The sequence below is a fragment of the Eimeria acervulina genome, genomic scaffold, assembly GCF_000499425.1.
Source record: "Eimeria acervulina Houghton genomic scaffold, Eah_scaff121, whole genome shotgun sequence".
NCBI classification, from domain to species: domain Eukaryota; phylum Apicomplexa; class Conoidasida; order Eucoccidiorida; family Eimeriidae; genus Eimeria; species Eimeria acervulina.
In genome coordinates this window covers 2865-65884 of record NW_013549357.1, presented here as the reverse complement: position 1 = coordinate 65884, position 63020 = coordinate 2865, and the positions used below count along the sequence as shown (strand labels likewise).

At 50.6% G+C, this 63020-nt stretch overlaps 10 protein-coding genes across 10 annotated transcripts in view; 4 read left to right on the top strand and 6 right to left on the bottom strand.

Moving 5' to 3' along the window:
* Positions 1-2719: 2719 nt before the first annotated feature.
* On the bottom strand, positions 2720-3196 carry EAH_00018560 (hypothetical protein, conserved; the record flags this gene model as incomplete). Its single annotated transcript, XM_013393769.1, has 1 exon — positions 2720-3196. One exon carries the CDS (start codon positions 3194-3196, stop codon positions 2720-2722), a length of 477 nt encoding a protein of 158 aa, XP_013249223.1.
* A 936-nt stretch (positions 3197-4132) lies between these two features.
* Positions 4133-10141, bottom strand: EAH_00018550 (hypothetical protein, conserved; the record flags this gene model as incomplete). Its single annotated transcript, XM_013393768.1, has 12 exons — positions 4133-4344; positions 4501-4630; positions 4897-5051; positions 5352-5462; positions 5805-6081; positions 6547-6658; positions 7114-7291; positions 7468-7599; positions 7705-7879; positions 8005-8250; positions 8868-9899; positions 10070-10141. The coding sequence occupies 12 exons, from the start codon at positions 10139-10141 to the stop codon at positions 4133-4135; spliced, it is 2832 nt and encodes a 943-aa protein (XP_013249222.1).
* A 3058-nt stretch (positions 10142-13199) lies between these two features.
* Positions 13200-14291, bottom strand: EAH_00018540 (Dpy-30 motif containing protein, putative; the record flags this gene model as incomplete). The annotated part of the gene is made up of 1 exon (XM_013393767.1): positions 13200-14291. One exon carries the CDS (start codon positions 14289-14291, stop codon positions 13200-13202), a length of 1092 nt encoding a protein of 363 aa, XP_013249221.1.
* Positions 14292-18732: 4441 nt separating this feature from the next.
* Positions 18733-22940, top strand: EAH_00018530 (hypothetical protein, conserved; the record flags this gene model as incomplete). The annotated part of the gene is made up of 12 exons (XM_013393766.1): positions 18733-19048; positions 19203-19323; positions 19497-19634; positions 19862-19998; positions 20110-20262; positions 20370-20458; positions 20593-20685; positions 20858-20997; positions 21210-21283; positions 21537-21677; positions 22098-22206; positions 22883-22940. 12 exons carry the CDS (start codon positions 18733-18735, stop codon positions 22938-22940), a joined length of 1569 nt encoding a protein of 522 aa, XP_013249220.1.
* A 9560-nt stretch (positions 22941-32500) lies between these two features.
* Positions 32501-36248, top strand: EAH_00018520 (DEAD/DEAH box helicase, putative; the record flags this gene model as incomplete). Its single annotated transcript, XM_013393765.1, has 10 exons — positions 32501-32903; positions 33026-33159; positions 33436-33714; positions 33889-34021; positions 34334-34488; positions 34708-34832; positions 34934-35094; positions 35298-35529; positions 35655-35940; positions 36078-36248. The coding sequence occupies 10 exons, from the start codon at positions 32501-32503 to the stop codon at positions 36246-36248; spliced, it is 2079 nt and encodes a 692-aa protein (XP_013249219.1).
* A 4041-nt stretch (positions 36249-40289) lies between these two features.
* EAH_00018510 (hypothetical protein, conserved) lies at positions 40290-42827 on the bottom strand (the record flags this gene model as incomplete). Its single annotated transcript, XM_013393764.1, has 3 exons — positions 40290-41230; positions 41362-42174; positions 42368-42827. 3 exons carry the CDS (start codon positions 42825-42827, stop codon positions 40290-40292), a joined length of 2214 nt encoding a protein of 737 aa, XP_013249218.1.
* A 5801-nt stretch (positions 42828-48628) lies between these two features.
* EAH_00018500 (hypothetical protein, conserved) lies at positions 48629-50464 on the top strand (the record flags this gene model as incomplete). The annotated part of the gene is made up of 1 exon (XM_013393763.1): positions 48629-50464. The coding sequence occupies one exon, from the start codon at positions 48629-48631 to the stop codon at positions 50462-50464; it is 1836 nt and encodes a 611-aa protein (XP_013249217.1).
* Positions 50465-51300: 836 nt separating this feature from the next.
* Positions 51301-54500, bottom strand: EAH_00018490 (hypothetical protein, conserved; the record flags this gene model as incomplete). Its single annotated transcript, XM_013393762.1, has 7 exons — positions 51301-51404; positions 51697-51807; positions 52121-52207; positions 52383-52491; positions 52730-52893; positions 53072-53362; positions 53585-54500. 7 exons carry the CDS (start codon positions 54498-54500, stop codon positions 51301-51303), a joined length of 1782 nt encoding a protein of 593 aa, XP_013249216.1.
* Positions 54501-56424: 1924 nt separating this feature from the next.
* On the bottom strand, positions 56425-57165 carry EAH_00018480 (UDP-Gal:betaGlcNAc beta 1,3-galactosyltransferase, polypeptide 2, related; the record flags this gene model as incomplete). The annotated part of the gene is made up of 1 exon (XM_013393761.1): positions 56425-57165. The coding sequence occupies one exon, from the start codon at positions 57163-57165 to the stop codon at positions 56425-56427; it is 741 nt and encodes a 246-aa protein (XP_013249215.1).
* Positions 57166-61775: 4610 nt separating this feature from the next.
* Positions 61776-63020, top strand: part of EAH_00018470 (Beta-1-3-galactosyltransferase 5-like protein, related) — a gene marked incomplete at both ends in the record, with an annotated part of 1472 nt that continues 227 nt past the window's right edge. The window contains 3 exons of the mRNA XM_013393760.1: positions 61776-61934; positions 62282-62327; positions 62454-63020. The exon at positions 62454-63020 is cut by the window's right edge and continues 227 nt beyond it. Of these exons, the coding sequence (XP_013249214.1) occupies positions 61776-61934; positions 62282-62327; positions 62454-63020 (772 nt within the window). The remainder of the gene's footprint in view (positions 61935-62281; positions 62328-62453) is intronic.

Sequence of the window (63020 nt, the reverse complement as noted above, 5' to 3'; positions counted from 1 at the left end):
AGGCTGAGTCAAGCTCATTCTCCTTGTCGAGTGGGGGGGGCTACTGGCCCGCCCCTGCTGCGATGGCAAAGCCATCGCAGCACTGCTCGATGGTCCATAGTAAAAAGTAGCTTCCATCGCGCAGTGCTGCGATGGCTTCGCCATCGCAGCAGGGGCGGGCCAGTAGCCCCCCCCACTGCTGACAGATGAGCTGTCCGCATGCACGCTTCGGCAACAACAGCAGCAGCAGGAAATTTTCTGAGTATGCGCAAAAACCCTTGCCCCCTCTTATGCAGATTTTTGCGGTAGTATGGCTTCCGGCTTTTCGCTGGTGTAGCATGTTCCATCTGAACTTAGAAGATCCATTTATATTTGCTGCAAGCAGCTTAATACGAGCAAACTAAGTGCCTGACATTTATAGAGTGTCTGCAGATGAAGCAAAAGGGGTTTGGTTGTGCACCCATGTGGGTTTTCCTTGCGGCGCTAGTTGCAGCTAGTTGTGCTGCAATTCAACGCTGCCTTTTCCACCCCAACTTCAGGCCCTTCAACCGTCATGCACAGGATCCCAGGAGACCAGAGGCGAGGCAGCTTTAAAGGAACCCTTTCCATAAGTGTTTGGCTCTTCTCCAGCTCACAAAGGTCCTCGAATAAGATCGTAGACCCTCGTTACAGCGGGAACTATATACGCCCTTCTTTCACAATGTTGGTGAATGCATTGGAAGGTATTTAGGCATAGTTGCCTGCGGCGTTGCTATACAGCAACGCCAGTAATTGCAACATTTAGGATAGTCGCCTCCGCTCCAAACTTGCACCAGGACAGCGTGCCGCAGGACGCCTGGCAAACACGAGGGGAGGACAGTGGCTTTTCGTGAGACTATTATTCATAGTGTTTGACTCTCTCTGAGCTATCGACGGTCCCATGCTGCGACCGAAGATTACAGCTACTGCAGCGACAATCATCAACCACAGCCGAGGACCGTCGTGAGCTGCCCTAGAGTCAAAGTAATTTCAGTGCGAGTTTCCAAGAAGGAGGCTGATCCTACGTTTAGTCTCTACGCGTCCCTGGCAAAGCGACATGAGGGCTTTGGGCTGGTGCAGACAGGAGACAGCCTATCATGCGTTGCAACGCTAGCTTGTTGCAACTCTTGCCGCAGGGCAATCCTAGGGCAAGCATAAGCAAGCCTCCTTTTTATGCATGGACTAACGCTGTGGAGAATTGCTTAATACCGTCGTGTCTCTCAGTAGCCACCCTGCGCGAAAGTAGCAGGACATCTACCAACTCCAGACCACTGTAGTGGGCAGCTAGGCGCGTGCTCTTATGAGCCTCATGACAGGTTAGATTTTCATCTGAAAGGCTCGAAAAGCCGATTTTAATCCTCTTTACTTCTACTATGCGGCAGGGACGTGACACTTAGGCTGGCGTCATGCGTGCTGTCGGCGGCGTGCACTGTGGCGGAACACATTCACGTCCGGGTGAACGCCCCCGCATGCAGCATTTAGAAGCTCGAAAACCGCTCAGTCATATTCCATTACATGGCAGAATAACTCCATTCTCTCTCGATGACGCTGCCAAAGGGACACTTGCTGCCCCCGATGTCGAAGCAGTGCCGTGTCCCGTAGGACACTGGCAACACCAGCTAGACAACTGGGTGTTATTCTTCCTTACCCTCAGTTTTACTCCGAAGGATCCTACCACCGACGGTACAGGGCAATAAGGCCTTGCCTAGGGTATGCCTGAGTCCATCAACTGTCCCAACTCACGGACCTCACAGAGAAGCAGGTCCACTTAACTTTTCCGGGTCGTAGCTGCTTCCCGTTTTCTAACAGGGAGCAGCTATGCACTAAAAAGCTAGACGGGGAATCTCAGCCTATAGAAGGAAAACATTCTTAGCATACCTTACCATCCCACGGCCCGCGGGCTCGGAGACGGACTCAAGCAGGCAAAAGCAGCTGGCGTACGACGTGACTGTCATCCTGAAGGGTCGTTTGGTGGCTCCATGGAGTTACACAATATGTCCATACCCTCGTTCTGAGGCAGTTTCTGATTCTTCCGTGGACCTCCTGGAGGTCCTCTACATCTCAGCAGAAGCCTAGCCGGCGCCTACACGACCTGCTGGCTCTTCAATCGCTAACTAGCTGGTAGCTACTGAACGTGATAATCGCTTAAATCACAATGCCACTTTGTTCCGGGGCCAGCTAGTAGGAGCCTGAAGATTCTAAAAACTTTTATAGTTACAGTGGAATAGCTTCCTCGCCACAACTGCTGGTTGACATCGTTGAAGGGATAGACCGTAGTCGCCAGGGAACCCATTGGGCTTGCATTTAGTTATGCACGTGACCGGGTACTAGCCCAAGCTGTCTCGAGTCAAGATGCCTCTCTCTCAGGCCAAATCAAAGTCTCCAGTTCTGCTTTGCAGGCAGAGTCTGTACGAGCTTCTCCATGTACAGTTCACTAACAGTGCTGCTGCTCTTGTAATCTGTTAGTCTGCATGAGAATTCCCGCTTGGCGCTGCAGAGCGTATGCGGTACACCGTGTACGTCAGCACCGTCTGTTCAGGACGCTTGCAGGCGTCTCGCGGAGAGCCACACTTTAACAGCAGTTATACTTGGCTCTAGTACAGCGAACGAGTTATAATTCTTCACATCAATAGAGAGTATATGTATAATTTCCCTCATTACTCTTTTTACGTTTTCGGCTGCCATCACATCAGAGCCGTCAGCTCTGCTCTGGAGCTGTGACTCACGGATTCATACGGCGTGGGGGAACTTCTGGCTGGCTGTCATCTCCAGGAACTTTATTCAGGCAGTCTATAAGGCATGGCGTCTCAATGCCTCGAGCTTTCTCCTCAGGCGGGCTGCACTCTAGAGCTTCCCCCACTGTGTCCAGAATGACTGTCGGGCGCATGTTGCCAAACCTACTGCGGCGCCATTCCTCGAAAGGCATAACTGACTCTGTGGGCTGATGCTGAAGGAACCCCGTCTCCTCAAAAGAGCACTGAGTTACCTGCGTCGGGCAGTTTGACGCCGCAAGCTCCAGATTTAGTGGCACGCTGTACAGTTGCTCAACGATAGTGCCGTCGGGATATCTGCAGGTCGCAACGTTTGCCAGAATGCCGCCATAAAGCAAGCATAAAGAAGGCTTCTTATCCCCGACTGAAATGTGAAGCTCCAAAGCAGCAAAGTACAGGGATGCAAACTCCATATCATCAATATGCATATGGAAAATCAAAAGGCCATGAACGGTTTTACGGTCGTCAGCTCTGGCTGACATTCAGTTAGCGCAAATTTCAATTTGATGTGGCTGGAAACAGCCTTCTGCTACGAGGGCTGGGTTGTAGGGGCATTTACCTTAGAAAGTGCCTGTACAGGATTTGCTGCTTGGTCGCCGGGTGCACCGTGAAAATAGCTACATAAGTTGTGACAGTATCTTTGCTTTTCTCTCCAGTACCTTCCGCTGATGTGGAACCAGAGTTCAAAACTGCACGAAATGGCAAGCCGTAACATTGGGGTGACAGACCGTGGAAAGAAAGGCGAGGCATTACACCTTCTGTACAAAGTTTGCTGCCCGATGCAAGTAAAATACGATCAGCAATCAAGTAGTAAAGAACCAGAGGAGCCCAGGCTACAGTGAATTTGCAGCCACCCAGCAGACCTTGGCTGCTTATTGCCATGCTCAGAGCAACAAAGGTGAATGGTCGTCAGCTGCAACTGACTGCGCAGAAGTTCAAATTTGTTCTACTTGAACTAGAATGCTGAGGTTTCTCAGCCCGCTTACCCCGGATCTGGGTTACTTGCACTCGCCTGGTCTCCCCAGCAAGCCCCAAGAACTGTTTTGCTGTGTAGCAGCAGGCCTTCATATATCTTTCAGACACTTCCGTATCGTTTGGGAAGCGGAATGCTGCTGAGTCAGACGTTAATCTCCGATGGCAATCCAGCACACGACCGTTGTGATGTATTGCCACGGCATAGTAGTAAAGAAGCTGCGGGACAGGCTCCAAACAGCAAAAATTAGTCGTTGGGGAGAGCGCTAGCACATGGTTCGCTCAAGGTGTACCATCCGCGCTGTTTCAAACCCCTTATAGAATCTACGTAGCTCGGATAGCGTGAACGCAATCGTTATACGCAAAGTGATGAGGAAATTTTGTTTTGTGTCTTATTCCCGCACGACCGAGCTTATTGCCATGAATGTAACGTCCATGAGAACAGTAAGAGCAATCCCAGTTGCTCCCGAAGCAAACTCTCTTTCAAGGTAGTTGTGGAGCGCAAATGTCATTCCAGAAGATTCCCTCCCGAAAACTTCTATAATAGCCAAGATAATTGGTAAGAGCAAGACCCAAACTCCGAGGGGAGCCATAAATCGGTAAGCTGAGCAAATAGGCCATATGCGTACCCTAAGCTGCCCCTCTGATCTACTTGTCTAGTAGGACAAAATCATTCACTTTGACAAAATGTCCACTCTTGTTTAAAGCACTGTCGTACAAGTCGAGTGGAATAAGATGCATTAACGCGCGAAGGCAATACCTGCATTCGGCAGTCGTCCTACGAAGCAGTGAGCCAAGTGCGCCATCGTGCACAAGAGTGCGAAAACCAAAAGAGCAGCTACGAAGCCGCTGGCGGAATACAAAGCTGCTGGTCCGAATGTTAGTAGTTCCTGCAGTGAAACACCGGAAGACTGCGATACGGCACTGGTCATAGTACAGTGCGGTCCTTACTCAGCGTAGCAGTTCTTTAAGCTGGCTTTACATGATTCCAGCTCTCTCAGTCAGCACTAGCGCTCTGCTAGAGAAGGGACGCAGCATCGGGTTTTGATGCCGCAGTCGTTTAACAAGGTAAATTCACGTCGCAAGTGGCCATATACTGGGTACTACGACGACGAGGTTCACCAATTCGTTTTCGGACCTTCTAGTGCGGCCATACCTGGACATAGCCGAACCGGATGTACAGGCCAGTAATTTCAGCACTATAGACGGGGATATTAAATGCCTTCAGAGTGACCCACGAACCAAACAACGCGACAAAGACGGCGAACCCCAGAGCTCCCAGAGCGAACAATATGGCAGCACCCGCCAGGCCTAAAGCCACAGCAGAAAGTACTGAACTAGTTCGTCTAGCATGCAGCCGTCATCAAGCCCTGTTTCGTTGGTAGCTGCCCTGCCCACTGATTTCTTTCATATCCGACGAAAGGGAATATTCTTCGAATAGTTCGCTCCAAATGTGACGCAGTTTTCTTCCAGTTGTGCCCCTGTGCAGCAACGTTTGCTCGGATATCACTGCAAAACCAGCACAAAAGGTATTTCATATTCTGTATTTCACCCTCTTGCTCACTACAAACCCGCCTCATATGCCGGAGTGCAGTGTTGAAATTTCCCCACCTGAATACTGATATGAGGCTAGGTCTTGCTGAGTCACTCGGGAAAACGGCTGTTTCCCGTAGCTTAGTGAGCGATGACGCGCCTGCCGTTCCTCCTCAGGTAAATCTGGGCCTGACGTCACACATCCGTAAACAGTGCTTGGCCTTTTCATGACAGAGGAAGTTAGAAATTTGCCAGAGTGAGTATCTAACTTCCTCCGTTGCGGGAATGTAAATGTCTTCCCAATGCAATAGGAGGGCGAGATACTGTTGTACTTTCGAGAGTCTCCCTATTCATAAGCATGCTCCGCAAGATCCGCTGCGCAGTTGAACTAGCTGCAATAGTTAGCACAACGTACCATAGTAGCTTTATCAAGCATATAATAAAGCAGTTTTCCAGGTGATCCCAACAGCACATATGCCGGTTACCTGATTTAGTTTCAACTTTCGGAGGAAAAAGGAGCTATCTGGTTACCCGTGCTACTACGGCTACTACGTATGCTGCGGCTGCTGCGAATGGAAGATGAAAAGCGCATTTCCGCGGGGAGAGGCAATTCATCTGGGATATTAAGCATTCGCCCAGTATAATGAAGAGGGACTTCAAATTCCTGAAGGCCATCCACCTCTTTCGGCAGTCGGACAATGCGGAAGTAGAGGTTGCAAAGCCATTTGTCCAATCGCATGCGTAGCATTTCTTCCATCTCAAGATACCGTTGAATAGAAGTATCAACCTCTCCTAAAAACAAAGGAACCTGCGGTTACGCAGCAAAACCAATCAGCTGCTCCAACGCAAGATGTTGCAGTCACTACAGTCATCGCAGCCGTGCGTCTTTCCATCGTCTATGAGAATTGCAGTAAAAGGGCTCTTCAGAAGATTGAAGGGTCGCAAGAATTAAATCAACACACTTACTTTAAAAGAACCTTCGACAATGTGCCATTCAGGATCGACCAAAGGAAACGCCCCCCAAGCCACAACCTAAAATTCCAGTTTGTCTCCACAGCGCACCAACCTTCCTGTAGTTTAATCCTAGGCAGTAGGCCCAAGAGGATGACTGCTCGTCCCGCAAGTTTGACACCTGCGGCCCTTCGTGAAAGTAGACTACGAGCACTTCGCTCTCTTATCCTCGAGAGTGGTCCCCCTCCAAAGCGTTTTAGCGAATAGGAATGCTCAATGCACTTACAGCCCTCTACCATGCACCTAGCCATGAGCTACGCACCTTGTCTACAGGTGAGACTGCACCACGAAGGAGGTACAGCTGAAACACTAAGCACATGGATGGCTTAATGTCGGCCTCAGAGGGGCAATTCAAATACAGCGTTTCGTCAAACCTGTGTGCAAACCCGCGTCAAGGGCAACGCCTCTGCCGACTGCTGCCAGAGTCCTCAAACGGGACTGCTCCCTCATATTGCTCAATCTCGTAAGGTGCTCTGTGATGCCCTACGCATCCCTTAATGAATGCTTCATCCATACTACCTCTTCACTATCGCTCGCTGTTCCTTGCTCTTGCCATCAGGCAATAGCAGCTGACGGTCAAATTCCCCAACAGCAGTGTGGTGAAACGTTGCACTGTGAAGTGGCTTGAGCGTATCTGATCTACAATGTCTCCAAGTATTATGCTAAATCTGCCCAGGTGTTCCTATTTCTGACTGTTGGGTTGTGCGTGTATGCTCTGTAATAGAGGCGATCCGCATTTTCGCCGCTTGATCGGCTTTGAGACGCTTTATTTACAGCCTCTAGAATATCAAATAATTTGCTGATGCCTGCATTGAACCACCACACTAACCTTAGGCATTCGCTGAAGTACATCGCCGCAAAGGCCACAGGTGCAGAAACAGCGCAGGACCCTGTGGCCAAAGTGCACGGAATACTTCCAAAGGCAGCGTGCTCTCCTCCGCTTTGTTTGGATTCTTCAGAAGATGCGAACTCTTTATTGAGGCACTTCCACACTAACCGGTGGCCGCCTGAGAGCAGAAGCATCCCGACACAAAACTCTACAATCTTGGTTTCCCCAATGCAGCAGGAATTTAAAATTAAGGGCCTGTTCGTCAGTGCTGAGGGCCACTGTCCTGCGACCAGCATAGAGAAATTGCCAGGTGTGATTGCGCATGTAAATGTCCAGAGGCTGCGCGTTTCGTACCCAGTCGGTTCCACACCGAGACCATCATTACGTATTGCCCTCTGGGGACGCCGTCCTTCACAGCTCGACACAGGTCAAGGCGCAGCCGCAGTGTCTGCGGCATCGTCTTCCAGTTTGGTCCCTCGGAGCCTCCTTCGTAAACAGATAGGAGATTTGATAAACATCACTTGAAAAGTGAGCGCTTCATCTTCCTGTTGATTCTGGCTGTCATGTGTGAAACATTCGATAGGTCCCTACGCTCTAAGCCCAAGGCAGCGCTGGCTGCTCGAGGAATCTTCCCCTTGAGAGAGTAATTTGTCGTGTTAAAGTCTCGTCGAAGAAATCCATAGGACTCCAGCAGTTGTAGCCGCCGGTGCTGTAATATTGCCTCCAGGCGCAACTGGAACGATTGCAGGGTTTGCTGCATGTCCGCCTGCAGCACCGAAAGCAACAATGCTGCTGGCAGCAACCGTAAAAGTTGCGAGAAAGCAGTTATTCCTTTATTCGTTTCTGCTACACGCGGCAGGGTATGCGACATGGTGGTGAGGCAGGATTCACCCTTCGTTCATCATATTCGCGAGCAGCCAGCTTTCTGGCTTCCTGAAACTCGGCCTGTTTATTCTTAACTTGCTGTATAATCCTGTCGCGTATTTTTTGAGCCTCCTGTCGAAGTCGGTCGGCCTGGGACTGCAAGCGTTCTTTCTGCTGCTCCTGCATTTCTCCGGTTGCTGCAACCCAGCGGCTCCGTTCTTCGCCAACGTCTTCTGCAAAGCCAACGACCACTTCATCGCTTGTCAGCGCTTCCTGAACACCCCGAGAAGCAGCTGAATTTTTGTGACTTGGATATTAGGTGAGGGTTGTGGAGTAGTGCAGTACAAACTACGCAGTCCTTAAAAAACATTTTTTTGAAATTTGTCAGTATTGAGCTATTCCTGCGAACCTGAAGATCCTCAAAAGCCTTCTTCGCTGTGATATTCTGCCGTATAATTGCAACAGTTCTAAGCGACTCGACACGCTGCAGCCTGTCAGCGCGTTCCTCTGCATTGGGAACACCACCAAACGCAAGTGTATGACGGAGAAAATGCAATGAACGAAATAAGTTGGCCCACGCATAAGCATGTGCGTTTTGCCTTATCAGATGTTCTTGAACCCTGCAGATTCCATATAGGTTGACGATCTCATTTAGTGCATTATTGTACTTTCTAATGCCTGCGCCTCGACTTCATCTTCCTCAAAAACAAAACATTTCTCAACCTCATCGAGCTCGTTGGAATCTCCGGGCTTTGCGGAAGATGCAGTGCCAGGGGCTTGCTGCTGTCCACCAAAACGTCGGGAGCATTGACACAAACCATCAACCGTGCACTGGTTAAGATTCTACTATTATACACGTCTAAAGTCCAGACACCCCGATCCACGTTTACCTGCAGCGCGCAGAGACTCTTCAGCGCCATGGCTGTTTTTACATCAAACAAAACTTCCGTTGCTCTCTTCCTTGGCGTCTCCTTCAATGCAGCAGCTTTCTCAGCGTTTGCATCAAAGGCAGGCTGGGGGTCCTGCGCCTTCTTCGTGCGCTTTGATGTTTTCGGTCGGCGAGTATGTCGGTGGGCAGCAGGGTCAGCGTTTGTGGGGGCGTTGGCCTCCAGGCCACCGTTGTTACGTTTTACTTGTGCAATTTCTACTTTCAGCTGAGCTTTATCTGTTGGAATTTCGTGTCGGTCTTGATGAATATCTTTACCCTCATGGTCGTCCTGCTCCGGCTGCTGTCCAAGTGGAGGTTTGAGGTGAATTTCTTCTACCTGTTCCTGTACAGGGTTTTCACCTTGCATTCGATCCGGAAATTGGCTCCCCATCTCACTGGAGTCCTGCTGAAGGGGAGAGCTTTGCCCGTCTTCACCCTGGCGTTGCTGCAACTCTTGGTTTTCTCCTGAATTGCTTGTTGCGTAAGGAGCATGCATGTTATCTGCTTGCGGAACTTGTCCCTGTACCTGCTCCGGTTGTTCCCTTCCCGTCTCCAGCTGACCATCCTCGCGTGGCAGTCCATCGATGTGTTGCCTTTCCTCCATATGGTGCTCACTGAAGTCGTCTTCCACAAGTCTTTGGGTCTCATTTTGGGCTGCGTCTCTCCCTATATTCGTCTCTGACTGCTCTTCCACCTGTGAAAGCTGCTGCTCCTTGCTTTCAACTTGGTTCCCTCCCACAGGTACAGATATCGTTTGCTGTTGCCGTTCGTCATTGGCGGAAGCAGAAGTGCGAATGCTGAAATTATGTTGACTTCGCAATGAGTCGCCCCCTCCCTGTTCGCCGTCTGGATCTGGGTTCTGAGTACATTGCTGGCTGTCCTCCACCTCCTTCGTCCAATCACCGTCTGAGTGCTGTGCGTGCTCCGCTTGCAGCTGTCCTAACTGGGAGGCTTCGGGAGAACTACTCCTAAATCCACCAGCTGGGCGCTCTTCCTGCTAAAAAGGATCAAGCGACACTGGAGGAAACATAGATTGTTCCGTCGAACTGTTTGCGCGCAGGCTCGGTTGAAAGCAAACGTGCACTGAACAGCAAGCCTCTTACTGTTAACGCTAGACGCGGCAGCAGCAGTAAAGAAGGAATTCATCGGGAGCTAATGACCTACACGCTGCTCTGTAGGGGGATCTGTTTCGGACTCCCCCGGAAGGTTGACGTGAGAGCTGGTGGTAGAATCCATCGAAGCAGCGTGGCTTCCGCACCAAACGTGGAGAAATTGGCTGCACTTTCTCTTCACCGGCCTGCTGTGAGGCAGTCTCTATATGCGTCCTTCCCTCAGCTACCCCGTTGTTTTTGCCGCAATGTCTCGGATCTCGCTCCTTGGTGACCCGTTGCTGCCCGTAACGGCATTGCCAGTGGCAGCAGGATCTACGTCTTACTGGGATTAAGCATATTATTGGCAATAAATATAATAGTTTCTACTTTGGTCTGTTATTTGATTACCACACAGCCAACTCCCACCACTGAACAGAGTGGTGTGTGAGGGTGGTGTGTCTGCGCAGTGACCCGGATGTGGGATGCGTGGGACGCAGTTTTTGGAGACCACAGGCCTCGCCAGATCTATGGAGCACAGAGTCGCAATTGATGTGGAATCGTAACGCAGAAATGAATGCAGCTCGAAATAAAAGGGAAGCCGACTAGGGCAAGCATCCATGATCCGCTATTACGGAGCAGGCTTGGCGTCCGCAAGCACAGCGCCGACATGCTTATTTATGGAGAAAAATATCAAATTTTACTGGTTTTGAAGGCTAGAGCCGGCGTTCTTATTCATCGAGAGCCAGCGGCGACATAGCAGGGCTTAGGGCTACACACAGCATGTGGTGGCGTGCTCTATACTCTGCCATGAGGTACGGGAGAAGGTCGCACATAAAAATGAAAACATTCTTAGTAAAATGCCCCAATACCACAGTAAGTAGCAGCTGGTGCGTGTGTGGAACTAACGAAACATTGGTAGCAGTGTTGTGGACTAGAGAAACCCGTGTGCAAGGCGTAGTAGGGACTTCCTAGCACGGCGCCTACTCACTCTTTCGGCCGTCTTGCCGACTCTGTTAAGTGCTGAACAGTATGTAGAGGATTCGGTTCGCATTAGGAAGCGCTCGTCGAGTACTTGCGCGGCGGCTCACCTGGCTGGCTGTAAAAGTATATTATCACCCAATTCATTCAGAAGCGAGGAGGTCTCGGTATGCAGACAGTATTGGATGCCAGCCTTCCTCAAAAGCGAAGTGCGCATGAACACATTAGCTATTTTCCATGCAAACGGCCACGGGTTCTTGCTCGGAGGGAGGTGCTGCACGCCTGCGCATTTCTACCAGGAACAGCGACATATTGTCTCCCTACACAAGTATCACAAAAAACTGTTCTGAAGATCCAACACATCAATTTCCGATATTGTGGTTTTGATGTAGCTTGCATATTTGTAACAATCTGGAGTGGGCACGTGCAACAGCGGAGTCGGCCGTTAATTCTTCGCGTAGCACCAAATGCATCCCTGTGGTATTCCGTACGCTGGAAGAGGGAAGACGCTCATCAGTGCACTTAATTAGCAATGTTTATATCACCAGAGACCCTTCTAACGCCACCGTTAAAACCGCATTAGAGGGAACGGGTCATTTTTCGCATCCCTTCGTTGGGTCACAAGACCGAACAGGAAGCAAACAAGTTTGTTTGAAGTGATTAGGACCGGTATTCCATTATTTTTTCATTTCCAGGCCCTGCGGACTGTCACCCCGACAGTGGCCAGGAAGACAGATGTGGCTTGAAGCATTTTTGGTGTTTGCCCAATCTCCATTTTTCTCCGTGGATTTGCGTTGCAGGTCCCCTTGAACCAAGGGAATATCGACGTTGGCCAGAGGCCAGCATTCGATAAGCACGCTGCTCCGCGACAGTAAACGATCTATACACGCGCCTAAACAAGCACAGCCTACATGCTGAGTTCCCCAGTGACGTAAGTTACACTCATTGCAGTGGGTCATTTGGTCGGTTGTGAGTCAGTTTAATGCACAGTAATACCAATGTTTCACAACGCTGTAAACATCGGAGGAGAACGCACCTGGCCGTTGACTTCGCAAGATTGTCGGAGAACCACGCAAAGGACTGGCGCTCAGTGGTTTCTACTCACCAGGCAATGCGGGGGGTGTTGCTGCATCGAGCAGCTTGTCAATCCATGATCAAATTGCAATAAGCATAGGCGCCCATGACAATTATTCAAGAGCTGGGGACAGCCAGCCCACTTCGCCCTGAAAGCCTCTAAGAAAACGAGAAGGCTTTCCAAAGATTGTCGCGTCCAACCGGCAATCGTCAATTATCCTTTTTAAGGGCAAACCATGGTGTCGAAATCCAAAAAGTTAGTGATGTGGTTGAGATACTTGAAGGAGCTAGGAACTTGTTCTACAAAATGAGAGGTTCTGCTTTAAAATACATACTAGATTTGCAGTCGCTCAAACTATCTACGTTCCCGTGGATTCTTACCCATGCCTGTTGAGAGAAATTTACGTTCTGCGCAGACTTGGCTACAATCAGTGTTATCCCTGTGAACACTTCGGCGGGCACGAAGTCTGGCTACTTATGTCTCATCCTACAGGCAGCCAAACAGGATTTGCAGGCAGCGTTACCGGGAACTCTCAAACATATTGCCGCCATGAGAAAAGCAATCGTATACTCTCGGCTCTGCAGTAGACGCCGCCAGCAGCGAAATTTGGATAGATATACAGCCCGCTACCTGCTAAGCTCACCACGCCTAAACCTCAATGATTCGAGTGGTTCGGCCAGTTATCCACATTCTAAAAATTATTGCTGATTAGGGCTAGAACGATCAGGTGGACTCACCAGTTGGGGTTAATAGCATGCTGAACAAAGTGGCGGGACCTACGCTTTTACCTGCACTTGCGTTCGCAAATGCTGCAAAATATGCTAGTTGAAGGCCTCCTTCATTTGTCGCTGATACCGGTTTCGTAACGTATGTGTACGGATGCTAAGCTGAGAAGTATCTTAGGCGATCAACGAATTCTACTGGCAGTATACCCAATCTAAAAGCGACGTCAGGAAAGCATATTGATACCGACCTTCTATTCTCAAAACAGTATCATCGCATCGCCAGACAGTTATGCTAATATTGACGTATTATCCCCACAACAATTGCGGGGCAAGGTAAATTTGCCCCAGCAAGAATACTGCCACTAGAGTGGAAAAACGGTCATTTTCCCACCTTCAATGATGAACCACATTGGGTGGGTAGGATCTCAGACTGCCCCGGAATGCTGTAGGGCAGCTGCTGTGCGAGAATAGCCAGTGGAATGCCTAAGAAGGAAAAATGCAAGGTGCACGAGTGGGTCGTCTGGCCGGTCTCGAAGGATGGCTTCTAGAGCAGGATACAGTACAGGAACGACTGTTTCCATAAGGTAAGCTATATCTGGCGAGAGCAGCAGCGTTTGCTTGCTGGTGGGTAGTTTATGGGTACCTAAGCTACCAATAAGTCCCAGGAAGATGCTTCCGATTTCACTGATGCCATCCTGGTTTTTCTGTTCTTCAGAGACCCTCCTGTACTCCCTACGCAAAGTCACAATCTTCTCTCCAGCTATTTGTTCTTTAGTGCAGAGGTGTTTGGCTGTCGCAAGTTGCAGGCGCTTCTTCTCGCATATTGCAACTGCCGCCACTAGGCAATCAGAGCTTGCCAGAAACTCCCACTGGCTAGGAGCGATGTGCGATGCAACGATCCCGCATTCAATAACTCCTTTCTTGCAAACGTCATCATCGGACGACAAATTTTGGTGACTGCATGCTTCGCCTTCCTCGTTTTCCCGCCATGAGACAGGTTTAAGCGTAATACGCTTCTGGCTCAAAACGTCAACCGGCGCGAGAGTGTGTATGTATGACACGCCGTCAACAACCGTTTGAATCCCCGGAGAGGAGAGACAGACGTGAAAACGCGTCAGGTCTTGTCCATCTGCCAAGATTGCCAGGGGAGTGGTGCATGAAAGGTTGGCGCCGCCCTCCACCCTTAAAGCACCGGGTGTTGCGAACTCATTTGTGATGCCACTTCCTGCCGAAGATTCGTCCGCGGTGGATGAGCTGTTGAAGTCCCCTGCAACGGCCACCGCCTGATGGCTTTCGGCAGTTGCGCAGGGGAGTTCCATCGGCTTGTGCAAGATGCACAAGGCCTTGTGCTCCTCTAGTTCCTGGTAAATAAGGCCTGCAAATACCTCGTCAGTACCCTTGTAACATCGCTTTGATGCAGGTATAACGAGGGTATGGGGCAGCGGCGAGCTGGAGCAGTGCTGCCGCTCTTTGCTTTCTCCCGCAGCTTGCACCGTTGGCACGTGCATTATCCCCATGGCAAAATCGGAAATGCGCAGGTCAGGACTGCCGTGGGTGCCATCCAAAAAAACCTGCAGTATCCCGCGGAGGCACAGCAAGTGAGAGTGTCAGGGCCATGCCCCGTTTACTCCAGGGTTCCCTACTCCCCTGCCTTTAACGGGGAGTTCAGCTGGTGACGGCAGACCTGCTTTGTTCGGTTCTCTCCATCGAACGCCGGGTGTTTCCCTTCGCACAGCGAGTTGAATTCCCGAAGAAATGCTTGGAGGACTGGGCTGCTTAAAGAACGGCGGGTGTGAAACACTAGGCGAAAGGCTCTACGTGTCCTGACGAGGCTAAAAAGCAAGCTCAAAAAAGAAGGAGCTATACTCCAGTAGCCGCCATGAAGCTGAAGGGGGAGTGAAGAGAGACATTTTAAAGAAACAGTTTCCTCCTCTCCGTGGCCGGCCTCAAGGAGCACGGTGTCACTAGATTTCGAAACAGGCTTCTGAACAATCGTTAGATACAGCGAAGCAATCATTGTGATTCCACAATTGCCAACTTGCCCGATTTCTATCGTTTTGGCCCACTGGGTGAGCTGGGGAAAGCTCAAGGCTTAGAAACGTTAACATGATGCGGATATTGTTCGCTTACAGCTTCTGTTTCGCAGCCGAGTACCCTATTCAGGTCAGGCGCTTCACATCCCAAAGCTATGCAAACAGTTGGCGGGAGCATTAAGCGCCTCAGAAGAGAGCGATGACGCTCACGGAGAGCCCCTATAGCAGCTTCTACTTTATCAGCACTCGTTCTAGGGTTACCAGCCATGCGCGCCTTCCGCTTTACTTTTGCACAGTTTCCGAAGGCCTGAAGCCGCTGCTCTAGCTCTTCCACCTGCTCCACAGCGTTCAGAAAGCACCGACAGCGTTAGTTTTAGGTGCTTCTTCTTTTCACTCAGCGCATTTGTTCTAACTGAGACAAAGGTCTTTCGTTATGCGCTGAATTTCTCCCGGAGCAGCTTGCCGTGCCATTTCCCAGACACTACAAGGGCAGGAAAAGGGAATGGGGCTTGCATCTGCAGCTTGTCTGGCAGAATTTTTGTAACGAAGACGCAAGTACGCGCCGAACGACAAGCCCTCTTCCACCGTATGCTCATCTTCACCCCTCTGAGACAGGCGGGCACAGCCAAAATCGAGGCAGCTGCGTGTGGTGCACACCGCATCCATCCTGCAAATGGGCGACTCCCTGAGTACTTGCATCGACAGTAGCTATGCTTAGCACTCTAAAAGTTGCCTGTGACTGGGACACCTACAGGAAACCACTCTCCAGTTGCGGAATTTACTGTTCCCCACGTTGCTTCGGCCAAAATGTGAGAAGCGAACCGAGTGACGGGCGCACCGAGGAAAGCCCCTACTTTGGCGCTTTCAGAGTCTCTAGCATACCTTGTCGATACCGTCACACCATTGTCAATGTCTACGTGGAGAATAATAATGGGTGCCTGCTCCTGAGGAGTCAATGTGTGCCCAGTAGGGGAAGGACTGGTCCCTTCAGAGGGATGCTGTGGATTTCGGCTATGATCCATTTACTCGAAGTTTGTCATAAGAATATTACGATTATTAGCAGGATGATCGAAGCTGCTTATGCTGCGCTCCACCATCGGCCGTCTATGCCTCTTTAGCCGGTTCGGCTCCTTAACTTTCCCAAATCTCTAGCTAATCTGCATGTTCTTTTTCATATTCCTTTTGCAGTTTCCGCCTGTCTTAGTCATTCTATAGCGCTATGACTGGGAAAGAGCCCAGCATTGGGTTACCGAAGGCTTTGTGGCTGTCTAGGGCTGCATGCGCCTTCCGTCAGTCATTCCCAGACAGATCATGAGATTTCGAAGTATCTTCTGGCTCTGCAGCAGCGTCAAAAGCATTTACTCCTAATTTTATTTTCTTCTACATCGCAATAGGATGTATGACGTTGTAGCGATGGAAGACCTAGTTGTCAAGGACACTGCAGATTGCTGTCACCCACGCGCCGACGTGACTAGTGCGGCACGCTATGCCAGCTTCTTTGCAGTAAAGAGTATAAAGTGCGGTGGTATCTGGCCAGTGCGCAAATGCACCGAAGGACCAGCGCAAATGAGACTCTTGCGTGTAGTTTTGTTCTGTACAGCTTGAACTGTATCTGTTCGTTCACGCTACACTGGCGTTTGACTAACACTCTTCACCCCCTATGCCTTTTGTAACCCAATGCTTGGGGCTTTCGCAACCATATGCGCACATAGGTGTCTGGTAACTATTCAGCAGATGGATCTGGTTGTCGTGTGTGTCGTGCGGTTAGTGGGTTTTTCTCTCGTCTCACGATCCCTGTCCGTGAGTAGCTAGCATTTAGCCTACACAGCGCCGCCAGCCTTGGTTTGAAAAGGTTGCCCGACCATTTACTGGGGCACCGCTGCGGAAATGAAAGTGGGCTCTGGACGTCTTCTCCGCTCCAGCCTTCTTGCATGTATCCAGAGGAGGTACAAAGCTGTCTCGAAGGCGGCGGAAAGTGCAGTGGTGCGCGTTTCCCAACGGCTGAAACAACACCGCCTCGAGAACTCAAACCATCACGCCAAGTCGATACTACAGAACTCTGCAGCCTTGCCCAGCTACGGAAAATGCCTCTCTGCATGTAGGGAGTGCAGGAAATAGGGACAACCGTCTGTACGTCCTTCCGCCCTCACCAGAGTGGTTCCCAATAAAAGAAAACGCAGAACTGAATGCTGGGACTCTGAAGGGGAAATTTTGTTTTCTTTAGCATTCGCTGTCTCCACTACTTCTACTCTGTCCTGCGGGGGATCAGCTGTTTACCACGAACCCTCATCGTTCGTGCGAAACAAGTGATCCTCCGCATGGCAGCATCTACTAGCTGAACGAACTCTAGCAAGCGCCTCCTGCGTCGGTCATTTCCCGAAACCTTTTGAAAAGCTTTGATTTCACACCTACAGCGCATTCAGGCAACTGTCATTACTGTCTTCAGGAGGAACTTTCAGAGGTATGGCGCTGCCGGCTCTTTAAACTATGGAAGCCTTTCCATTTTCCAAGTCACCACTCCTTGCGGCACTCCCTGCTGCAGGCTATCAATCACAGGCATTGCGCTGTCCTTCATCCAGGGCACACCTTGTCGTTGATTGGGTGGGGTTGGCTAGCATTTGCTTTAGCACATGGCAATTTCTGATATGTCTGCAGCAAAGCAAGAGGATGGTCAAAGCCCCCAAGCTTGCCGAAGGAGTGTATTTGGCTGGGCAACCACATGGGTGGTAAAAATGCAGCACCCCCATCACATGAAGGCCTTTTCGTACTTTCAGTACCCAAAAAGATCACATTGCATACACATATGCAGGTGTTTACATACGGCGAAGTTACCAGGTGCGAGAACCTGTCCACCAGGTGGGTAGATAGCAAGGAAAGGCGACGCTGCATCTGCACGAGAACAATGCGTTAAGAGGTAGACCTACCGCGTACACCCAGGTGGAGCAGGAACTCCACTCAACATGAGCGCTCAACGTACTTCGGCGTTAACCTCGGAAGCGCCATTTGCAAAGTGCTCAATAATGCCGTGAAGTCATCACACTCGCCTCGGCACCGCAAGCGTACCACGGAACATTTGAAGGCCTGGTATGTCCTTAAATAGAGGTGCTCACTTCCAATGTAGGCGAAATGACATACGAAGGCCCAAGCTGTGGCCGCTAGATTGACTCACCGCTGGGACACGCGAGCACATGCATGCCGTTGTGTACGACCGGCAGCCGCCGTTTCCTCTTCGCGTGTATAGAGGGCTTGCACACTCAAGAGAAGGCCATTCCGTTGGCTCAGCCTGGAAATGAGAGCTTTGAACGCGAGCTTACGGATTGCGTCCTGCGTAATGGTTTAATAACATATCACCCTTGCCTGCCGCATCAAATTCAAGCAGCGAAGAGATCGGGGGCTTTAACACCTCGCTCTTCAACGCATTGATACAGAAGGACGGAGTAAACGCTAATAAACCTGAAAAATAAATTCATCTTTATTAGGGTAGTCCTTTTTTTGCTTCCCACTTCAGCCGGTGGGGGCTCGCTCTCGATGCTCGCTTGCTGCAACCGGCATGGTGTCACATGCTGTCCCGTGGCGACCGGAATGCGATAATTGTCCAGCTATGGGCATGCATTCCTGGAGTTAAATAAGGCCAATTTTCCACGTGACCCTTATCTTGACCCTAGTGGGCAGTTCTTTATTTGCCCTGAGCCAGATCAGATTAGGCCATGCGCTGCAGACAACAGTGCGCAACTACGCCTGGATCTGTCAACGCGTTCAACTAGGAGACCAACAAGCTCATCCACTGAATGAGGTATAACACCGTTGGGGGCGTGTAGTTCGAGACAATCACATTTGCATGGGCAACTTGGAGCATGGACAGCTAACCTACGGCATCGCCGACGTAGAGCATCAGCGGAACGCAGCTACCCGGGTCAGGTTCGCAATGAAGCTTCACTCCCAAGGACATGATGGAATGCAGCACATAACACCTCACGAATGGGGATCCACATTGCGGGTTCGTTCCTTCCACGTGGAATTTCCAGAAGATGAGGAAACACCTGTCACACACACGCTGTCTTTCCAAAGGGACTTCGTGAGAAGAGATGGAGGACTTAACCTTGAACACCGTTTCCGACGGTCTGGTGGCTATGTTGAATTTCTCATTAACGACAGGTTTCACGCAATTCTTGCCCTTCGATGGCTGCCGCTGGTTGCCCTCGTCTTCATCACGGTGGTCATGTGCGCTGCAGTTCTTTCGTGTTAGTAAATATCCCGATTGCTTATCAGTTTTGCTCTTTCGCTCCCTTTCCGAAGCAGAAGCATCGTCGCAAGAGATCTCAGCGAGCCAGGAGCTTAGCCTCTGGCCGTTGAGGCGCCTGCGCACGTGTGCTTTCTTTGGTGTGCACTTTACAGTGATTTTGTTTCTTGCCACTGGAGCAAACGCAAATGAGTGCCTTGGAAGTTCGAATTCAAACTGGGATTACTTCTTCTTTGTTGTCGAAACGATGTTCGCAATCGGCTATGGAAGTCCCAGGTACTTGGGGAAGATCTGTACGCGCGTTGTGTAGGAGATAGCGGATACGCAAAGGCAGCTGAACCTATAACTTATAGGGATACTATTGCTTAGTGGGCTTATTACTGGAAGCCAAATTTTCAAGTTCGGATCGGCTTGTTCTTTCGTAGGTACCCTTCATGTCGTATCTCCAGCTTCATGGTGACCCCGATAGTGGTCACGGGTGTGCTGCTCAATTCACTCATTCTGGGGCTTGTGTTCCAGAAGTTTTCTTCCGCAGCAAGGAGGAAATGGGCCTTAGCGTTTACGCAGAGACTTGTCGTCTCCAGCGGGTAAGGAGACAACAGATGACAACACATAAGGCTGTGGTACTCGGCGTCTGTTTGCTGCCACCTTTGGCTGTAGAATTTTGCAGGTCTGATTACCCAGGACCTATTGCACGTTAGTCGGATGATTCGATATGCACTGCACTTGCATCTCACGAATTTCATTTTGCTTGCATGCTCTTCCTTTGAAGCAAATGCAATTCACTGCACGAGCCCTCGTCGTCCGGCAACAGATTCGTCGTCAACGGAAGCAATTCGCCGGCATCAACACACCAGCGTACAGTGTCGGGGAGCTCCATGCACTACCCGTCGGGGGCTCCCAGTGCTCCGTTGCACGAGCCACTGCTCGTAGGCATACGTGAAGACGAGTGTAAGAATTCCACAAAAAGCTGCTGATTGCACATTGCGGATAGAAGCACACTACTTGATGGGGCGTACCTGAAGATTCAAATTCGTTTTCTGGTGCTGTGGCTGTATACAGCTTCTTCGCCAAACGCGAGTGATCACGCATCACAGAGCAGCGAGGACAAAGACATGCATCAGTGCCAAGGAAACATCCCCAGTCATACGTACTTGGCTCGCCCGTCCAGTGATTCAGTGCTTATTAAAAGCAACGAAGACGCTCCTAAATGTGGTTTGCCTGGTCCGTCGAGCAGTGGTAAAAGTTGGTAGTACTTTCTTGCCGTAGTCGCCACCGTTGTGCATACCGTATTCGAGTTTGCCTCACGCACGCTCCTGCAGAGTCGAGGGAGGGCCTACGGATATCATTTCGCATGTTGAACATTACGGAGACCTCGTTTTTCAACACGAAGCTCGCGCTATTCTTTTTGGTGACCATCGTGAAGCCAGCCTTTCCCCATCCCTTATGAAACTTGTTTCGTAACACGCTGCTTATAGTGCGTGCGACTGATAGATCGTCGAGGACAGCCTATGTTTGATTGGCGCCGCAACCTGCTATGTGTAGGTGCACCGCCGGGGAGGGCTTTCAATTCGTCAATTCTCCATGTTCCACACCGACACCCCATTGGAGTTCATGGCGTTGCCAATTACTGTCACAGTGAGCGCAGCACAGTGGGCCCGGTCTGGATACTTTGTCTGCACTGCTTCGGATGCTTCCCGGATTTTCTATTGGCATTTTTGGCATTTGTTGTTGCTGTGGTGGAGTGATCTTGCCATCTTCATTTTTTGTGCTTGAAATTCTACAGACATGATGCATGTGTTAACTGCAGGTCGATCAGCGTGACGTTGGAAGTCCTCTAAGAGATATTACGGAGGCGGATCTGCGTAACCATGGAGAATGCTACGAGCTTCTTGCTCTGCTCTCCTTCACTGATAACAGGACGTCCCGTACTGTTGAAGTCAGCCGAAGGTAGGTTCCCCTCACCGGGAAACGGCAGCGCGCATCACCTGCTGCCTGTGTTCATTTACGGCTCCGCGGGATGAACATAGGACGAGCTTTTTTATACGCGTCTCCGCCTCTACGTCACACCGTCGGTGGAAGGCTGCTCGTTTCAACGAAGAACAGTCATGTTGGCTTTTCAAGGTGTACTGCATCCTTTTCTTTTTCTGTATGTGCAACAGCTGGCGGCTCAACACAGCGGTTTGGGACGAGAATTTTGTCCCCATCGTGCGCCAGTCTGGACCAGGCTCTTCGCGTAAGTCGCATTTTCATTTTCGTGTGGCTTTGTTGCTAACGTGCCCATCAGTTGTTGGATTTAGACTTAGTTAGCGACCTCCACACCTTTATTACCAACAAGGAGTTTTCACCCAGGAGACAATCTGATTTGAAGCAGGGCGATTCACTTGCTTTTTGCTTGTACTGCGGCAATAGCCCTAGATAAGGCAATTCACCTCCGGTGAAATGCAGCACAAAAATATTGTTGTGTGTGGCTTTACTGCTACTGGCAGTGCGAGTTCACAAGCGAAGATTCCTGGAAGCTGTGACTATTTTTTACACATCTCTAAAGTTAAACGACGACCTCAATTTGGTTGTGGTTATTACCCGCAGGAGCATTCGAAATCGACGTCGACAACCTGAGCACTACTCGGGTATGCATTCAACGCATCTTTTAGCACTCGTGGGGCATGGGGCATGTTCTTTTATCGCTAGCTTTGTCTGCTTCATTTCTTTGTGCGATTTCGCTTCGGTTACTGATGCAGGCCTCTACTGCGCATTGACGAACGCTTTTTATACTTGTGTGAAAAGTAGTCACAGCTTCCTGAACTCGTGCTGCCAGCAGTAGTAAAGCCACACTTACATACAGTGTTGGCGCTGTGCGGACGCCACCCTCCATGGCTGTCTGCTGAAGGTGTATGCTCGTCTATGCCAACAGCAGATTCCCAAGACGCTGGAGTTGTGTAGTAGGCGTAATGCATACGGAAAGAAGTTCCTGCAGACCTTTTTCGGCTGTCCTTCAGTACTGTTGCCTTCGAGGATGTAAAATTGCGGTTTCCGGAAACTTCCTACAGGTCTACAGCTCTCAAGAAAGAACCACCAGACGCCAGCAATACGCCGCAGGTTCTTCGGCAGTACTTCCAGGTGTGGGAGGCTTGCCCTTCTCCAGCACAAACCGTGCGAGTGAGCGCTTAAGTTCCCGCTTAAGGCGCACTGCAACTCTCTTGAGCGCGTTGGCTGCAAGCTCATAGCGCAATTTTTTAACGACGTGAGTGGCAGGCGCAAGCCCGCTGGTAGCCCCAGCGAGCTATCAACAAACAATGAAATACTGCCATGGTATCCTGCTTGCTAATGCCGTGCAGTGCCTGCACAAGAGAAAACCGCGAGACAGCTGCTGCTAGCGTTGGCTTCAAGCGAACCATACTCAGCCACTGAAGAGCCATGAAACCAATGAAAGGGAAATTTTCAGCTTGGGCTAACTAAATAAACTACTCGACAAAATATAGCAATAGCCTTTAAGAGGTCTCAGTTAAAATGCGCAGGAGAGTATGGGAAGGACAGCATTCGCTATGACCTTCACGAGCGTACGACTGACGAACAACGCACATCTTGACAAACCACAGGCACAAGTACCTTGGGTAGCCTCATGCGAGCAAGCTCGATATGAGCTGTTACAGGCTGCTTTGCAGCGTCAACCGATTTAGGTGGACATTCCTGGGGTCGGTGCCACCTTCGATGTGGGTGGACTATTTGTGTAGCCAGGGGAACTAACAACCGCTTCATTACAATGGGTCTGCAGCCCAGAGTAACAATCTTCGGAGAGTATCAAGAGCAAGTCTTGGGGTGCGTTTTTGCGTAGGCTCCTATCGGCGGACGGAGCGGTGTCTGGTGAAGTGCAGTTGGACCTGCAACTGTGAGCATCGTGCGGTTATACAGTTAGTGTGTGCGTGCCTACACCGACAGTATAACGAAGCATTCTTTACCTTTGCGGTTATGCGCTGCTGCATCCAGCACGTATGCGCGTAAAAGCGAACTCACTTGCTTCACGCAGGTATATATGAAAGCTCGTTAGCTGTAGGCGCCATCTTCCTTGGTAACTGCGAGTTCGGGGTGTTTCGCCGATGTGATCAGCAACTGCAAGACAGTCGAGTGATCTCAGTGAACTGGTGAAAGAGTATATCTTATTCGTGCTAGGAGGCAGCAGCCATTACATGGTAATTGACGGCTATCCCTGTTCTGTATGACAGTGGCTGTTCTGCGGTGCGCACGAAAGGCGTGGGCCGTTACTGACGGCGCGACAAGCACGAAGTGAGTAGATGCTGATGGGACTCCCACGAAAAACGGCGAGCCTGAAGGTATCTGTGCAGCTATTGGGAGACAAAAGAAAGTGCAACCCGTCGAACGGTCGAGTGTTCCTGGTTCGGCGATACTATGTAAGCTGTTTTGCGTTCAGAGTTGGTGCAGTCTATGAATGTGCCACTCCTTTTCTTTCGGGCCCAGTGTCTCACAGCAAAATGCTCATTGCATTCCAATGGTTAGCAGGACACTTGCCGGCAGTCCGGTGATGTTGCCCGCACCTCTTCAACATTTCTGACTTTCTCTGGTCTTCCAACAAGCAGGGATTCAAGAAAGGCGGCCCATGCTGACAGCTGAAAACTCTTTCAGTTGCGACTAGCCTGCGCTTGGTCCGCTTAGCCTTGTTTAACCCAGCACCGTCTGGAGAGGGGACGGTAGCCCGTATTCTGCCGAGAGCTGGGAAACTTGCTTGCGTGATCATCGTGGGGTTTTGAAGTTTGCGTGCCCAACTCCACTCCGTCTGTTTGGCACCGCTTTCTCTATCGTTGCTATCGCGCGCTTTTGGCCACACAGTATGCGCATAATAGAGAGCCAGTGTTGCGTACACGCAAGTGGTTCAGCAGGTAGAAGGGCTAGCATACGGCTTGCAAAGAGCCGGATAATTTCATCTCGGCGAGTTTTTGGGGACTCTTGCTGTAGCGAATGTCCACTATGCGCGAGGCTCCTATTGCCAGCCCTGGAGTTTTGGAGTTTTGCCGTGTTCAATGAATCGTTCCTTTGATCATGGGCTGTCTTAGGCTGGCACCTGTACTTCGACTTTCTTGCAATCTGCCTGCTAAAGGGCAAAGAAGCCTTTTATTAGTCGCTTTCAGTGGTATGGAGCAAAGGGGGCATGGTTTGGTTACAGGTGGTGTTGCCTGGGCTTTGCATATGCAACGAAGTGTTTTGCATTCAGGGCACCTCCTCTCCTCCAGCGCTTGGGGTGGTGTGTCCAGGCAGCCTGAGGATTGGAGTGGAGGCCAGATGATTTTGGGAAACTTTTATGTGGAGAATCTTGACTATTGTGGCTCACAATGGTACTCGGATAAGGCCGAGGACTCCCTTCACACCTGGGTACTTGAAGTAAGGTCAGCGTTTTGGGAGCTCTTCACATGACCTCGTTTTTTTTCTGCTCTTTTCCCTAGTGCAGTGCTCAAATCATGCCTTAAGGAGTTTAATAATTGCAGGTTGTCAGAGACAGGGGCCCCTTACCACGCAAAGACAGTGCGGAGCTCAGCAGGTATGAGAAACTCCCTTCGACACGGCAGCTAAAGATGATTAGGGCCTCAGGGATCTCAGGGCCCCCCGATATGGACCTCATCCTCACCAGCGGTGCAACAAAAAGGTAACCATTAACTCTTTGGGTTTTAACAGCTCACCCGCCGCGCCCCACCAGCGAAACACCTTCGACTGGTGAGTTAAGATAGGGTACCCAACTTACCCAACCTCCTCACACGGTTGGCAGCGGGTTGGAACAGTGGGGTGAACAGCAGGCAGGAGAAGGGATGTTGCCGATGAGCGATCACACAGCCCTTCTGGCCTGCCTTTTCTGAGGATGAATCAGCTTCTAAGGAAGTCTTTTAACAGGTCCAAGAAGTTGTTCTAACCCGACCGGCTTCTTCGCAGTCCACCGCATCACATCCCTAAGGCTGCGACGAGTGAATTTCGAAATGAGTTATTTCACTTGTAAACAATGCGTGTTAATAATATATAATTTCCTGTAACAAGAGCTCTAAACGTCAACAAAAACAATCTACAGAATAAATTTGTAAATAATATGAAAGAGTAGTACAAGCATTAGATTTTTCACTTCCAACGACCGTAGTGAGCTGAAGCCAACTCAGAAGACTCAACGTAAGGCTTCTAAAGAGGCATTTGACCTCTACCTTCCCCAGATGTTCTGGCCTCACCAGTCTGAAGGTGTGGAGCTGGGGAAGAGGACTCCTGACGACACATGAGTTGCAACGATGAGCGGTATGTTCATAAACAACTGCACTGTATACAATGATATATACTGTATACAATGAACGCTTTAACGGCTGTTGTGGACAGAAATCGAGGAGCTTAATGCTCCTCGATTTCTGTCCACTACAGCCATTAAAGCGTTCATGGCACACCACGTTATAGGCACACCACGCTATAGTGGGGCGCCTCTCTAAGCCCATCTAGGCCTGGCAAACTGCCACTGCCTCCAAGCCACAAACGCCATATCCTAATATTCAAAAGGCCTGAGTTGCACACTTCACTAACAAAGAAGAACATATCCTAAGCCCACAGTGGTAGGAACGGTTAGCCAAAATTGACCTCCGCCAAGCCGCCAGCAGTAGCGAGAGACTCAGAGTGCCACTGAGGGCTGTAGTACAGTCCAAATATTGGAAAAACCTTGTCACGTTTCCTTTCCATCTCTAGGTATTCTAAGCACAGCAAGACAAGGCCCTCGGGCTAAGGGGGAGGTGGCGGCTTGACATGACTTGCAACGCACCTCACTCTAGCTCATGATGCGCAGCTACCCCACATGCAATCACAACCTAGCCTCCTTCGCTGCATATATGAACACTGTAGACAGTAGACAATTGTTAGACACTTACTTGGCCCTCAGGGGGCAGCCTACACTGGATCAGAAGTGCCCGCATCGACGTCAAACATGCCATGCTAAAGGAAGCAACCGAATCAGCGCAAGCATGGCAACGCTACAAGTTGCTCTCAGTTGAAGCGTGTCGTTACTGGCAATACACTGCAATTATCCCCATCTCCACAGGAAAGAGGAAAGCAGCATTCACACACCAACTCGAGCGGGTTTTGGGCCCTGCATGCACGAACAAACGTCACAATAGACTGAACATCATATTTCTTCAGCAGCCCCAATGTAGTGAACAGCTCTCACCCGCAGCTGTTACTACGTGTTACCCTAGACTGCACTACATAGGTGCATACTAAATATCTAACGCAAGCAAACACCCCTTAAAGGGCCCTAAAACACCCAATCACGGATTTTATAATCAAAATCCCGTTCCTGTTATTAGGTTCCCCTCGCCGCTCAACGATGAGACGTGCCCCCTATGCCTCCCCGGTTTCAGGTAAAAGCCAGTATGCTGTACAGTCCCTGCACATTTGCCTTGGCCTGCTGAACTATGTTCCGTTCGTACCTTCGTTCCTGCCCTCGCGTGGGCCTTGTACCCCTTAGGTGACGGCCGTAGGATGGCTGCACCCTCCTCCGGTGACATGCCCGCCATTTTCCTGGCGAATATGTCGTATGTATGCTCTGCATGGGCCCTCTGGCGCGCTTCTTTAGCGCGGCCCCCTCTGCCTTTCTGCAACTGATCGAGCTCCAGGCAGCTCTCGCCACTTCCCATTCACGTAAGTACGCCACTTATCCGACTAAAATCACCACGACACTCTAAGCGCAGTAGACCAATCAAGCCCCAACTCAACATCATAGGACGCAAGCCAAACCAAGAAATCTCCTGTGGAACACTCTCATTCACAACGCGTCGTCGATTTCATGACATGATCAATGCGCATCTGTTCGTCATTGGCCACCGTTAACACACACTCTTCTGAAGGACGCCGCCTTCAGCTGTAAAAGCTCAACTGTCTGCGAATTGATGAAACTCCTCCGAGAGGCCCCCGTATCCAAGAGCGTTTCGCCTGGGCTCCCGGCCTCGTCCACTCTTAGATCAACAGTTGTGCCTACGCTACACAATATACCGTCTTTGTTAGGCTCCGCCTGCCTCCCGTCTTCTCGCCGCCATGGCGCCACAACACCCTCGTCTCCCGGGCTGTTGGACTCGTCTGGTCCCTCTGCTCCCCGTTCGCAGAGGTTGCGTGGCTCCCGCCTTGCTTCATCCATTTCTCCCCTAGTTTCCTCAACCTTAGCTGAGCCCCCAATGTCTGCTGGTCCCCTCTAATTTCGGCAGCCTCTGCCGTGACGATTCTGCCCGGACCAATCACCGTTTTCCCTCACTCCGAGGATACTGGGATGGCATTAGTTCCCGTCAGTACTAGGCACAGAGCCCCTGTGCATTTACTTTCATAACCTACGTTGGCTTTCCCAACCCTCGTTCTCTCTACTAGCGAAGGGCCCTCCACTGCCCTCTTTACTCTCCGTTTCGCTTGCACCAACTCATGCCGCATCTGTCAGTTCTTGACCAACTTGTCATCTCTCGTTCCCACCAAACGTTTTGACTCAGTCTGTATCCAATTCACTTTCTGATCTGTAATACGGCTCTCTTCCTTCTGGTTCCGATCCTTGGTTTCCGCCTAGGATCTTCCCCTCGCGTAGGTGCATGCGTTGAACGGCCTCAGACAAGCTAGATCTGCTTACGAAACAACTAAACAACAGCCGCAAACGCGGGCTCAACATAAGTGCCAGAGGTCTCGGGTCGTAACATCCCGGGACAGCCCCCATATGCAGTGAACAACGCTAATCCGCGGCAGCTAATATGTGTTACCCTAGACTGCACTACAGAGGTGCATGACAAATATCTATCACCAAACACGGCAAAACCTTAAAGGGTCCTAAAACACACAATCACAAATTTTACAACCAAAATCCCGTTCCAGTTATTAAGTGCACGCTTTCTAATGGGCGGTTCTGGCGCCCGCCTGACCCTCCAGGGCCGAGCCTTCGCGGACCAGCCAGCACCTATACCGTAAGGACTGTGGACATTCGTAGCCTAATTGGCCACAATTTCGGACTTTAAAATCTTTATTTAATATTAAATATTCTATTTGTTGTGCTTTGTCGAGAATTAGATCGCCAGAGGCTCAACGGAGAGCCCATTGTAGTGCCTGCGCACTACACCTACTATGAAAGTGTGGGCCTCGACGCTGACGCTGTCAATGCCATTATTTTTGCTGAAGACGACAACGAAGGCATTTACATTATTAAATTGATACTTTAAAAACAAAAGGCGAGCAAGAAGAAGCAGAATCATATCTGACAACGAAGACCCGTGTCGCCAGCGTTGCACACTCAAACGTGTCTCGAAGAGTTTACGAAGACACGATGGAACCTCAGCAAACTTCATTTACAATTAATGGTTATATTGAAGTTAATATTTAACATCTATGAAATAAACTATACAAGCAAGTCACTATCCTAGCCCATGTGTTTCAACGAAAATCGCCGAGGGCGACGAGTGGCCACTTGTATTGAACAGCTCAACTTCACTGTTACTACTTGTGTCTGTAAGTATATATGCCTTACTGGCTGCACACTCCACATCTGTTATCTATCCTCTATGCACAATCCACAAAAGTTCCATTTAATCAAATAATAATTTCCAAAACATATTCCACTCCCTATTTTCTAGGGAAAACCCAGAAAATAACAACTGACTGACCCCCTCAAAGGCGGTCGGAGCCAGAACCGATGCGTCAGCCTCACGCTCAGCCCTGGGCCTCATGCAGGTGGACGACCACTTCTGGCTAAGTTGACCACTTTTCTATCTAAGGTTTTCCAATATAAGTATATTTATATTTGAATTGTTCCCTTTCGTCAGACTAGGCCTCTAAGGATACTACATTAGCTCCATTGTAGTGCACTACACCACTGGCCATCTCTCCGCACCCGACAGTAAAAATGCGCAGAAATGGCTAATAGGCCTCTCAGGCAAGATTGCACTGCGAGTGCTCGCCTTTTGCGGCTCTCCCAAGTACGCTTTCGATGAATGCTGAAGAGATTCTTGCTGCTCCTCCAATGGCAGATTCGCCCCCAAGGCGCTGCAATGTCGTGGGTTGCTTTCCAGTTTGCCTGGAAATCTCCGCTGGCTAGAGGATTCCATGATAATGCGGCACCACTGGATCGAATTTGCACTTCTGGAAGACCAAGAATCTCCTTAGCATTCATCGCAAGACGCACACCGGCTGCCGAGCAACACGCATCGCTGCCGCTGCCGCTGTATGCGGCCAGCGTTGGAATGCCGTCCATGTCTCCACTCTGCTGCAAACCTCGGGCAATTATTCGTTGGGCATTTTCTAGCGTAATGCCTCATACCTCCACACTTCCTACATATCTCCCCTGTTCGTCGAAACATTTCAAAGCGTGGGGGACAACGCCTTGCAGAGTGACCCCTGCCTTTACACTCATAACATGTGCCTCCCCTGTCGTCTCGTAGTTCGCGGGTTTTGCCCCCTTCTCCACTTCCTTGCATCACCCCAGTGTGTATCCATGCTCGCCGCACTACGTCCCGAAAAGTGAGCAGGGTTCTTTGCACCTGTTCTAATGTTCCATTTCTCGTGCCTACGATCGACTTCAGCTCCGTAGGCGCCTCATGCCAGGATGAATGGGCTCTGTGGCCGTCCCTAGTCACAGCTAAGAGGATGCCGTCTGGTAGATTAGCTAGGAAAATGCCCACCAATGCTTGTGGATCCAAGGGCTCTCCCCGACTCAAGACCAAAGAGAACTCTGCGCTATACCTTGTGGGGTCACCTTTCCGTCTATCCCTGGCCAATTGTGCAGCTGTCTCTCGTTGTGACACCGCACAGAATCTTGTGAGCATTTCTGCTTTGACACGGTCCCAGTTGTCCACGTCACCCTTAGAATCCAGCAAATAGAATCAGTAGTTCAAGGCGCTCCCCTTCAGGTGTCTACGGAGTTCAGCTCCCCACCTCTCGCGCTGTATACCCACCTCCTCATACTCCATCTCTAGTGGGCGGAGGAGGCCCCACATACTTTCTCCATTCTCAGGAGTTATGTGGATAACAGGCCTGAGGTGCTGAATCGTTTCCGGATATCTCCGGTTCTGCATGTCGTTATCATAGTGGCGGTCTGGGGTCGCTGGCTCGATATAGGTTTCATCGTCGCATCTGCAAGGTACCTTCTTTGTTTTCTCTGCGGGTGCGGCTCGCTTGATGGGATGAGTGTCTTATCGTCGTCCCTGCATACTTCACTTTCGGTCTCGTATCTTGGTGTTCTCTTCTTCTCTGGGGCCTGCCTATGCTCCACACCAAGCATTCGTTTGTCACCCCTTTCGGCCCCATCACTGTGTCGAACGCTGCATGGAGGCCAGGGCGTTTCCCTGATCTCTTTATTTGTTCCCCTGGTGGCAGTCGTCGAAGTCTTGCTTTTCCTGTCCGTTCGTCCTTTTTATACGCCAGCAATCTCGAATTATGCTAGCTTGTTTTCTTCTAAACGAACCAGATGCGCAGCGTGGTACTGTCCTCCGGCTTTTTGAGTGTCCATTTTCCCGTCTGACGCCGGTTGCCGTATTTTAGATTTGTGCATGGGGCTGGCATTTGTAGCCCCGCTATCCATGGTCTCTAAACATGGGTCATTTTTAATTGCGCCTTCCTGCGTCTCGAATAAGACGGTGAAAGTGGCGTTTTTTTTTGTCCTCGTTACGCCAGCATCCCATTACAACTGCGAGGTCAACCCTTTCACCACTTAGCTCCCTTTCTGCAGCTCAGTTTCCGGTTGCATTTCTCCAGGGGACAGCCTTACTATGAGCCAGCGATGTCCCGAGTCTACCATTGGACCTCTGTTCACGACATACTTCTGGTTCTAAATGCAGCGCTCTATCATTAGCTTCCCCTGTTCGTTTTCTCAGTTTCGCCATAACCTGCTCCCTTATCACCCTGAGAATAAACGCATTGTTGGCGCTCCCCGGAAGGCTTCCATAGTCCGGATGCAACCCCGAAAAATGGTGTCCCTGCCTATTTATTGCAATCATTCTCGCGCTTCAAAAGTTGCTACTAGGGTGCTAATACAGCTTAGCAGTCAACAAGGAATTCCTTTGCCTCCGCCTCGCAGCACTCATCCTACCTGCAGGCTCGGCAGAGGCGGAGGCATTCTTCATTCTTCATGAAGTGTCTCCTCTGTAAATGCTTTTTCCGCTGCGTGAGATGCAGATACTGAGCTGGCTTCAACGAGACGGCGTTGCTTTCTGCTGGTCGCTTCCCCACAAGAGGCCAAACTCTGGTCAAACTCCATTATGCTGCAGAAGAAAAGGGCTGATGCTCTGATAGATTTGGGGAGAGCAGCCAGACATTTTTTGCATTTTTTGAAGCACCCATACTAGCCACTGCTATACACACTCCTGCCGTGTTGTGGGGGTGGCGTTCGTTGGTCCCAATCTCCCCAATTACCCATGCGGTATTATCGTGGGTAACGTGAGTCCGCGATCTGTTCGCGATAGACCGACGATCTGCCCGCCATCTTTTCCGGGGATTGTTGTGAGTTGCAATCGAGCTAGCAGCGTACATTCTTGCAACAAATGCTGTAAGGCACCTTCACTTGCAAACGAAATTAAACCCCCTTCTGCTGTCTGGGCTAGTGCAGTATACAGTTGCTCTACTTTTGCATCCGTGAAGGCGCCTACTAAGGCCAAGCATGTGCTCCTGTACCAGAATTGCACGGACATGCTACAGCTGTGGCTGAGTTCAGCGAATCATCCAACAAAAGCAGCATCACATCTTGCATCTATCTCACTCAAAGGAGTCTCGTCAATACAGTTAATAACTCTGGGGGTTGTAGTGAATTCTACTAGACCAAGTGCATGACTCACCCGCCAACTAACCACTAACAGTTAAGGCAAAAGTTTCACTAGCAGGGGTAACAAAACAGTAACAACCCATCTCCGATATTAAGAATAAGCGAAATGGGACCAGGTAATCGAATGTTTCTCTACATGAAACTCCCTGTGAAGCGAGTACGCAGAGGCAATACGCGCCGAGATTGCTTGGGGCTTTCATTTGCATGTACTGACGTTGCTTGCTCATAGTACAAGACTCTGTGTAAAAGATAAGGTTGAATGCTCTTTTTTTGCCCACTCGTTGCAAAAGCTTTGCGCACATGCAAGTTAGTGGCCGGCCATGCTGCTGAAGTAACTGGGGAAGTTGCGAAAGACACAGCTTGCAATTCCGGGGCTGAGAACCAACAAATCAGCTCCAAACTTCGTCAGAAGCTTTCTTTCCTCCTAAATTCAGGCCTTTATATATTATTAGGCTGGTTTATACAGTTCTCTTAAGCTGGTGAACGAAACAACTGTGGGAAGGGAAATTAAGCGGCACCACATGGATGACGACGCAGGCATCGAAGCTGCTGCTTATCGAGTCCTCCATCCAAGCCTAGCCTCCACTTCCCTCCCAGGAAAGTCGCGAGGGGTATATTTGCTTGCTCTCCCTGGAGTGGCCTCCTGCAATGGGGCTCGTTGAGGACCACGGCGGTGACTCACGGGCCCCGGTCGCGTCGAACTCTGTACAAGGCAGCGGGGGCAGCGCAGATGTTCTGCCCTCTATCGCAGATGCATTGGACGCAGCAGGTTCTGGATGCTCTGCCGTGAAACCAGGCTTCAGCAAGCGGCCAAGAACACAGGTGGATGAAGATGATTCCTTGCTGGAGAAGTTACTCGAGGAAACTGAGGCTGCAGATGCCAAGGAATACGTTCCACTAAAAAAGCGCAAAGCCATACGCGAACAGCTACTGAAAAAGCAGCTGCAGGCACTCAATATACATTTGGAAACAGAGGAGGGGGCACCTGGCTTCACTGAATCTGACCAAGATGAAGAATCTAAACAGAAAGAAGCGAAGCAGAAGGAAGCAGGTAAGCAGCGCAACAATGCAGTAGCCTGTAAAAGTGTTTAACAATTCTTTTTGCAGATTTTATCAGCGGAATGTTGGGGAGCTGCGCACAATCCGTGAAAGGGGTCCTCGTGCTCTATGCAGCCATATCAAAGGCCCGTCTCGACTTTAGAAAGACCCTCCTCGCGACAAGCCGCAAGTTGCGGCAGGAAGCAGAAAAGAACAAAAAAGATGTTGTGCAGGAAATTGAGGAGGAAGAGCAACGGATCCTGGAACAGGTGCGAGGAAACTAGTTGAACCGCCAGAAGCACATAGTCTCAGTGACGTATTGCCGCTCTTGCTGTAGATACATGGTTCTTTCATGCTCTGCAGAATACAAGCGTGTAGGGTTTTCCTACTGCCCAAATTCTGCGCACTCTATTTCTTCAACAATGGGCCGTCTTACGTGCATCTGAATCTTGGCGGGAGCTGTGTTTTTCCTTTTTAGCGCATCTCGGACCAAGCAACGCTATTTTATGGATTGTAGAAGGACATTGTGTCCCTTTGCCTCTCAGGTTTCGAAATCACTGGGAGCGCCTTTGCAAGGCGTCAGGGAGCGGGCCAAGGGTATTGTCTATTCCAAGCGAATGGCCACTTCTTGGACAATGCCTGCCAAATATCGTGAGATGACGGAGGCAGAGGCCAAAGAGGTTCGGGAACGCTTCTTCGTTGACGTGAATGGAACAGATGTGCCGCCGCCCTTCCGCAATTTCAAAGACATGCGTTTTCCCCAACCGATTCTGGATGCGTTGAAAAAGAAGAACATCACAGCACCCACCCAGATTCAGATGCAAGTAAGACGGCGGATTGCTGAAGAGAGAGAGAGAGCGCGGAGTTTGGGCAGGAGCATGCAAAAACCACGTATCTTTAGGAAGAAAATACAAGAGACGGAGCAGCCGTTTGCTTAGCGCATTATAAGCTGCGCTTCATGCACCTTAGAGTTGTGGTGCTTCATTACGCAACCGCAGGGCATCCCAGCACTGTTACAGGGACGGGATTTGATTGGTATCGCCTTCACGGGCAGTGGGAAGACTCTCGTATTCACTCTACCTATGCTTATGGGAGCTCTAGAGTCGGAATTGCGCTCCCCTTACATTGCTGGTAAGATGCCTAGGATCTTACACACCTGAACGCGGACCGCGCTGTTGTCCTGAGCATCTAATGCTCCACTTCAAGTTTCCAACACTGGCGGGGGGCCCCTTTTCTGCACTGCCGCCCTGTAGGAAACTGTGTCGCAATGGGGTTGTTTTTTTCGCCTCGTCTTGTTTGTGGCGTGCAATGTAGTGCGCACTTTGTACTGGTGCAAATGCTACTCGTAGCTTGGGTGAGGATGAACGGGTTTCTTATCGTAAACGTGGTTGTTTTTTGTTGGTCGAAGCTATTGCAAATATAATGAATGCTCTTTTGGCACAGGAGAGGGTCCTTGGGGGCTGGTTGTTTGCCCTTCGCGGGAGCTAGCGAGCCAGACCACAGATGTGGTGAACTTCTTTGCGACTGCTCTTCACGAAGGCGGATACCCTCAACTTCGTTGCCTATGCATGATTGGAGGTGTTAGCACTCAAGAACAGGTGTGTGCGTGTATCAGGGTATTGCTGGGAAGCGCCCTGAAAATTCGCGCCTGCTGTTCATGAGGCTGATCGACCCAGGCAGCAGGTCTACAGCACTTCTCGGGTTGCCGGCTTGCGCAGATGCGTCAAGCTACAGCGCGCGTGTATTTTAGTTATTGGCTTGGCACTGGCTCGTGTGGCACCACAGGTGCTTTCCCAAGGGATTACTCTGTTTTTCAGGCTGCCTTCATACGTAATGGACTGCATTGCGTGGTGGCAACTCCTGGAAGACTAACAGATATGCTCAACAAGAGGCGAATGGGGCTTAGCCAGTGTCGGTACCTTGCATTCGACGAAGCAGACAGGTGGGGCTTGTCCGTATAGGCATGTAACCTCCTGGCAGTCGCAAACATAATACTCGACAGTTTCTCATTTCCCCTCTCCCGTCCTGCCCCTTGTGCTACAGAATGGTGGACATGGGTTTTGAAGAGGAGGTAAGGAATGTGCTAGATTGCTTTGGCCACCAGAGACAGACTCTTTTATTCTCTGCTACCATGCCTCGAAAGATTCAAGAGTTCGCGAAGTCTGCGCTTGTTGACCCTATAGTCGTCAACGTCGGCAGAGCAGGTACGAATGGGTACTTTCGTGCTCATGCGTGCATGCATTTGAATTGCCGTGTGTAGGTATAACTTACACTGGCAGAATATGATCGCCTCCATGTTGGCATGCCTTTCGGTAATCAGCCAAGTGCCTTCCCTACTAGCGGATAGGGTGGTCTGTATTGCTCCGCGTGTGTCTCTGCTCAACTAATCGGCTGTGTTTGCGTTTAGGCGCTGCAAACTTGGATGTTATTCAAGAGGTTGAATATGTGAAGCAGGAAAATAAGCTTCCATATCTCCTGCATTGCCTGCAAAAGACAGAGCCTCCGGCCTTGGTATTTTGCGAGAACAAGAAGGATGTGGATGATATCCAGGAGTATCTGCTGTTAAAGGGTGTCGAAGCTGTTGCGATTCATGGAGGTCTTGCCCAAGAAGAACGCAGCGAAGCTGTTCGTCTTTTCAAGTGCGCAAATTTGGTCGAATGCGTGTCAGACATGTTGACTGAGTCAAATGGGGGGAATATTGAAGTTGTGGTATTCCGAGTTCACTTCTTTGTGAATCTGTGGTATGATGAGATCTCACATTCAGGGAGGGACGAAAGGACGTGCTCGTCGGAACAGATGTAGCCTCAAAAGGGCTCGACTTTCCAGCGATCCAGCATGTAATTAACTTCGATATGCCCAAGGAAATCGAGAACTACGTACACAGGATTGGACGCACTGGACGATGTGGGCGGACGGGTGTGGCAACGACCTTTATTAATAAGAATTCTGAAGAAACGGTTCTCCTGGATCTTAAGGCGCTTTTGATCGAGGCAGGCCAGAGAATCCCTCCATTCCTTGATGCTCTAGACAGCAGGGGCTTGAACCTTAAGGTATGTGAATTCACGTTCATGCCTTCAGCGTGCTGACTGGACGCAGCTTAGCACGGAAGTTTTCCTTGAAATGCATGTTTCACATGCTTCGGCTGACAGTCTTTGCAGATGACTATGATGTCGTGGCTTACACTCAGGAAATTGGAGGTGTGAGAGGTTGCGCGTATTGCGGTGGTTTGGGCCATCGTATTGGGCAGTGCCCCAAGCTGGAGAGCCAGAAACGACAAACTCAGGGCTCAACGGGTAAGGACTATTTGACGTCAGGATCGCGTTATGGCGGTACTGGGAAGTACGGTGGGGAGTGGTGAAGCTTCAGGTTTTTCTACAAGTTCACCATAGCTCTCTTGCTACCTGCACACCATTTTGGTCGGTGTGAAGTATCCTTGGAGACAATTGATTCAGCTGTGTGCACCTGTAAGGGACATCAAATTTTGTTTGCGAAGGCTTCTGTCAAATGAACTTTCATTTTCCTTTGTAAGGTAGTACAGAATTCCGAGCCCTCTTCTATCTTCGAGCCTTCAATTCGCAAGCATCGTGCCTGATAGGCTTTTTAATTTACTTGGTTTTGATTAGGAAGCAGCATGGAGCTCAGGATACAACCTGACTCTGCAGGCGCTGTAGACGCCAGCTGTATTTAAACCGCCAGCTCAGATACGAATCCCAAGAGAGTTTGGAGGTACCGTGGATCCTAAAACAATAACTCGCTTCAGGAAGGAGGGAAGGAGGAAGCGGGGGGTGGGGCTGACGGAGTTCGCATGAGACGTTTCGATTCATTGGAGGTCCCGTGGCTTTTGTGGATGAATGGCTTCAAACCGTCATTCTTGGTTGAACGCGCTGTTATATTGGCCCAGCACTTACGGACATGCCATCCATTCTAAGAGACCCGGCCCCTCGCATTCCCTTGCCCAAGTAACCTCATCGGCGTACTCAGGCCTGCGCATCCTGTAGGCGCTATTGCATATGTTGTATGGCTTGCGACATCTGTCAGCCCGATTGCGCACGCAAACTCTTAAGGTTGGGCAGCAAAACAAACCTTTTTCGCATTGGGTGTCCCCTACGCACTTGCCACACTGCTTCACGAAGCCTTCCTTCCCACCGCACGCCCAAGGGGGCAGGCCTGAAGAGGCAGTTGAAGCACTTAGACAAGCAACATGATACAAGTGTGTATGCGGTCCAACGCGAGTTTGGCACTCATCAGTCAGCGGGAGAGCTCAGAAGCACAAAAAAGGAGAGCATCGCACTCCATTTTTGTGCTTCTGCTAAGGGCCCACTTCATTACATAGAAGCTAATCCAACGGTCTATTGCCAAAAGGGTGAGAGATGCGCTGATTGCTACCCTTGTGAATGTGTGTGAGTTGGTGGGCAACGAGGAGAAGGTCGCACCCTCTGCAGCCGCAAGGCGCGATACTCAACAAAATGTTTTGCTTACTTGAACAGCTGGCGCACATACAGTTTAGAGCCAGCACAATGAGAAAGGTGACCCACAGCGGCCAAGAGATCGCCCCTCTACGTGATGCATATTCCGCCACCATTTTCTTCATATATTAGGGAATTCTTCAAAACAACGTTCCACATCCATGAAATGCAATTGACTTAGCTCATGAGCCCGTTTTAGGGAGCATGTAAGGCACAACGGGCTCTGGGTAAGGACGGCAGCAGCAGTGATGCATCTAACTCTGAAGATGTCAGTCTCCCCAAAGTTATCTCATAACCAGCTGAGGTGATCATATGCTATTTTTATTACGGAAGTGTCCATTTATGAATTTTGTCTAGGCGCCTCGGTGTATTCGCATTCATTTCTGCTTGGAATGAAAAACGCCGATTCGGTCGGTCTGCTGCCTAATTCGCGTGGCTTACTTTTTGTCTAGTGGCAAAGATGCATTAGATATTCAATTTTCAGGTATATTCTGGATCATGGGACTATGTGGCTGGTTCCAACGAGGAAATACGGTGGGGCAACAGGCAAGCAGCGACACCAAAGCAACATGTGCTCTTTGTGCAAGTAGATCCATGCACCTTCTTAAGAATATGGATGGAGCAAATGTTTGGTTATTTCGAAAAAGGACTTGTGACTACCAAAGGCATTGGCACCTTTTGCGAGGGACTACATCTCGACCCATCGGAAATGTCGCTTACTTCCGTCTGCGCGGAGCGCATCTTTCCACGCTGCTACACATCATGCACCTTAGTTACAGCTTGCACTTATTTCCTAAATGCCTAGGCCAATGGAAAGCAGGTGGTGGCTCGTACTAACAGCGTCTACTTCCCCTTCGTTCTTAGCCTAGCAGTCTTCAGGGGTGGTGCAGCATGTCGCAGGCTAAGAAGTGGCGGCAAAGAAGCCTTATTACATAATGTTATCAGGAAAGAATACCACGGAGGAAACGCCAGAAACTGTAGGAATTCCAGAAGCACGGGCCCAACTATATAGTGATTGTACCATGGTCGTGCGAAGTTGGTAAGAATATCTTCCGTGCAGACTGGCTATGTAGGGCATGGTGTGCGCCTAGCAACTGTGCAAAGTGTAGGTGCATGCAACAAAGGGGCATTTCGTTGTGCGTGTACGCGAGGGTGCCGCGCATCACTAGTTGCAGCGCACTGTGGTGCAACTCATGGTGTGCTTGCTCCTCTCGGCTGCAGCGCCGGGCCATGGCTACTGTGAGAAGGAAACCTGCTTGCGGGAGGGGAGCCCACCTGCTTCTTGGGGACTTTTTTTGATTCTGCTGAAGCGCACGACGCCTCATAGACAAGATGGAGGACTTCCGTGTCATTGATGCTAACACTGTACTGTGAACCCCAAACTCCCGTGCATACCGTCTGCTCCTTGGACCTGGCACCCTAGCAGCCCCTTGCCTGTACTTGTCGTTGGCGAACCCCTGGTGGCGCTTCTGGCATGGGGAACAAATGTTTCACACTCCTAAACTAATTCGCGGATGGACTGTGTCGTCACAATGTTCGACCCAAGCAGTGCTGTGCCCACCCCTCTACCGTTATCAGTTCCCTATCTTGGGTTAGCTGCCTCGGAGCTTATCACGGAACTTAGCTTGGAAATTAGCTCACATTGCTCGCTATCTGCTGCATTTCATTTGCTTTGAGAAAAAAGTGACGCTTAAGTGCACGGAAGCAATTTTCAAGAGCCGTAGGTGCTAGCTGAGCCAGCTGACCTAACGCCCATTCACGCTCGTAAAACAGTTCCAAACTCAATCTTGCTGTTGACTTGAAGGCCTTGAAGGCTGCCGAAAGCGGTTGCAGCTGTAAACTTTCCTCTAATTTAAGATCGCACAAACATTCAGTTTCAGCTGACACCTGCCGTGTATGGCGTATGGATGAGGCATTCCTAGCTGCCCATGTAGTTCGACAGCAGCCAAAGCAACAAGGACAACTCTGTTCTGCACAGAGAACCATGCACTTCACATCTGCTGGACTACATTACCAACGAATTAGCAACAGAAAGTACTTCACACCTCAACAACGAGGCCTTCCGCGCAACACAGCAGCCAAGGTGTCTCTTCCAGTAGGCATTCATTTTGTACATCAGGAGTAGACCACCTGCTGCAGCCTTCATGATGTTTAGCCCCAGTCAAAAAAACCAGCAAATTCACTGCTTGATATCGCTTGGAGAGCCAGCCAAGGACAAAGTTTGCATTGCCAAGACGAGCAAGTGGTATGCATACAGGAGCCCCTCGTTCCACCGGTCTTCTGCATACGTAAGAAACCTAACTGTTGCGCCAAATGCAGGTCGTCCTGATGCAAAGCTGCTGCACTTCCAAAAGATGATGATTGAATTTACGCATGCGAGCATCGCACTCGAGCACCTCTCTGAGCACTTGTCTGACTGATGTAGTGACCAAAATACGACGCCAACACGAAACGCACCGCAGCATATGCTGAGACTCTTCACCATATGCACCTACTCATCATGGCGTAAAAAAATCGCTGGTGGCGCCTACGCAGCTGCCTACCACTAGTGACGCTGTCCAGATGCCTTGCGCTCATGAAGCTTACGAGAAGCAGATGCGCTACACCGGACGCACATGAGAAACCGTCAACAAGCAATTCGCCCTTCTGGACAGAGAAGCCCACAAGGGCTCACGAAGCTGCACCAGGAGATGATGAAACGTTAGATAAGCTGACCACGCCTCCTGAAGCTACCGATGGGCCACCCCCCGTCGCTCGGCGATGGCACACCTTCCGTAAGAAGCCGCTGGGATGACAAGTGCACCAAAGCGTAGATATGAAGACACACAAAGATATAGCGGTTACTATTCCGATGAAGCACAACCACATCGTCACGGAGGCTCCGCCATGAGGTGGTGGAAAAATATGGTTAGTTGTTGCAACCCTTGAATCCTTCAACGCAACTCCATAGGTATCCTCCTGCGGCAGGTCCGAGCACATCCAAATACTGCAGCACTAGCCACTACCCACTGTCCATTTGCGCACAGAAGCAAGGATAAAGCTGTACTGATGACAGGCAAAGGCTGTGAACGGCTTACCGGAAATGCCAAGAGGTGGGGATTGATGGCTGCTGAAGGGTTTAGGATTGTCATGTGCTGGAAGAAACTCGCAGACGCGAATGGCTCCAGGCGACTTCTTATCCGGCGGTATTTAGCTAACTGAATGGCATTAACAGGCCTACTCGGGACATGGTTCCTTTCCAGAATGTGATACCTCAATAGCAGCGCTAGCACGAAGTCCGCGAGAGAAGCATTGAATTTCCTCACAGCATCGCCCCTGTTGCTGTAGGCAGCCCTTTGCAACGCCTCTATGCGAACCTGGGGTGTTGGCGGGGCGAACAGGACGCGAATTAGCTTCTGCGAAATGTCATACTTTTCTTCGTGGCCGCTTGCCGACCCCGTAGTCAGCATGGACACTCGTGAATCAAATCCAAAACTCACAGTCCCCACTCCTCGAATGTTGCGGCGGCGAGAGTTCGCCGAGATCTTTACCACAGGCAAAACGGAAAGCAGCAAATCCCCCATGACGGCCATTTGGTCCCATGGGAGATCCGACGTCATTAGATCGTCATTCGGGCAATCCACTCCTTGAGTGATTGCTTCAAATGACAGTTCAACAGGTGCCCTGGTGAAAAGCTCGCATTTCCCCAGTTCTTCGTCGGCTCTCTCCTCCCAAATGGTGCTGAGATCACCTTCGCGACGACTCTTCACAGGCTGCCCTCTCTGTTCCGTATCGGTCGGCTTCCACGACCAAGAAGTACACTCCTTAGGACCAACCCTCGCGCACCAACTACGGCATGCTGGCCAGCTACTCTCACGACTCCTCAAAGGAACACCTGGAACACAACACCAAAGGGAACCAACAGTATTCACGTGATAAGCTCACCGCTGCTCCCTACGTACCGCCACACGACGGGGGAACCTGCAAATCATCAGGCTTGAATGGCTCTGCTTCATAGTGGCCCACCGGTTCGCGCAGTGTGTGGGGAGGCACACGGAGCAAAATGCGACTCCGACATGTATGAGACGTCATACAGGTGATCCGCCTTGACTAATGCTAATACTTGTGAGCGCGACCTGGTAGTAATGAACCACGCCAGCAATGGATCATCAACGAGCAAAATAAGTCGCACTTTAGCGTCAAGTAGCTCCGATATAGGCTTTCCAAGGAGCGCCGCGCCTTGGTTGCGCTGCCACTCCCTGAAGGATTCAGCATCTGTGACGCTGTCCCTCATGTTCTGGTTTTGGTTGTTTGCGTCAACAAAAACATCCGAGTGGTGAAGCAACAATGGGCCCCAATGTAAATCGACAAGTTGAGTAATTTCCGCAAAGTGGTTGAACGACACGCCCTTCTTTACAAAGCTGTCAAGCCAAGGGCTTTGGTAAGCTGAGTGTGGCCCAACTCGAACCACATTAGATGCCTCAGCAGGAGCAGGAGATCTTCCCTGATGCTCATTATCACTGTAGGGCTGCCCGCTCTGCAAAAATGCTTTCAGCTGCTCATCGGCATGCGCGAGCGACTCGGCGAGCTCTGAGCCCTTCGCGATCATATTGCGATGAGTGTGTGTGTTTCCATTTACTGCCGAGAACACCACCACTACTACCTCAGAGGGAGACTTTCGTAAGAACTGCAAGACTGGCTTGAACAGACCCTCCACTAGATCAGTTCGGCTGTGAACTTCAAGAGCTTCCCATTCTGCAGAAGTGAAAGATGCCGCTGAGTTACCATTCGCTGCATTTTTAAGCAGTTCGCCATCTTCGAAAAGTCTCCAAGGCACCTCTGCAGAAATCTCACATCAGTGCAACGCCTCTGCCTTAAGCCCTCCTTCAGCAACCACCTGCGTAAAACTGACTACCAGGGAAAGCCTACGCTTGCAATGGATAGGGCAAGCATTGCAAGAAGCCGCTGAACAAAGATATCAGTGCATACAACCTGAAGTGCAGCAGTAGTGCAGTGTGATCCGCATACTAACCTGTAAACCAGGCTGCCGTAGGATCTGCCGTCTTTTCATCCCTCCACAGCCGGACGTCAAGAAGGCGTACCCCGTCTATTAGCTGATCCACGACGCCCAAGTCTTGCGCTTCAACTTTGCCTGCATATCGTTGAGCGTTGACGTCTGTCAATGTACTCATATAGGTGGCTGGCAGTGCCAGTTTAAGCAAAGGCAGGTGGGCATGCATGCTCAGCCACTCTGCACTGAGTTCCCCATCCATGCCTTCTATGTCTTCTACCACCTGGAAAGTGTTGCTGTGCGGCACCCTAGGACGTGGCTCTCCCTGTTGAGATTCTCCCCCTTGGCTATCAGCCGATCTCAGCGCCGACGGTCCTTCAGCCGCAAAAGCAGCCGGCAGCATGCTTAGGACCAGCGCGAGTTGGAGAAGATATTCGGCTATGCCTGTACCCACGGGCCGTTGAAGAGGAAGTATCGCCATCTTCGCCAGTAAAAAGGAACGCTTTTTCACAGAACAGCCTAGCTGTCAAGCAGCTCACAGAAAGAGAATGGAATAACAATTTACCCCGCTTGAAGTGCTAGCCCACCTCGCCCACGCTAAAGATTAGCGACGCACGGACTGACCTCCTGCCAGAAAGCCGAAGGACTATGGAATCGCAATTGTCACGTATTTGAGAACTCACCCAAGGCCTGCTCTTGTCTTTAGATCTTAGCCATAATGGAACTTCCAGCTGCGTCACATGCATCCCTGAGACCCGAACACTTGCATTGTGGGGATTCCGATTCCACAGTACAACAGTGGACAGTAGGAAGAATCAAAAACAAAAGAGGTTACGGGAGTATTTATGATGCAAACGGTTGGAAAACTGCAGCGGTGGAAGGGGGAAGCTCTGCGCATGCGCCGTCCCCAGCTCTGACCTTGTAGCCCGACGCCGAGAGGAGGGGAGGAGAAGGAAGGGAGAATGCCGCTGGAACGCTGCCTTCTAATTCAGGACATCCTTAAATCTGTTCGGAGACATTTCTGATGCGAAACGTAACAAAATATGTTGCAGACTTGTGCTGCTACGCACGCCAACAACGGAACGTAGACAGACAACTGCCTCCCCCTAAGCCTTGCTGAACTAAGCATGGGCGTAGGAGAGACCAAAATAGTAGTGCAACGAGAGAATTGCCTTCCTTTATTTTACCGTGTTAAGCGCAAGAATCACTAATTGAGAGGGAGTAACTCATAACAAACAGTACACTCTAGCTGACGCCTCCTCCCCTGGAGGACTGGCGAGTGCAAGGAGGGCAATCCTTTGCACTAAATCTGGTGATAGAGACAAGGCTTGCCTGTGTAGAAACCACACTCAAGCTTTTTTGCTCCGCCTGCCCAGTGCACAACCAAATTATTTGTGTGTGGTGTTCAGTTGTTTTGAGCAGCGTCCCTGCTGCAAATGGGCGCCGGGAGTGGGTGCGTCTCTGCATAGCCTGCATAAGGTGGAGGCTGTGAAGCACCACAACACCAGTTTTCGACCGCTTGACCCTACACCATGCAGCACTTGATGATGAATTTCTCTCGGGGCCAAGGATGGGGAGCCACTATTCCCTGGAGTGGCTGTGTCGAGTAGTGTTTTACTATCGATGAGCGCTACATGGGGATTGCAGCAGAAGTACTCAGTCTTCGCAAAAGAGCGTCGTGAAGCGCAATGACTCGAACTAGTAAAGGGAAAGAGGTCGACAAATGGAGCTGAACTGCCCACCAGTCTTCACGGTTCCCGGGCAGGGCGGTACAAGTGCTTGGACGTGCAACAGATATCAGACAGCGTATCGTGAGTTGCAGCAATCCTTACTGCATTCTTCCTGTTGCAAGGCAGCATCTTCCGAGAGCATACCGAAGCTCGCTTTCGATGTTTGCAATGATTCCGTAGTCAGATATACACTTACTTAGCTTTTAGTAGCCAACAGTCAGGATTATAGAAACGCATCTGACAATCCCAGAGAGACCGTGCTGCATCTTCCCCTCTGGCATCCCAGACAGAACAGAACCTCATCTACCGGACAGCCTAACAGACGATTGCTGAACAACGGCCAATAGGGAAAGCCTAGCAGGCTCTGACACCCGGAAAGAACGAAGAAAGTACAAAGAAAACTGGGAAAGGCTCACATGCGTGCGCAGCATTTGTTTGCTGGCACTGGCACCAGTAAAATCTGGCTGCGGCAGCCACCCGCAATGATGTGGACTGCTTGCCCGCAAGGCTGCTCTTTCCGCGCGCCTAGAGTTCGGCCTGCGCTTTACGGCAGGCATCCCAATCCAATCAAAATAAAGGATGAGCTGGATTCTCATGTGTGGGGGGGGGCTCAAGAGAGCCAAAAATTGATCCCAGCTCCACCAGAAACAAAACCACAGTATTCTGGGCTGCGCTGGCGAGCTAGCCGTTGGTGGCTCGTTGCTGTACGGGCGCAGATCCCAGTTGGAAAGCGATTACCGTCGCAAAGCACGTTGATAGAGATATATGGATCCCTATTTATCCGTGTTGCAGCGACTGTCTACAAATAGTGTATGCGAGCCAAAGTCATGCTGCGCTGCTCGTGCTTGCTGCGGTTGCTGCTGTATTACGGAGGGAGCGGAGGCTTTCCCGAAGAACTTCATTGCTTGTATTTTTTAGTAGCCCACACGGAATGTCGATACCCTGGCTATATAGCGTAATATTCTCTTTGTCTACCACCTCTATCAGTCGCCATACACTCATCCAGGACCTTAGTCGCCTCCAGTTCGTACTTCCCGAAACTAGTGTTACCTCTGTTTTGCGTCCAAGAATTCCTATATGTAACAAACTACTCTCAGTGTGGCAACTAAAGGGGGGTTGGGGCCCTGGGGATCTCAGGACCCTCAGAAACTGACACTTTTGCTCACAAACGGCTGTGCATAACGGTACCCTGTAGCTAGATTGGTTTGCATGATCTAAGGCTCCGCCAGTGGGGCCATCAATGACTGCCCAGCCGCGAACCAGCTCCCACTAGTGGGTTCAGGCGGAGTCTGGAACTTTCACACACGTTGGGATAGCAATGGACTGCAACTGTGATATGACGTGCGGGCGAGAAGGAAGCCCACAGCCCTTCTGTCCTGCCTTTGCTTGGGGTAAACTAGATAAGAAGAAAACATCTTAGCAGGATAAAGTAGTTATTAAAACCCAGCTGACGTTTTGCCAGTTTCCGCTAGCCACCCCCCACAGGGACTTGCTAGCGGCTGGTTTTTGCGGCCGGCCGACCAACCCTTGTCTCCTAGCGGCACAATGCAAATAGAAAAACTTTTAAGGCCTGCATTGCACACTGTGGTAAGCAACTAAAGAAGCCCCAAAACCAAAGAGGTGGGAAGGGTTTCCCAAAGCTGACCTCCCCCAGCAATCCGCAGTGGTAGTGAGAATCCTCGACCGCATCCGGAAGCCATTGTGATATTCAGTAGAATCAAAATACAGAAGACAAGACTGTCCACAACCAACTCCACATCCTTCCATTTCTTTGGTCTCCTGCACACAGCAATTCAGGCAAATGGAACGGAGGGGGGGAAAGGTGATAGCCTGGCGTGAGTAGGAACGCACCTCGCTGTGGCTAGTGTTGCCAGGCAAGCGCACATGCCAACACAACCAAGCCCACTTTTCTGCATGTACTAAAACTGTGACGCAGTGTTGAAAGCTTACTTGGCCCTGACTGGGCCGCCTAAAAGCAAGGCAAACCATGCTACAGGGCGCAATCAAACGAAAGCGGCAAGTCTGCCATGCTTGTAGATAAAACGCTTTTTTGTAGTACCAATTCATTACAGTAATTGGTATCACAGCTTCTGACTGGTGGTTAGCCCAGATCTGTTTTGCACTTAGAAGCATTTGCAAAAGTCCGGGTCTGAGACTGTTCCACCAATTGTGCTTCTGAGGTACCAGAAAGGTGTGGATACATTTTTCTGCGTATGGGCATTATATAGGCCACAGAAAGAAGCGAGCCGCCCGCTCTGTTGTTGTGTTGTCCGCAGAATTACCCGACAAGGCTTTGCGCACTTTACGCAGCATTTCTGTTAAAGGCAAAGCGAGGAAGTCTAGTCTGCAGAGCCCACGCTATTCCTTGTGCAGATCGCTGTTCATACGGGAGCCCGACGCTCGTCGTTGAGCTTGGAAAGGACCCCACCCGCGTGAGTACCGAAGGAGTTAGAAAAGCGCAAGACAACGTGAATCGTTGCGGACAAGAGCAATTGAAGGACGCAGTGCCTGACTGATGGTTCGGAGAGTGCGTCAACAACTAGGTTGGCGTTGCTTTTGAAGTACTTGTTGCAGAGTTTGGGTGAACTGATGAAGCCAAAGTGCAACTCGTGCATGATCAAAATTCCAAACATGCTCGCTTCCTCCTTACCGAGCACCGCAGCACTGGGATTTTGCCTGTCTTTCTCTTCTAAGTCCATCATTTCGCCTAGATAATGGAGCACTTCTGAATTCTGTCTCCACGACCAAACCTGTTACCGAAGGCCTGTTCATTGAAGTTCGGGGTCCACCACTGGACCTTTGTTCATCATGGACTGCTTCACCTCGGTGTTTAACTGTAACTACAACATTCCTTTTTAGAGCTCATCTTTTTTCATTATAGCATGTTTTCTTGCGGAAACGAAAATAAACGGAGTTTGCAGCGCACGCCGAAAAGCTTCGCATAGTGTGCAGCAGAAAAGTTGTCCCATTGTTTAGATATAGCCGCCATTGTCCATGGGTCTTCAGATGCACCTTGAAGACAAGCATCCGCTTGAAGACAAGCGGAGGCTTCCACAGAAGCAAGGTACTCGTCCACTACCCCCAGATCGCTGCGAAGTCATACTTGGCTGGTCGGCAAACGGAGAGGCATTCTTCATTAACTGACACCGGGGCAAAAATACTTCCAGCTGGAGGACAAGCAGATATAGCACCTAGTCTATTGTGACAAGACGCACCGTCGTTGGTGGCCTGCCGAGCGACGGGGTACATCCCGATCTTTCTCACTTCTGTGCGGCGGGCAAGTGGTGGCTCTCTGTAAAGCACCTCAGCGATAGTACTCAAAATTCCCCCCGATTTTCGCCGAGCATCTTCACGTATAATCAGTGCTATGAAGCAGGACACAAACGTTTTGCGGTCAGCTTCGGCGGACGCGAATTCCCAAGTCAACCGCCCGGTTACAAGTGTAACTATTCCTCAACCTTAGATGAGGAGGTCGCGAGGTGCAACAGGGTAAAAGTGCTTACGAAAAATGTTCCAAGAATCTGCTGGGCTCTACCTAGCCTCCAGACTTCCTGGGCACAGAAGCACGAAGCCCTGCGCTGGGTGCTAAGAGGAGGCGGTCTATCGTTACGGCCATCGCTGCAATTCGCGCTACAAGGTAACTCCACGTGCACGGGTGCTAAAGCCCCGTTTAGATGCATCAAATATGAATATAGGCAGTCAGCCTGTGCAAGTGTAAAGATACGCGTTAACTCAGGGCTGACCGTAGTATACACCCACCTCAGATGGCCCGAAACCCCGAAGAACCCATCTAGCATATACGCCACATCGTTTGCCATCAACGTATCTCCAATAATTCGTCTGAAGATAGTCTGGGTTCTTTGAAAGCCCTTCAGGCGCAGCATCGCGGTGGCAGCAGTGATATGCTTGCCAGGTAGGACAACATGGCAGCATGGCCAAGGGACATAGACGTTGAAACAGAAAAAAACATCTGCAGAAATTACCTTAGACTGCGCAAGTAACATTTTAACATTTTCTGACATGTTCCGCTCAGGCTGATAAGACACTGAAGAACACCGTGCACAACCCCACCCCATTTTGTCAAAAAGGTTCACAGCCCCATTCGAAAAAAAGGTGGTTCTCCAAAAAAGTTCCGTTTACTTGAAATCTTGACTTTTCTACCACTTTCTATGCTGTGTGTTTTTTCTCAGAGGCGGGAAGATGCCTCGCCGAGGCCTCGCTCGGCATTTCTTATTCCATCTCCATCATTTCGTTTTGCGTCCCAGTGGTCTAGGACAGAAACTGCACTCGTCCACTTGCTAGTACTGGTCTCAAGCCTGCTTCGCGTAAAGTTCCAGCAACAAGTAGATATGGTCGAATGAAATCTCAGCACTGCCTTAACCCTGCGGTTCCCAATCTGGGTGTTGCGCCTGCGGCTGTCGTGCTTCACTTTCTCAGAAGTTACCGCAACACCAAAGTGGAGCACCACATAGTTTGACAGAGGCGTCTCATTCTACCACATCAGTTTGTGCGTTTCGGCGCAGCTGCTGAGCCCCTCCTGGTCCATTTCAAGATGCCGTTGCCTTCAATGCCGGCGAGGGCCCTGGCCCAAACTATTGCCGCAAAGCAGCGCACCAGCACCATTTTCAACGATGGGGCTCCCGCACGCCGTCCCAGCGCATGCGGGGCGGATCAACAGACGCAGAACTTCGTCAGAAATCTTCGAGCCCACACTCCCCGCTCCCCATCAGTGGGCCGCTCTTCCTCAAGCCTTGCCTCCCAGCCACGTGAGCGCTCTCAGAGACACTACATGAAGGCAACCAGCAGCTCGCGCCGCCGCAGCCGGAACGCAGGGCTTGGGGATGACGTCTTGGGAGGTGGTTTCCCTCATCAGATTGCGCCGTCAAATTATTCGCCTTCTTCCCGCCTCCGCAGCCAAAGTCCGTGCAGAAGTGCCATTCCGCCCGTTGCATCCACTGCAACGCATGTTCCAACGCGGGCAGCTACTATGCGCCAGGGCCCCCCTTTACCTAGGAGCCGTGCCCCTTCGGTTCCTAGGGGCCTGCAACTGCAGCAACCCCCGCCGACCCTTTCTAACGGTGGCCTCCGTCAGCACGGAAAATGTTTCGCGGGTATTTCGACGTATTCCTCGCAGCTTGATAGCGTCCATAGCAGTTTACTACCGAGGCCACGGCAGCAGCAGAAGCCTCAGGATCCGCTGCAGACAAATCAAGGAAGTTTGGGCAGCAGCTGGACCGTTCGAGACCCGCTTACGAGCGCTGGGAACGCACATGCTGATTTGGTGGATATTGATGACCAGCCTCTGCAACTTGACGCTTCCGATCAACGGGAGCTCGCGCAGTTAACCGCCTCCATTGAGAGGGCAGCCCTTCTCTGCTGCTCCACAGAGACCTCTAACGAGCGAACCCTAGCCAGCAATGCCAGTCCGTACTGCACTGGGTCGACTGCTGCTCCGCCGCGAAGTAGCATCGAAAGCCTGTCACATTTCTCAGGGATCCCCAAGGGCCACGACCACTCTCTCACCACTGTAAAGCGTCATCAGCATATCAAGGGGTCTACCTCTACAAGTCAGTCTGCTGGACGACAGCAGCAGGAACAGCCCCAACAACTGGAACCCCTGCAGCAGCAAAATCAGCAGCAGCAGCAGCAGGTGATGCCACGGTCTTGGCCTTTCCCTCCGCAGCCTCAGGAACCCAGCTGTGGTTTCAATAGGGGTATGGAGAGACTTGAAGATATCAGTTCCGGCCCTCGGGGTGGCAGGAGACCCGGAGTGGCCCCTTCGTCCTTCGGGATACCAGAGGCAACCCCAGGGCATAGGGTTTATTGTGAGGGTTTGCGACGGTTGATGGGTACTATGAAGTTTTGCTTGCGGTTCGTTGTGCTGCTGATTGTTTGCCTTTTTCGCCTGCTCAACACTTCGTACGATTCGTGGAGCGCGGCCAACTTCAGAAAAGCCTTTGAGGAAATTTTGGCAGGCCCCGCCAACGGAGGGGGCAATGCGGACACCTCCAAGCTCCAGGATTTGTTGAAGCGCATTAGCGTAGGGTGCACTGCTCGGAGCCAGCAGCAACAGCAGCAGGAGCAGCAGCAACAACACCAGCCATACCAGCAACAGCAGTGCCAACCGCCCTATTCTAGCAGAAATTCAGCAAATGCGCGTTCGAGTCTGGGCAGTTTGCAGCAGTATGAATCAAACATAGGCAAGAACACACCAAAGAGAGGGTTTAACTTTCTCTCAAGTGGCAAGAAAGCAGAGGGTGAGGTCTTGGGGCTTCACCGCCCTGCTTTGAAGGCTCTATGCTTGGTCGTAGTAGTTGTCTCTCTACTGTGCTGGTTGTTCATTACAACTGCGCCGAAGGAGGAGTTTGTAGACTTTGATTTGATGTGAAAGGTCAGGTCTCGCCATTGTCCAGACAACAGAGACAGAGACAGAGAATGGCCTCAGCCTCTATACGTTAGTGCGTCCTCTGTACAGCAGACTCTTCTCTGCTGGAAAGCAGCAGTTCTGCCGGCGTTCGCAGTTGCTTCTTGTCACTTTTGAAGCCTCAGTTCTGAGCCATTATCAGATCTGTAAGCAAGGGATTTGTGGGTTTTGTTGGCGCCGTGCTGCTGCTGCAGCCGCTGCCTGCACATAGTGCCTGCGCTGGGAAGGGCCTCCAACCCGATGACGGCCTCAGCCACGAATTTTAAGTGTGAAGAACCCAGAGTTGGGGGATTTGCTCGTTTTCAATAGCACTAGAGGTGAAAACTGACTCTTGAGTCCACCCCGGTCTTGCCTTCGTTTCAGCAAAATATTGCCTATATGGTGTGCTGCTGATTGGGAACGTCCAGCAATAAATAAGTAGCAGTCAATAAATGCGTGTATGCGATGTTGTACACTAAACAAATAACTTTCATATCTACACACTGGTTGCGGAGCTAGAAGGCCAAGCGTAAATAGGTAATAGTACCTTTTACGAGAGCGAGCTCATCGGACCAGACAGCAACCACTCAGTGAGCAGCTGGGGCAGTGTGCAACAAAACTTCGTGCCGATCGTCTGTTTGCCCGTTGATCTGAGCATTACCCGAGATTGAATTCGACAAAAGATAACGCAATACGGGATAGGGGAAGTCATGAGCGGCTAAAAAGGGCGGTTGCCCACCGGCTTCATCAGGGCTCGACAACATCGTTGTGAGCATGCACGTACACAATGGAAATCAACAAAATGGACTGTTTATTCATTATTACATCACTGGCTCAGTGATGACCAACTTGTGGGGGAGCTGTACTCCTTCCGCATGATCGTCCAACACCTCTACTACGCCAGACGGATCCCTCACTTGGAATGCTGCAGGGGGGAAAGGCGCGCAGCAGGGATGAAGCAGTACGGTGTAGGGAACGAAGCGCAAAAGCTGGGAAGAAATGCATAAGTTGATACGGAAATGCAGAGAAAGAGGACACGGAAAGGGACGAAGCAGTCGTGCTCAGTCGACATCCTAAAGCATACAGTTAAATATGTTCACTCAGGGCCAAGAATTTCTGACAGGGAGCTGCCTGTGGTCGCAGGTACTTCTTGTAGCACTACGAGAGTTAACTGATATGAATATTTGTAGTTTGACACGAACGTGCTGCTCTCTTACCTTCTTCTCTGTAAGGATACACAAGGGCCGGGCCTGTGGGGACAACGGTAATTTCAGGCTCACGAGCAGGGCAAAACTGGATTTGGCATCCACCAATTTGCTCTTTTGGGCCTATTCCAAGAGGGCGCAAACACGAAAAAGCTACATTTGTGGAGATCGGAGGTTGCACGCGCACTTGCAGGCAAAGATCGCAACACAAAATATGCTGCCGAACGGCAAAGAACTCACATTTTGCTGGACCGAGTAAAAAATAAGCAACAAAGCGCAGTGCACAATAAAGCAGCAAAGTGTTTGGAGGTCTATTGGCTAGATCAAGTGGGAGAAAGGCAAGTACTACTACTATGGCAGGCACCATTCTTTCTTTGCATACGTTGCTGCTTAGGTGCCTGCAAAAAATACGCCAGTAGGGAGCGAAAAGACTGACATTTGCCTCCAGATGGACGAATAGGCTGGTGGCAGTGAGGACAGTCGCGGTCACGGCCCATGCAGCGTTCCAAAAGCGGGCACATTGCTGCATCAGATTGAGGCACACATGAGGTTTTCAGGGAATGTAGGGAATGTAGATCGTGACACTTCCAACGTTTCGCTCCCCACTTTGCTCTGTGCCCCCTAGTTTGGCTCTCTCAGTTGCTCTTCATGCGCCATCTACGCTGGTTAGGAGTAGCAATAAAATTACAGCAACGTACGCTGTTTCGGAGGAGGCATCACGACTGGCGGTCGCTCGCGGCAGCACGGAGGAATCAGCATTTCCAATGGGCAGACCTTGCGGGGCGGGGGCGGTGGCGGTGGTGTGCGCTGCAGGTGTCACAGGCAATTAAATAACTTGAGCAAGCGGTGCATTTGGAGGTGCCCAAGTAGCATATGGAAAACTGCAAAAACTGTCGGTAAGGGCGCGCTGGGCTCCTCAAATCACAGTCAGGCGGCTTAGCAACTGTTTAGAAATCCAAGAGGACTTCTTTCGGCTCATATGAGAAGCCATCATTGAGCTACCACAGTCAAAGCAGATCGGTATATACAAAAACTCGAGGCTTACATCTTGTAGGCAGTAGTCTAGTGCAGCGTTGGTGGCGTCAATCAGCCAGTTGCCGGTCTTCTGCGTATCTGGGATGGGAGGAGGAGGCAACTCTGGGTTGTATTTGGTGCGTTCCGCTAAACAGGCGTCCAGGAAGGCGTTAAGCTGGTCCACGCAGGCGTTCCCTGAATTGAAGATACATGCAGGTAATATGCCCATGCGTTTGCTGGGGTGTATACCTTCGCAATTTTTCGGTGGCACGTTAAACAGCCCGCATTTGTTCCCGCTAATTATTTGAACTGTCTTTCCCTTTACGTATAGAACAGGTACGAAACCTCACGTACAACAGAGGAGTTCACTAACCTGTTGCACTTGTCGGCCGCTCCTTGCGCAAGAATTGTGGATCAGGTTCGTACATCGGGTAGCCCTCGACTAAAGTGTGGCTTCTCCGGGGAATAGCGCCACAGATGCTTGCACAGTTGAAACTAATGGCGTGGATTCCCTCCGCCACGAGGTTATCTATAAACTCTCCACACTCACGGAAAACGCTGCCCGCCCTGTCACACAGAATCTCCTGGTCGATGGCGTCCCCCACCTCCTCAAACAGAGAGCAGTGCCACCGCATGCACCTTTCCAAGCATCCTTCTTGCGCCACTGAGCATAAAGCACATGCAAGATCAATAAATGAACAGCGGTAATATGGTTGCGACATGCACTTCCAACGCTTGCCTTTACGAGGAGGCAGAGACCGCCTAGGCTGAACCTAGAATTTCCCTTGCGTGTGCTTCTTGACCATAGACAAGATAAGTAAAGCTACAATAGAAAAATGCTGGTTCGTATTGTGCGTTGAAGCTCGGCAACAGACATAAAACGCACCTAGTACCCCTCTTGATGGCTGAACGCGCGCAAACGGGGCCCCGTCCGCAGCCATAATGCGACCGTTTGGTCCAGAGCCGCACTCGGGGCAAAAATGGCCTTTGTAGCCGCAGCTTCTGCATTCCTGCAGCACGGGGGGTTGGGGGGCGTTGCACTCAAACTTAGGGAGGCGCATCTGAGTGCATGGGACAAGGAGACGGCGACAGTCGTCAGCCGCTCCGCTGAAAGCCGTCAAAATCCGCTGACAGAAGCGACGGAGGTCTCCCTCTACAGAGGGAACCTGGGGAAGCTTAATCTTAACCAGGGGCCCCTGAAGATGAATGCGGCCGGAGCCGCCGGGAATGCGCTCTAGCATGGGGAGAGGAACGCGCTCCATCCGACAGGTGGCGACGGCCCCTGCATGGTCTACTCTGTTCCAGCCCCGTAGAAAGTTCTGTTCCTTCTGAAACTTGTTTTCAAGCAAGGGGGGAGGAAAGTCGTACGCGTTTACGGGCATTGTGCCGCGGCCGACGCCCATAGGCATGCGCTGGGGCGGCTCCTGCAGTGCAGGCAACGCGCTATCGAGGGGCTTGCTGGGTTGAGAATATTCAGTTTGTCCTTTAACGGGGGGTTCTTCTAGCGAGGCTTGGTAACAGGGCTGCGGTTGTTGCTTGGAAGGAGCGGGAGGAGCCATTTGCGCGTTGTAGAACCTCAGACATTCTGACTGAGACGACTGCACGGGGGCCATGGTGGTGTAACCTGTAGTGTTGACGTCATAAGGGCGTAGGATAAGACGCGCAGGGCGAGTTTCTGGTACTTTTCCTACTGCATTCAAAGAATAGGTCGCCTCAGGGATCGTAGAACGCACCGTGTTCGGGCCGGAGCTGGGCTGCGACCCGCTCAAGGGCGAGCCGGGGCCCACTTGGTCCTGCTTCATATTACCTGAAAAAGGCACAGAATTGGAAACCGGAAATACCTGTGGGATTTTGCAAAGAGTCAATAGTGACTACCGCTCGAGGCTGTCAGGCCGCAGAACAGTGTGCACAAGCAGCCACATGCTGCTTTTGTGGTGGACCCTTGAAGTGGCTGAGGATGTCGCCCTAAATACGTCTAGGGTTTGGCATAGCCATGACGCGGGCTCCACAAAAAGTGGTCTGTTGCCAATGACCAGGTTTCCGAGCCTGCAGGAGCGGGGGAACTCGTTACTGTCGAAACGCGCCCCAGCTGCAGGCCCTTCCTTATGTTTTAAGATACTGCCTTTCTCCAGCCTTTGTACCTTTGTGGGGAAGAAACGAACTGGCGCTTGCGACCAACGGATGCTTCGCCCGGCTTGTCGAATGATGCCTGCCAGTGTTGCTGTTGTGCCGATGCTTTCGGCGCGGCAGAATCGCGGCTTGACTGCAGCTTTGCAGTCGGTCGAGGGAGTAAAGCAAGCTCTGAATACTTTTAGGGAGATAAAAACAACCGGATGGCAGGAAATTAGGAGAGGAAACTGATACCAGGCCGTCGTTGCAAACTGCCGGCGGCTGTGGTCTCTTTCGAATGCTGCGGCGGCAGCGGGGCCTATCGAACGGGCGCCAGCTCCACAAGGAAGAACAAACCGTGAAAAATTAACACATATTTGGATTCATTATCGTGAATTAGGTGAAACAAGAGCTCTACAATGCAGCGTTAGCCCTCAGGCCGTGACGGCCTACTACCCTCACGCTAGCTGCAACACCGGAACCACTTGTCGTCAGCCCCCAAACCACGATGCCTGGAGAAGACAACCCCTACGGTGAATCCACAGTAACTCTGTATATGTAACTCAGAAAAAAAGTATATTTTCTTTATTTACTTATTTGTTGCTATTTTACAGCCAATCTTGGCTCAACTCGCTCTGACTGGCACTGCCGAATCGAAAGCCTTGAGTGCCAGTTTGCTCTGCCGTAGTGAAACAAGTGCAAATTTGCAGGACGCAAGGAGCCCTTGGCAAAATTTACAACAACACGTGTCTTCCATGTAAGTCTTTAACCGTACCACGCGATTTAGGCGGGCACTGCTGCGATATTATCATTTTGTGAACATAGCCGCCTCCCCCAGAGCCTATGAGAAAGCCTAAGTTCAGTGCAGCTACCTCTGTTTGAAAATCAGTGCATTTATCGATGCATCTTTATACATCTCTACAAGACTGTAAGCCCATTTCCCGTCCACAGCGTAGGTGAAAATTGAGCCGAAGCCAGACACAAACTTCTGTCGCCAATATAGCTTCGAAAATTCTTGGGCCATACCCCTAAGCCGGGAATCGGAAAAGGGAGATACTCTGCTTGCTTTCAACCTGTGGGAGCGCTAGAAAGGAAATTCAGTTAGGGTTTTTGCTACAAGGGTGCGGCTTTTTCAAACTGACACAAACCCTGTACACTGCGGGAGTCTGTTACCTCCCACGTGCATTACGATAGAAGGAAGACCTGAGAAACCTTGTTGCTCTAGCATGCAGCCAGTTCCATTAGGTATAAATTCGCCAGCCTTCTAAAGAACTGCCGACGATGTTTTGTCACATTGACCCCCTGGCATTAACTGAAGTGCCTGAAGTGATAGCCAGATGCGCTTCGATAAAAACACCGCGTTGCCAACTGTACGCGGATTGACACAGTTGTTGTTGGTAGGCATTTCTGGGCTACCTTGAGCGAAAAGATGACCGGGCAGATTCAACTGGACAAAAAAAAACCCAGCGCAAGCAGTCTCCTGCTTGCGCTGGTTTTTTTTGTACCAAACTTCCTATTTTTTTAATAGGAAGTTTGGTACTGAAAAGCATATCTAATTCACAGCTGAGCGAATTCAGTTTGCCACTGGGGCGTCATGAGGGAACAAATTCTGCTGAATTAGTGACACATCTTGGCTCCCCCTTTTTCCCACCATTCCCAAATGGCGATTAATAGGTCTCGCTTGAATGAATGAGCCGCAGCTAGCCGAAACGCAGCACATGGTCCCTTCGCCGGGTCAAACCAAGGGTTAATTTGCGCTTCTGGCCCAATGGCTGTGGGTTCTATTCCCAAGCGTTCTAAACACATTCCCAGGAAGGTATCTTCATTCCTAACCCGTGGCACTTCCTGCAAGACACGTGCCACTTTCTGGATCAGACTTCCCGAGACGATATAACAGGCACCTGAAAGATAGGGAGGAAATGTTTTTCGAGGAAACACTAGAGGGTCCTGGTAGTTGCGCGACTTCTCATGAGTAATGATAGGCATGTTGTCTAGACGAGCACCTAAAGCGATATCCCCCTTGCTCTCCATTTTTATTAAGTAGGGAATCATCACATCCAAATTCACTAGGGTATCCGTGTCCGCCTTGACTAAAAACTTAGCCTCAGGGCAAGATTTCGCCATCCATTCGATCATTGTTGCTGCCTTAGTTGCAAGACTTGTGTATTTGTCAGGGGCTGCATGCTGCAGAATGTCCCCGTACGCCTTTGCCTCCTCCTCCACTGCCTTCTGCACCTCTTGAGACCCCACGGTGCCCAACAAGAAAAATAAACGAATTCGCTTGTTGGCCACCCGGCTGGCCCCTCCCCACGTGTTCCTCACAAGCATCCGCCCCTGAAAGTCCGCAGCTCCCGTCATCGCCATTAGGGCCGCGAAAGGTGGATCTTCAGCGCAACTCACCTTGGAGGTGATCAGCAATTCCCAATTTGTCTGCAGGGGCAATGAGAGCATCGGCACTTGAGGCTCCCCTTGCCAGTTCCACGAGCAAGCTTTAGATATGACAATATACAGAAACAATGCAGTCGCAAACAACAGAGAATACAAACAGTTCCTGCATATCGCTTTCCAAGAATGGGACAGTTTCATCGGACGATGCGGCACCGTGCCATCCTGTAGCAACACAACAAGCCCACTAAATCAGAAGACAGGCGGTTGCAGTCATTGCTCAACATGCGAAAGGAGACAGGCACCCATGAGAACCATTTATATAAACTAAAAGCTGCACGACGTATGCCCGGTTGAGCTATCTCAGGGTCTGTTCACTGCTAAACTATCGTAAAGCGTGCTGCGTACACAAGCAGATTAATTACTATATCTATTTAGTCTGTGGAGCTAGTCTTATACATTGGCAAACGTACAAGCCAGAGTGTACCAAAGCGGTAGCATGCACAGGGCTGTTTACGATTAGGAGTTGTAAAATAAGACCCAGCCTACTCACAGCTTGGGATATTGGCAGTTTGTGCGGCACAGATATCGGCAAATACGCCTCACTGGGCGATTTGCTGTGAATTGCATTATCTTCAAAGTCGTTTAGACCGTGTATGGCTTGGCTGCTGGTTTCCAAAGGGGGCGGCATCTGGAAGCCGACACCCGCCATGCCTGAGTATGGACAACCAACACGCAGATGCCGCTTGATTGACCAGTACCAAAATTTGCGCTTAGGGTGTGGCAGTTGATACGAAGAACAGGAACAGGATATCCGCAAAAAGGACGTGTCCCGAGCTGGACGTTTGAGCCGAACCCGCGAAGATCTTGTGATCAACCCTTCACTTCATCTGGTATTTCACCCCCTTGAAGCGCATTTCTTCCTTTCCTGCTGTGAAAACAACCCTCGTAATACACTCCTCGGACAGTTCTGCAGCTACAGTTCCTGTGCAGCCCGACAGTTAGACGGGGGAGCTCGCCACCCCTGGCAGAACATGAGGAGAAAAGTCAGTTGGTAGTTTGGTTGAGCCACAATGAAAAGGCAATGGAAACCAGCTCGTGGGAGTGCCACCAACAACTGGTCTGGTACCTTCGGTGGCCAATTCGCCTGTGCAATTTAACCAGCGGGAGGCGCAAGTGGACATCCACCCTCTAGACAGAAGCTGTATTTCACAAAGCTATTTGTAAAGTGTGAAATTAAGCAAAATGTGCAACGGATTAGGGGATGAAACATGCGCTGGTTCCAGGTGGTCAGACCGCGCCAGCTGCGCGGTTGCCGAGCAGGCTGGGGCCTTTCTCACCTGCCCTGGAGCCTAACGCTTCAACAACGCGTTTTCCTCGAAAAAACTCTTATAACGTTTTTAATTGCGTTGTTTCAGTGCACACACCCACGGGTGTAGCTGAGAAGATGCGAGGCAACTGGTGCCAGTACCCTCGCCTCTGGCCACGTAGTCTGGCACGGGCAATTGGACTTCCTCTGGATGACCAGGCAGAGCTCCATAAGAATTAGATGAAAATGAGAAGCAAATTCTTTATACGTCGATCTTAACACAAAGTGAGCGATGCAAAGAGACAACGACATCTCCTACGAAGTGCATTCTGTACGCCGTCGGCGCTCCAATCGTTCTGACACGCACCACGTACTTTTGTGTGGGTGTGTGACGAAATATTACAACTTTCTCTTGTGGCATTATTTTTGTACGCTGTTTAATAGTTCCTTCCCCGCCTGGTGCTGAGGCTAGGCGACAAACAAGCTGTACCAGTAGCAATTCAATCGCCTTCTTTTGGCCTACCAAAAATTAAACCTGTTACTTTAAAGAAGCAACCGTACTTTGTCGTTTCTTTTATGTTGGGTTCTGTTGCTCTGCCTCTAAATCGTATCTGTAGGATGCCTGTGGCTACCTACTGCACAGACCGAAGCTGTGCCTCAACGTGTGCCAAGGCTGTGCACTGAGTTCAAATAAGCTTTCTACAGTTTTCTACAATGCTAATGCATCCATATAATAGCGGTTTGGGTGTCCTTGGGCGTGGGTTTTCCTCTCAACAAGAGTTGCAGAAACATGCGCTGAAGATTTTGACTGACTGCCTCCGTTCAGTAGTAGCCCCAGGCCCGTGTGCCTCTGTCCTCAGGAAGATATGAGATTAGATCGGAGTTTTTCAGCTTTGGGAGACGGTAACTCTAAGTAGTTTGGCTCTACTCAAGCTCACAGCTCTCCTCGACGCAGATCAATGATCCTCGCAGAAGTGGACAGCACCGTACTGTTGGTTTGGGAAACGCAACCCCCGGCTATGTAATGCTTATTAAGAAAGGTTCTTTGCTGGGATAAAGAGACGGAGAGTCTAGATTGTCAACCTAAAATATCGGTCAAAGCTTCACTCCGTCCCAGTCGAATAATGGATATACGCCCTCATGCGTCGTCCGTCGGGGAAGCCACCAACGGCTGCGAAGCCTTGTTTTACTATGACGAGGGCCGCTTTTTCTCAGCCATTTCTCTTCTCGCATAATGAAGATTTATAAGGATGTGCTCCCCGGTGGGGAGGCGACCTAATTAAACGCCCAGTTTATGCGTTGGCGCCGTCTATGTAACTACGCTTGGCCGGTGAAACGGAGATGTGGATCTGTAAATCTATGGGTGTACAATGCTAAATAAACACAGAAGTGGGTTATATTAGTACGGCGCAAGATTTCTGCGTTGGACCAGCTCTCCACGAGATAATCGTAGGCACTTATGGTTGACCTACTGGAGAGCGCTCATGCAAATTCCGGAAGACATCTGTGAGATCTATTCGCCTGGGGCCGATGAGAAAGCGCACCTATGAGCATTCCCTACTGCATGTACATTGTCTACAGTAGGAGGGGAATCACTATCTTAAGAAGAAAGCAGCGACGGCACTCCAATGCAATGCAGTGCAGAAACACTTCTTGTAACAGATGGAGAAATGTATGCTCTTCGCGATGCACTACTAGTTGGAGGAACTCCAACTGCTAGCGGTACAACAGTAAGAGGTGCGGTAGCAAGTGGCGTAGCAACGAGAGATGCACAGCAACCTGCGCAGCACGAGAAACAACAGTCGTTGCAGCAGCAGCGCCAGGAGCCCTCCCTCCCCTCGGCTCACCCATCTCTTCATGAAAGATCAGGCACAGGAGAGAGTGCGCACCTTTGGGGAGGCAGATGCACCATGCTGCGTCTGAAGTTGGAAGAATATTTAGTATACTGGTATTTGCGTGCACGTTTGCTACTGCGGGCCAAGGAATCGGTTATCAATTGTGTCCAGTGTTAGTGCATGAATATAAATAGCTTTGATGCCTTTACACTTGCCCTTACACTTGGGGCTGTTTTAAACCAGGAGTTGCAGCAACGTGCGTTTCAGCTGATGATGCGCCGCGTCCTCTCCGCAGTAGACTCAGACCCAAGTGCCGCCGCTCTCAGGACACCTGGAGACCGGGAGGGAGGTCAAATGCTTTAAGGATTTTTTTAAAATTTTGAGTACTTTGGCCTTATGGGCGCTCACGACGGTCCTTGCCTTAGGTGAATGACCCGCGTTGGAGGCTTGTGGGTTCTCGTTAGAAATGAGGGCTACACTATAGGCCCCCCCAAAGGCTGGAAGTGTTTTCGGACAGATGCTTACGACTATATTCTAACCGCTTCATTACAGAACAAACAGAATTCGAGGGTCCTTAGTTCTCCATCTGCTGGTGGAAGGAAGGGGGCCCGCGGGAGGTGGGAACGCCTTTCCGCTGCTAGCCAAGGTTGGTTTGAAACTGTCCTGGGCAGCATTTGATTTTTTGGCTGGTCGATCAAACACTTCTATGGAGCTTCGGAAATGCCCTTTTACTGTAGAAGGCCTTCTCCGCCGCTGCCGTTGCACGCTCTCATCGATGCATGCGTGCACTCCTGTGCACATCTAGCGGCCAACACGACGGCTAGAGTTGTTGGAAGTGGAATTCGTTCTGGGTTACCCAGTACGCTGATAGGAATGAATTACTTTATATATGTGTCAAGATCTGAATCGACTCGGACTCGTTTCGCCCATCAGGAGCAGCTCCATTAGCAGCCCAGGGGACGTGGGAGCCGGCAGGCCCTGGACAGCTTGTTTTGAACTCGAACCATATATCCACGCTTCACTGATTTTCGGGCGAAAACGTTTAAAAAGTTGTTTTTCTTTCCCCTTTATCTGACGGTTTCTGTCCTAAATGCCCGTTGCTCCCCTGCGGGACCTGTGGAAACAGGCGGCTACCTTACCGCGCTTTGTCGGGTCTCAAATTGTGAACCTCCCGCGATGATCTTTCTGTTGTCTTTATTGACCAAAATTCGCTAACCCATTTGCCTCAAATTGCGTGGGGATGCTCTCTTGTTGCCACCCACTGGGGCCAACGACACCGGTGCAGCTGCGTCTCGGGCCTAGCCGCAGATTCAACATGTAGGCTTGGAGAAGCACTACTTCGTGGGTGGCGATTTGCAATGAAGTTCCAAATAAACCTCTTGAGGACGAGTGCCTGTCTTTGAGGGAGGAATTACGCCAAGGCGCCACAGACAGCTGCAATGGCGCGCCTGAACTCCTGCGAGGAGCCTACAATGAAGGACGTCAACGTCTGCACAGGAGAAATTCCCAACTTCAATCGAAAAACAGATGCATGCACGTCTCCCCCCAGTATGTGCGTCAAGATCCCATCTCTTAAGCGTCAAGCCGACCTCAAGAAAGTAGGCAGCAACCTCTTGCACTACCTCGGGTGCATCACTGCACATGAATGTATAAATTTGGTGCAGTTCTTTTGCTGCTCCCCCTGCAAAAGTCTATATCTCAGCCTTTCTGCCCTACAAGGTGCACGTAGTGAACAGGATTGCTGTCGGATCATGGTTGCTGTTAATGTTGTGCTCTGTGTTGTCGAATTCTCAAGTTAGCATATGTTGTATAATAGCGTGTTGTATGTCTCCTGCAAGGAATGCGATCGAATGGCGCATTCAGTACCGTACTCTTCACTTAGGCGTCCCGCTTTTATCCGCACCCTGTGCATTGATTCGTGGTTGACTTTCTGTTTTCTGTGCAGTTTACTGGGGCTGGGAAGCCCGTGAAGGAGTGGTGGATTTGGAGCGGTATTTCGGTGTATCACGTGGGCTGGTTGGTATTTCTTGCATTTGTGTCTATATATATATTCTTTTCGAAGTCCCGCGGGTGGAGGTGGCCTGAGGAACGTCAGTTGTCGCTTGTTTCTCTGCCAGTGCAGACGAACTGGCGGCTGTTGATAACCCCGCAAATCAGCTGCGCTGACGACCCTCCCTTTGCTGCACTAGTCACGATGACAGGGGCAGCAGATGCAGAGGCGCGGGCGGTGGTCCGGAGCACTTGGGGTGGCGTCAGTCGTGTAGGCACCAGGCGGGTGCGGGTATTCTTCGTTTTGGGAACTGTGGGGTCACAGGAGGTGCAGCAAGCGGTGGAGAAGGAGGCAGCGACGTACGACGACATCCTGCAGCATTCAGCCCCTGACAAATACCGCAATTTAACCCACAAGACCATTACGGCGTTCCGCTGGGTCGCAAACGCCTGTCCCCAGGCCAAGTTCCTTGTAAAGGCAGACGCAGATGTGTTTATGGACATAAATAAACTGCTGGGGTACTTGAATGCTCACCAAGACGAAACAGATCTAGCAGCTGGGGTGCTGCGCACGAACGCAGTAGTCATACGAGACCCCAAGAACCGAAACTATGAAGACCCAGGTGTATACAGTCCAGCAACGTATCCGCCATATCTCTCGGGTCCTCTGTACATCATTTCTAACGACTTAGTCG